The 70823-nt window shown below is 48.6% G+C and overlaps 2 protein-coding genes across 2 annotated transcripts; one reads left to right on the top strand and one right to left on the bottom strand.

Moving 5' to 3' along the window:
- Positions 1-20593: 20593 nt before the first annotated feature.
- PKIG (cAMP-dependent protein kinase inhibitor gamma) lies at positions 20594-31268 on the top strand. Its single transcript, XM_010222957.2, has 3 exons — positions 20594-20663; positions 29832-30016; positions 31110-31268. Exons 2-3 carry the CDS (start codon positions 29866-29868, stop codon positions 31187-31189), a joined length of 231 nt encoding a protein of 76 aa, XP_010221259.1. The 5' UTR covers positions 20594-20663; positions 29832-29865; the 3' UTR covers positions 31190-31268.
- A 3862-nt stretch (positions 31269-35130) lies between these two features.
- On the bottom strand, positions 35131-55117 carry ADA (adenosine deaminase). Its single transcript, XM_088528128.1, has 11 exons — positions 55077-55117; positions 47382-47443; positions 44135-44257; positions 43865-44008; positions 42909-43024; positions 40858-40979; positions 38464-38535; positions 38050-38151; positions 37405-37472; positions 36743-36872; positions 35131-35324 (listed from the first exon to the last, which is right to left on the bottom strand). The coding sequence occupies exons 1-11, from the start codon at positions 55110-55112 to the stop codon at positions 35223-35225; spliced, it is 1077 nt and encodes a 358-aa protein (XP_088384254.1). The 5' UTR covers positions 55113-55117; the 3' UTR covers positions 35131-35222.
- Between the last annotated feature and the right edge of the window lie 15706 nt (positions 55118-70823).

Here is a 70823-nt window from a genome sequence, read left to right as displayed (position 1 = left end):
CCCAGCTGTTGTCAGCTATGGGAATGAAACAGGATGTGGCAGGAGGTTATCCTAATTTGTACAAGGATACCTTGCCCTGTTAATCAGTCTGGAAATCTGGTCTGTAATCAGTTTGGAATGCAGAATAAAGTGGTGCATCCCGTACACATTCATGTTAGTTGTTTGAAGGGCCTAGAGTAAAGACACTGAAATTGGGTAATAATTAAAGGAAATGTGTCAAAGAGAATAATTTGAAAGCAGTGCTTTGAAGTTCTTTGTGCTATTGAGCTAATAAAAAAAATGTCATTCAGGCTTGTACGTTAGTGCTATTTTTGTTAGTCTCAAGGGTCTCTGTTTCACGATAACAGAAATGCAGAACTTTCTTTAATGTTCCCTCGAGTACGGATGGTTGGTGCTCTGTTGGCTTTATTTTGCAAGCGACACATCTCACATACAGGGTATAGTTGAATACTTCGACCTTCCAGAATCTTTCAGGGAGCTATCAGCAAAGGGGACTGTAAATTGGAACGGCTAGGTCAAGTCCAGTGTAAAAATTTAGAAATAATAAGTAATCTGTGTTTCTTCAGAAACATTGCTCCAACCTTTATACGGATCTAAACACTGTGCTTTGGCCTGCAGAAACTTCAGAGCGCTGAGGCAATGCAATCAACTTTTTAATAAATCTCTCGTAATTAATGGCCTTTGGTCCTGTGAAGTGTTTAGCTTTCAATACTATTCATGACTGCCCAGTTCTCAAGCCTCCAAATATGCAAGCTACCTTTTCTTTTTTTTCAGCCCTTAGATCACAATTTTATAATTTTCCTCTTCTTTTACTGTATGCATCATGATTGCATTAACACCTGCCTCTGCACTTCTTCCACTATTTTCCTATCATGTCATAGATACGTGAGTCATCTTATTTGTGATCTGCTGAGGTGAGTAGTGCTGTGCTCTTCGAGTCATTACCAGCACTGCTAAAGCTTGCATAATATATTCTTCTGTGTCTGAATCCGTCAGAGACTGTTTTCTTTTCCCCCAAAATGACTATGCAACTGTGAGTCACTGCTATTATGACAGAGGAATTGTAATCCTTGTGTCTTTCCCATTCTTTATGACCAGAATTTTCTTTTGTAGGACATCTTTGTTCACTCTTCTCCAAGTCCCTATATGTCACTATAGACATTTTTACTGACTTCAGTTCACTTTAGACCCTCTGCTTTGATCCGGAGACTGCTTTAGGTCTGGTTATTGGTAAAACAGATGGAGAGGGAAAATAATATTTATCCAATATTCTGGAATGATATTACTGAGCTGTTTCTTCCCGTCATTTATGAAAGCATTATTGAAACTTAAGCATATTGAAAAATTATTAAAAACATATTAAGACAATATAATAAGAAGCTGATTAAAAAAGTATCACCAGAGATACACTAGAGGGAATATTTTGTACAAAAGCTCTGTATCCACAGCTGTAAATGAACCAGGAAAAGGACTAGCAACAGATGGTTGCTTAAAGGAGGAGACAGTGAAGGGTGTCCTTTTGCACTAGGTGAATGTAGTATCCCTGCAAATAGCACGGGATGCTCAGACAGGGCCCTTGGGATCTTGCATGGAAATGCAGGTCATCATGGCTCTTCCAAACAGTAGCAATTGCCAGGGGAGGACCCTCCCAGCGGCAGGAATTGCTGGAGCTTGGCACATTCCCCCATGCTTGTAAGTGAGATGGTGCTGGTGCGGAGCCAGGCGGCAGCCCCGGTGCCGCCCGGCAGCGCTGCCCCGGGCTCCTTTTTGATGCCAGGGCACCTCTACAGCGCTGCGCAGGGCATCAACGTGCCTCCCTTTTAAGCAGCCACTTCAAAAGTGGGTGGCCACAAAGCAGGTCAGTGTTCACCCTAAGCATTGCTCAAACGCAGTTACCAAAAATGCTTGTTATTTTTTCTGACTTGATACAGAATTTCTAATGAAAGTAGATTCTATCCCCTCTCTGCAGCCCCATTTCTCCCACGACAGCCTGCACAAAGTGCCGGCCAGCCTTGTATCAGTGATCCCTGCAGGAAAAATGGCACTGTGGAAGTGAGAGTAAGAGGGATAGTCAGGAATTTTTGAATTTAATCCTACCTGTTCCACAGGCCTGAGGACTATGCGAGTTAATATGTTGAGAAAATCAGCACAGCCCAAAGAGTGGTGGCAGGCTCGGTTAGTTCATCTTTCTGGGCGCAGTGGGACACAGGGATCACCAAGCAGCTCTTCCCGGGTCTGTTCCTTGGAGATAAACCCGCTCCACGATGGTAGCTTCGCAGCTGGATGGACACGCAGCAGTAGCGGCAAGCAAACTTACCCAGAGCCCATCCCCACCTAGGTCACCTAAAACCAGATGAGTGAGTGCCCGGTCTGATTTTCTCTGATGATTAAAAAAAAAAGGGGGGCAATACAGAATCATACTGGGCACAATCATTTCTTTTAGCTCAAGATTTTTTTGACTCATTCTCCATTATGCCCCACACTGGTGCTTCTGCTCTCCAAGAAGATGTTCCGGAGCTGGTGAAATTGTTTTTCTAATAACTCTTTTTGATTGTGTAAATCCTCCTGGTATAGCAGCTGACATTTCAGATGCTGCATTTTTGTACTTGTGCCAGGGAGCATTTAACATGCTGCAGTTGCTTATGTTGTTGCTGTGCTTTTTTAAAGAAGGGAAAACAGTTCCTTCCTCTTGTGTCTCCAGCAGAGAGGCTGTTTCTCCTCGAGGAGCGAGTTCACATGATCATGTAGATGCACCAGATAAATTCCTTCCCACGTTTGATATTTGCAAAGTTAAATGATTTTTATTCCAAAGCTGATAGCTGGAATGGTTGTGTGATTTAACTTCTCTGACTCTTTCTCCTTTTGCTCACTAGATTTGAAGAAATAAATATAACAATCAAATGCTTCAACTTAGAAAGATTCATTAACCACACATTCCTGACCACATTATCTACACAAGCATTTCTCTCTGCTTGTTTGTTTAAAGCTGGCCAAGAGTCAGGCTTTAAGTTCCAGAAATACTTTTAAGATAACAAAAATGGGTATCCAGATTGAAAAAGAACTCTGTATTTAGAAACTCAGAAATACTACTGGGGGGTGGCTGTGCTCTTAACTCTTTCCTGGTTGTTCTGAATTTCCATAGTGCTAGAGAGTGAGTCATGACATTTTACTTTATATGAATGTTTTTCTCATCCTAGATGATTTAAAAAAATACCATACGGGAATCTAATAATACAATACACAGCTCTAATTGCACCGTGGCTTTCAATAATGTTGTTCCATGAGAGAGACTAAATCAAGCACATTCACAAGGACAGTATCGGGCCAGAACTGTGACAAGGCTCAGTGTTCACCGAGTCCACATGCACTTGGTGCAGAAACCACCACAAACTTTATTTTAGAAGGGAGGAAGAGCGGAAAGGGAGAGCTGAGTGCTGGTTTGCCAGGGGATTTTACAAAGCGGTTTCCTGCTGCAGAGCACGTTTGGGAACACTGAGCCTTTAATAAAAATTCGCATATGAAAAACATAAAACATATGTGTAGGAGAAAGGGAGACTGCGACACCATATGGTCATCGACAAGACTCGTTTATTGAACATTCAGTGTGCACTCTTATACACAACTTAATTAGGTTCATGCATATTGCAAGGCTTGAGCTCAGGATAGGTTAGCTCTTATTTGCGTCAACTCTTTGCCTCCTTATCTGACTCTCCGCAAGATCTCCTTATCTCTTAGTCAGCAGTCCTTCCACCCTTTCAGCTAGGCCTGGCGCCCTTCTGCCCTTTCATCTAGGTCTGGCGCCCTTCTGCCCTTATCTGGCTTGCTCACAGCATGACCACTGGCCTTCAGGAATCCCACAATTCCCCCTTCTTGTTTTTGAGCAAGCCAGGATTCTTGATGGTTCACCCAAAATATGTCTTTGATCGCCTTGTCTACCGTCTGTCTCAGACACTTAATCAGGCAGGGAACGACCACCAAAATGCACAAGAAAATCAGCAGAATCATCAAACCCGTTTTGATCAGTGATTGTAGCCAACCAAACCTTCTTTACAGCATTCTCAATCGTATTGGATACACATTTCAATAAGCAAGGCACAACTAGTAGAATGCAACATAGGATCAACAACACCATCCCAACACTTAATACCTAACACCGGTGCATCGAGTTGATCTGCTGTTCCACAAAGCCAACAACTCTTGATTTGGTTATAATTAACAATCTGCCTAAAAAGCATAACATATCCATTAGCGCTAAAAGCAGCATTAACCCCTATAATAGCGTTAAAAGCAATACTACCTCCTAAAAGCTACAACATACAGCTAATAACAACAGTAACACTTCTTCCTCCCATGTTTTCCTTCTGCAGGCTCACACTTTCCACAGCTAGGGTACTGGTTGCTTGCCTGCTACATCTGATCTAGGCGAGTTTGCTTCCAGCCAAGGTCTCACCCATTTCGCTGGCACCCATCTGGTTCCAATATCTATAAATCAAAAAATTTAAAAAATTCCCAATTCTCCCCCTTTTTTTTTGTTTTTGTTTTTGTTTTGTTTTGTTTTGTAGCCAGTATTTCAGCTTTTGGTTCTTCATTCTTCCGGTATCAAACCGGTTCCTGTTTGCCTTTGTTTTGTGCAGCTGCATCAACTTCTTTATCTCAAGGAAACTCTGTCCTTTGTCTTACTTAAGCCCTCCGTATCAGCTCTGCCTGGCTATGTCCTTTTTCCATTAACCAGGTTTGAACAATGCTCTCTACACTTTCCCCGTTTTCTTTTTGGGCTACTAAGCTTGTATTCCACTCTTGATTAACTATTCGCGTAAGCATGTTTTGCAAGCATTTAAAGATACATGGTACAAGAAGCAAAATTGCAATAAACACAATCCCTATGGTAATTAAGTGTTGCACAATTGATGTTAGCCATGGGCCCAAACCGAGACCTTTTATCCAGTTGTCAAGGCCGAATCCTGTATCGTGCTGTAAATGTGTAGTCAATTCATGCAATTGTTCCAATTGCTTATGTATGGAATTTGAATGATCAGAAAGGTTCATACAGCACATTCCCTCTAGTTCCTCGCAACCATGACCGTGTGCTAATAATAGGACTTAATCAGTCCTCTCTGCTGATATATATTATACAATAAAGATCTAAAGACTACACATACAAACAGCAAAAACATAGTTTCTGTCGAGTGGCACGACCTCACGTAGCTGTGCACTTCACTAGTGAGTTCCACTGTCTCAATTGCCAAAGCCGATCCTTGTCGCCAATTAGGTGCGAATGGGCTTGGGATTTGGCAATAATCACCCAAAACAATGTGGCTACTGCGAGCCTCTATTCAGGTGAAAGCATCTTTAATAAGCAATGTATGAATAACTACTCTTGAGGTAATACTTGTCGGCAGGATACTGAGACTGAACATCTTCTCGAGTTGGCAGATTAGAGGGTTGCTGACAGGCTCCTAACTCGGCGGGCGTCCCCGCGGAGACAACGTGGATCTCAGTATTAGGAGTCTCACCCCCCCCTCTCTCTGCACTGTCTGTTTAAGCCCGGTGCATCCTGCCACGTAGGGCCAGGACGTGCCAGCAGGCAGACCGGGGGGCGGACAAACTCCGCCTTCAGTCACATAACCTTCCCTCCTGGGTGCGCAAATGCGCATATCAGTAAGTGGTCCCAGCCGTCAGTCTGAGGGTCCTGCCTTTCTCATCTTCCTCTCGGGTGTTTGACCTTCAAACTAGTTTAGAGGATGTTTGCAGTTCCCGGGCAGGCAAACATCTTCTTTCTCAAGATCCCATTATGACTCTACAGATCATACAAATTTCCTCCTTTCAACCATACCTCGTGTCAGCATCATTATACAAAGGACACAACACATAATAAAGACGAACATAGCAAACAGAAATAATAGCCCTAATAATGGTTTCTGTCCTCACTTAAAGCATTACAATTCTTCAACCCCCACTTTAAAAGACAGATCAAATTCCCCTGCACCTCCCCCCTGGCTGTTGTCAAGCCCTCAGCAACGTCAGTCTCCTTGATCTCATTCGCCTTCTCTTCCCCGGCCCCCTTCTCTAATTTTTCAAGGCGATTCAACAAGTCCTGGACCCAGCTGGGCTGTTCCTCAGGCTCGACAGGGGGTCCGGAAGTGGGGGCGCAGATGGTGCAGGTGCTGCAGGTGCAGGTCGGGGGGTTTTGGCGATGGATCTCCAAACACCAGCGGTTGTCGGTGGCGTGGTGGTCCCGGTCCTGAAGTGCTTGCAAAGGCTGCCGTGACTCCGGCGGCCACTTTGCTTTTTGCTTTCACATCGGATTTGAATACTAGGTGGGGCTCGGCTTTGAACCCATTCTCTCTGCACCAGATCAAAAGCTTGCAGAGGGCCTGTTCATCAGTAGCTTGCTCCAGGGATTGCACAAGCCTATTCACCAAATTTCCGTAGGACTTCCACAATCCCTGCTTCACCATGGTCTTATCATCATCTAACATTGCATCCCATAGCTTATCACCCAGTTTTCGCCACTCCAATAATTCATGCACTGTATGTGGGACAATAAAGCAACTCTTTGCGTACCTCCATGCTAACAATCCTGGTAATTCTTTCTTTAAGTCAATTCCCTGTACGTTACATTGTTGTAAGGTACGGGTAAATAATTCATACGCCACTTGCCTATCCATTCCTGACGTCAGCGCGCTGTTGCAGCTCTCCAGGCTCCGGTGGCGCGTATGGCCCGAAACCATCTATATGATCTTCGGGGGTGCCGTCCTTCCAGCGTTTGCTTGGCGGATTTGCACCGTCCTGGCTGCAGAGGACCCAACTCCTACTTTCTCCACCGTGGTGCGTCCTTCTCCCGATTTCTTTTCTGTCCGAGAGAGGATTGCCCTTCGTTGCATCACGTCGGGGTCACCATTTGTAGGAGAAAGGGAGACTGCGACACCATATGGTCATCGACAAGACTCGTTTATTGAACATTCAGTGTGCACTTTTATACATAGCTTAATTAGGTTCATGCATATTGCAAGGCTTGAGCTCAGGATAGGTTAGCTCTTATTTGCGTCAACTCTTTGCCTCCTTATCTGACTCTCCGCAAGATCTCCTTATCTCTTAGTCAGCAGTCCTTCCACCCTTTCAGCTAGGCCTGGCGCCCTTCTGCCCTTTCATCTAGGTCTGGCGCCCTTCTGCCCTTATCTGGCTTGCTCACAGCATGACCACTGGCCTTCAGGAATCCCACACATATGGGGAGGGTGTCGCATTTTCCCATGTTTTTTAAAAGAGTTTGCTGCAAACAAAAATAGGCACATTTCCAAGCGTGGCTTGCATAGACATTCAGTATCTGTAGCAATGTATTTGTTCTATAGTATAAATAAGAGCTCCCTTTCAAATTTGCTGTCCTTCTGAAATATTGGCAAAGGTATTTAGCCCAACTCTAAGGGAGGGCGTACAATTTCTAATTAAACATTGCATTTTAGTTTTTACTAATTTTGTTAATGTGTTTTTTTAAGGGTTGATGTAAAAAACTCACAGGCCAGAAATGCAGTTTTCATAGGTATTTTATTTCCAAAGATGTACTTAGGATTGTTTTAGCCCACAGATATTTTCCTGCAGCAGTCATCAAAGCAAAATAGAAACGGACGTGCTGGTGTCAGGGTGCATTTCAGAGGTTTGCATTGCATTATCAGCCATTTCCAGGGTGGGAAACAGTCCTTGCAATAATATGGGACCTTGCAGTATAATGCAGTATAAATGAGACTCAACAGTATCAATGAGATGCCTTTTTTCACTTCACTGTTGGAAGGGTTTTGTCTCGCTTACCTGCAGCCACCTTGAAGGTAGGTATTTAATCCGCATTAATTTACGGAGCTTTCTCTGTAGCCAGTGAAGATGGACAGACCGGATGAATTGCTCTCTGATATCTGATCTGTCTTTAGATAGAACAAATCCCCACTCCAGGACTCCTGGCCTCTATTTACTGTCATGGAAACTTCGATGTCTTATTTTTAGATGATATTTTTGTTTGTGGCTTTAGAATGAAAGCCTGGTTGTAGCAGGATACTAATTTCAGTGAAGACAATGCACAAAACCTGGCATATCCTGGTCAGCACAGAACAGGCTGGCAGTGGGGACCTCTGTTCAGTTATCTACCAGGAGGGACTGAAATTTAGTTACTCTTTTATGCTTAGATCCTGATAGCATTAAAATGCTGCTTAACAGAAGAGCTATTATTTACACTTAATAAAAGCAATTCCACGGCGCATTCCTTATGGTATAAATGTACTATCACATCTTGGCAATTGTGACAAAAGGAATTATTCTGCCCAGCTTACAGTCTTCTCTTCAGTGTAAAAAAAAAAAAAACCAACAACAGTGAGGCTGTAATTACCCAGCGTGGGACTAAATGAACTCAGCTGAAAACGCTGAATGTTGAAAGGTGGCTCGGACCAGCTCCCCTAACTCTGCTCGTCTGGGTTCCATCACTGACAGCGGCACTGTCAGCAGCAGGTCCTGGCTCCCGCTGGGCTATATCCCTGGCCAGGAGGCACAGTTACGTTGTTCGGGCTGTGGTGGCGGTGAACATACAGTAAGCCCTGCCTAAATGCCCTGCTTACACGAGGAAGTCAGGACGCAGCAAATCGAGATGAAATCTGCAGCACACAAGTCACTCCGCATTAACTCCTGGGGTAAAGGAGTGCATAGTAGTTTACTCCAGTTTCAGAACTGTTAGTGCATTGAGCACCTCCCACCCAGCCAGATGCACCAGACTCTCCAAGCCCCAGGTCTGCAGGCCCAAGCGCTGCTGTTCAGGAAGAAAACATTCCCACGGCAAGCAGGATCTCACGCTCCTCCCTCCAGCAGGCACCATTTCAATATCAAGTCTGTGAGGTTTCTCTAATTTTGCATCTCAAATTTCTCCAATGAACTGGTCCATTTAATGAGCTCTTTTTGTCCCCTCCAGCAAAAGAAGATGAGAAACAGGGTCTGTAGTTCCCTTAATGTCGGTACTGTGTTTCACACAGATGCAGGCCAGCAAGGTGAGCACAGCGAAGCAATCCCCATGCAGGCCCTTGCAGGCTGGGACTGGCTTCCCAGATTGGTTTAGATGCTGAAAAACGGGTGACCTCCTGCATTCGGAACAAAACTAGCATGTTTGGAGGCACTGTTGGAAAGCGCCAAGGATGAACTTCCCATAGGAATGAAAAGGCCTGAGGAATGTTCCTAAGTACCCAACTAGTGCCAGGCTAGTTGAACTCCTCATAGATTTTTTGTTAATGATACAGCACAGTGCCTAGCGACGAGGATAAGTAACAACTGAGAAAGCATCTGAGGCAAAATACGTGGGATTTTTCCTCCTGGTTCTGCTGTGCAAGCCCTCGTAGCTGCAGGGAGGCTTGCAGTGCTGCTGTGAAGCGCACACCTCTTGTCCAAACATGGAGATCTCTTTCCATGCTGGTTGCTACGGAAATGGAGAGAACTGCGGGCCTTTTGGGGTAGCAACTCTGCAACACAGGCCCAGTTAGATTCAACATCCCTTTGCTTAACAGCTCACTCTGTTAGTCACCTATCCAAGTTCCAGCAATCGTGTCCAGCTTGAGAAGTGCAGCTTGCAAAGCATCCATCTACACAGTTGGCCCCAAAAGGGGCTAATTTAGCTAGTTATGCAGCTTGCTGCCTTGAACACGCCTTAGCAGGGTGGTCAACTACTGTCCATCCACCACAAGTGGTGATGAGACAGTTGCACCAATGGCTTGTAGTGTGCGTGACAGATCACAGAGCACTGCACTGAGCGCAGTGACATGGGCCCAGCTTACTAAACAAACCTCCTTTTTGTTTCACATGCATTGTTAACACAAATGCAGTCTTTGCGGCCTTGGGAACCATTGCTGCAGATGTGCTGCAGCGTGTCTAAGGGTGTGGGTTGCTCCGGGACGTAGGAATTGCCATATCAAGCTCATCCCGTCTGCTGGAGCGGCCAGCTGCTTCAGGAGGCAGGGCATCTCCTAGCTCCATATACACCCTTTAATGAGCATCATGCCGGTAGGTAAAGCTGATTTTTTCCTGACCTGAGGTAAAGAGTGAGCATATATGTTGAAACTTGAAGATTCATGGCAGATGATTCATTGCCCAAGTTTCATCTACCACCAGCACAACCTCGAAGGACCCCAGTCAGAGGAATAAAATTATGTGAAAGCCCATTTAGCTGGAGCATAAGTCAAGACCAAAATATTTACAGGGCTCTGTACATCTGCATCAGGAATCCTTGTCTGGCTGCCAAACACTTGGGAAAAATCATAACGCTGGCTGGGTGGCTCCAGTATTTACTATAAAGCTGACAGAGACGACTAATTTCTTCTCATTTATCAGCATTCCCTTTGCTCTCCAGGCACCCTTGCCAACCTTGCGTTCTACTTAATGTCTTCTAACAATGCCATTTAGCAGAGAGAGAGAGAAAAAGCTGCAATACCTGTGCGTGGAGCTTCAAGGAACTCCTGCTTCCCCTTCAGCGAGACTTGAGCAGTCAGCAGCAAGGAGCCCTCCTGAACAACGCCAAGCAACAGCAGAAACACATCTCCTGTAGTAGCTTCACTAGCAATTATTTTAGCAATATATTTTTTTTTATCAGTTTTTATTACTTCAATTCCCTCTTGGCAAGCAGAAGCCACCAGGAATTAACCTATTTAATTGCTACTTGCCTGTCTCTTCTTCTCTAATTACATCCATGAACCGAGATGTTGACACTCACCTTGTGTCCGAACAAGACAGCTTTGGCCAGGGGGATGATTTTCAGCTGAGGCCTGTGCTGGATGCGTGACCTTTGTGGGTTTGCACTGAGGAAGCTTCTGGATGCCTTTAGACAAGCAAAGCCCTTAGCGAGCAGGATTTACGCTTGTTGGGTGCTCTTTGTGCTGCTCGCCAGCGGCCACACTCTGTCCTGTCCGCAGCAGGTAAAGTGCTTCTTCTGTAGAGGGTGTAGGGTAGGTCGTACCAGGCTTGGGGATACTTCTGGGTCAAATATGGCAGAAGACAGCGCTGTCCTTGAAGGAGGATTCTGGCTTCCCGGGAGAGCTGATTTTGAGACTTGTTTGTATTTGTTGCAGCTGCAAAGAGGTAACCAGCAGTGACTTATTTTGCAAGAGCCTTTGGACGGAAGGCACTTTACAGCAATGAGTGATTAAAGGGTGCGTTTTCAAGATCTGCTTTCAGCAAAGGCTTTGAAACAGACTTTGGAAACTTTTTTTTAAAAAAAAAAAAAAAAAAAAAAAAGTTCTTTTATTTTGCAAACTCAATACGTTCCCTAGGGAAAAGAAAGCAAATAAGTTCAGACCAAGACTCCCCACAGCTATCTAGCTGGGACAAGCCTTTTAGACGCATTTGGCTCAACAGGCAGGGAAGATAAGATTGCCGGGCAGTAGTGGCAGACAAGGGGGATGGGATGAACTTGTGGAGTGAGATTGCCCAGAAGCGAAGCAGCCACCCCTGACTCTGCAGTGAAAAGCTTTATCATCTCTGCACAGATTACCCGGGCTAAAAATATCTCCAGCTCAAAGTGAGCAGTTTTTAAGAACGCTCTGCCGTGCTGGCTCATCAGCCCTGTCCCCCATGCTGAGCCGCTTTGCGGGGACATCCAAGGGGCCCGTTCAGGCCATGCACGTCCCAGGGCTGCTGCGCTCGGACACGTCTCTGCAGCCAGACGGCATCATTGCACCCAGGCCACCAGCAAAGGTGACCCTAGAGATGTTTTCCTAATGCCTTTAGCCTTGTCAGCTTTCTTTTTTAAATATTTCACTTGTTGCTGATGCTTCCTGGATTAACAGCTTTCATAAAAACTAAGTTGGCTTGAACATCAAGTAATTTACATGCATTGATACACCTTGCCTCTTCCTTAATCCATGACAGATGGTGCACATTTTGGGGAGATTTGGGACAGTAAGAGTAGTTTGGTGCTAAGGCTGCTTTTACCTGTTGGATTCTCCTCTTCCTATGGTTCTCAGAATGCAAGATGTATCTGATGGCTTAAAACATCCTCACATTCTTTAATGAGCCCAGAAGACTGTTGAAATAATCTATGCAACTTCTGATCAGGTTTATTTTTAAAATGCGGGGTTTTGTTTTGTTTTTTGCGTGGGGAGGGAGAAGGGCAGAAGTCTGGAAATGATCAAACTACCACATTTTTTCTACTTCTATTTTCTGCCATTCCATATTTCCTCGCAATCGTGATCACATCAAGGGACACAAAGCCAGTTAGGGCACCACTCTGTGCCTAGGAAATTCGTCGGAAGGCTTCGTATGAGCAGGCAGACTATCGTGGTCAAGCTGAAACGACGCTGCTCTAACAGGGGCTGCTCTAATTTCCAGGGGAAACTAGGCTCAGTGGGAAAAGCGTGTGGGGCAGAATCAGGTCATTCCTTCCTGATATGACAGACGTCTTCTTGGGTTTCGGAGGTTCCCGGATGGCTCTTGGTGCTGTTTGTTTTTCCTGTGGGAATCCTCCGTGCGGTGTAGCTGCTTTGAGGATTGTGCCCTTGCTGTTATCACCTTTTTGTCACTCTCTCAACTCATTCTGCCACTTCGCCTAAAAGATTGCTCCAAATTGTTCTTCTTCCCTATGGTTACTAGCTAAAGGGCAGTAAACAACCTGTGGGCATCTGGCAGGGCTGCTCTCTGACCCTGTTCTCTGGTGCAGAGCACAGAAGAGCAGAACAAAAATCTCTGCAACTCCCTGCAGACCAAGGCACAGTCCCCAGCAGGCAGCAGCAAAACAGAGCAAATCTGAACCTCCCATTACCCAGCACAGCAATGTCATTAACAACAGCACTAAACCATGAGGAGAGTGCAGCAGAACCACAGCTGGATGCAAGAAACAGCAAAAACAGCCCCAAAGACAAGACAACTGGAGTGAAAACCTGAGAAAAGTACAGACAGGCATTAAAGGCCCGTTGAGGCTATAGCTGAACTGGTCTCCTCAACCCTATAACACAATCTGTCAGTCAGTGCCTGCCACACCAGGCATTTATACTGCGTGCTCGCTATGTTGGGATTGGAACAGCATTTATTCAGCACCTCAGGGTAAATGTCCAAGGGTGTTGGGGACACCAGTCTTCTACACCCTGTCTGAAGCCATAGGACAAGATAAGGTAAACCTGCCACTTAGCTAGAAACTAGGGTGGATTTCCAGAGAAACAAAACCAACATCTTTCTTGTAAGAATAATAAACATATTGAAAACCATATATTTTTACCCTCAAGTATTAAGATTTATGGCAAACTGAAAGTTTTTTGGTATCTTAGTCCTTTCTTCCTTGTAAGAAAAATATACATTGTGTGGAAAATACTGCTTCATCTCAAGCTGTATTTTTCTACTTAAAGAGTTTTGATTGCAAATATTTGACTAGCCCCTGTGGAGATGGTCTTAGATGAGGAGGTCATTCTAAGGACGTGTGTGGAAGGGAGGAAGGACTCTTCTAGCAGATGCTTTGGGGAGGTTGCCCCCAGGACCAGACACATAGGATTAGGAGGTTCGGGTATGGCAAATAGTTAATAGAAATCTTGTTTAAAAAGCAGAATTAGTATACCATGCTCTGAGATTTCTGAAGGGCTTTGTTGTTGTTATTGCTCCTCATTGTGTGCATTGTGTCCATCATTGGGTTGTTCTTGTGGTGGGCACTCGTATCCTTGCAAGCACATGACAATATTTGGCCTGCAGACCCTGCAGTCAAGTGTTCATGTAAAAGCTTTTGTCAGCTGGATTTCTTTCAAATATGAGTTGGAATAAACACAAAGAACCTTCAGCCTTTGCTGGGCCAGTGGAGCAATGTCCTGAAGCACTGGGCTGGAGAGCTGATATCTTGGCATAGGAGCCCTCCTGCTCCAGCTGCGTCCCTGGTGAGGACAGGCAACACTTGGCACTCTATGGTGAAGTCATTACTGTTACGTTCAGGTAAGTAATAATGCATGACTCCGATTAGTTTCTGTCAAATGATGCATCTCTGAAAAGCAAACTGGCTTCCTGGTGCCAGTTTGGAAACAAAATAGAATTGAATCAAGAGGCAAAGCTGTATCAGGTCAGTTTAGGGCTCAGCAGCTGCACTGAGCACAAGCACCTTTTGCATTATTGAAGCCTTTCCCCCTCCTCAGTGCCTCACTCTAGTCATCAGGGTGTTTCCTGCACCGCCTGCTTCTCTTGGTGTTTTTTTCTCTCTTCCTGCACATGCTGGCAGAGGTGTGGGTGCCCATCACAACAAGCAACTCAGGTTTTGGGGCACCCCAATGGAGACTCTCACTGCTGGAGCAGGTCCAGCTGATGCTCTTAGCTGGTGCGGAGGCAGGTGGCAAGCCTGGGGCAGGATGGCTCCAAGGCCCATCTGCCACAGGAGAGCCGCAGGACAGGAGGAAGGCTGGTTTCACGGCGGCCTTCTGCCCAGCAAGATGGCACGTTGGAAGAGCTGAGTCCTCACCACTGCTCACTTTGCACGCAGCAAACAGGAAAGCTCCAGTGGCTCCAGCAGGACTGAGTCAGGTCCTCTGCAAATATCCTTCATGCTCCCCAACTGAAATGAACCTACTTGTCCTCTCGTTCACAAGACTGCAGCCTGTTATGCCCTTGCAGTAGAGACCAACTATGCCTTGCAATCCCTCAGCAAAGCAGTTAGCATTAAAGTGTCCAGGTTCAATTGCAGCATTTTTTGAGGAACAAACCTCAGAGATATTACAGTCCCTCACATCCACATGCTTGTGCCCCTCTCCGCCTTGCTGCCAAGGCTGTGACGGCATGGGCTGGGTGAAAGACTCATCATGCAGCACTGCAGAAAGCTTGTCCTTCTGCTCTTGGTCACCTGGTGTTGCCTCCAAGGTGGACAGGATATGAAGAGGTCAACACCACAGAGGGGCCTGATATGGGCAAAAGCAGCCAAGAACTCCTCTGTCCCTGGAACAGTCCTGAGCATCACAGCAGCATGGACACAGATACATGCTCAGCATACAGCACTGCCTTGCCCCAGACACCTTCCCCCCTTAAACCTGGGGGCTGTGCTGCCCCCAGCTCTGCATTTCACATCCAGATAAGGCTGCAATCCTGGGGCAGATGACCTCAAGCACTCGCTTCCAGCCCCGTGAAACCGCATGGTGCCTTCGGCCGGGCCCCGTGGCACAGCTAAATCCCAAGGCGCAGCTGGGAGCGAATGCCAGCAAGGCGCTTAGGAAACGCCGAGGCGCCGCCGACACGAGGCGCTGGTAACAGGTGGAGCCTCGCGGGGGCTGGGGGCCGCTCTGGCAGCCGCAGCTACGAGGAAGCCTCTTGCAACAAAAGCTCCAGCACTGAAAAGCAAAGGCAGGATGTTGGGGCTGCCACAGCTGCTGGGAGATGAGGTTACAGCAGCGCTATGTGGAGATCTCCACGAGGAGGAAACCGATCCTCCCGCCTCACTGTAAGGTAGCCTCCGAGCGAGAGCTGCTTGACATCATCAGGACGAGCGTTGGATTACAGCCGGAGCAGAGAACACGCCCCTCAGCCCCAGGAGGGCAACTTCATTTAGCCGCTCCGCAAGCGAGGAAGCCGTGAGCCTGAGCACAGCCGTGACTAACCTGGCGCCTGGCCACTCGCCAGCCCTGCCGAGGCTGTCTCCGAGCCCCGAGCCCTTCGCCAGCAGCCTCACTTGGAGGCCAGGGATCCGAGCAGCAGCCGGAGCCTCAGTGTATCCGTAAGTACCGCCTGCGTTGAGGGTCGCGGCTGCCAGCATCACCTGAGGCACAACCCTGCCTGCAGGGCCAGAGCCACCTGGGCAGGCCGTGAGGAGCTACTTGTGCGTGCCGCCACGTTGCAAACGAGCAGTTTCCTTCAGGATATAGTTAACTTTTTGCCTGCCTCTCAATACAGTGAGATTTTTTTTTGCTGCCCACAAAGTGTAGGTGGGAAACTCAGCTGAATCTCAGCTTTCTGCTGCTTGGAGGGAGGCGGCGGCTGCTGCGCTTCAAAGAGCGTCCGTCCGGTTCAGGACTCGCGGCGCAGGGGGAGCGGGTGGAACACATCCAGTCTTTAGAAATCGCAACGGAACGTGGATTTCTGCCCCCGCTGGGGATTTCTGGCCTCATTTCTGACATTTGCCCATTTATTTAGGGCGGCTAGCCAAAGTTCCTTACAGCACCAGGGGCACTGATGGTTTTCAGAGCCAATGCCAGTCTGCAAGGCAGCCAGGCAGCTGCCATGCCTGGGGCACTTGCTGCGAATCCCTACTTGGAATTGATAGGAATTGCAAAGCTCCCAAGGCTCCTCGGTGACCCGCCAGCATGATGGAAGCTTTGCAGTGCGTGTCAGCGGAAACAGGCTCCGAGACTCTCCGGCATCCAGCTTTCCAAGTGAATGTCTTAAAAGGCAAAGTCTTGGATAAAAAAAGAGCTGCAGTGTGGCAGCAGTCTCGGGAGGTTTGGAGAATTCCTCCACCTCCAAGCTGCGTTTATTCCTCTCTAGTTCCCCTGAGCTGCTGGGAAGTGGCATGAAACTTTCACCTGAATGCTACACCTTGGGCCTAAAGGGGTGTTGAAGAAACATTTCCATTTGCTCAGAAGGGGTAAAGGAGCCCAAAGAATGAGCAATAAGTACAAGACCTTTCCTTTGGTGGCTGAGATGGTACAACAGATTCTTAGGAGGACTCGCAGGCATCAAACGGGCAAGAGGAGGGGAAGTTGCAGCAGTGCGAGGACTCCAGGAGAGGGGACAGCTCCAAGCCCCCCTGCAGCCACCTGGGCTGGTGGCAGGAACAGCCCAGAAAACCCCGGGCTCTGCTCTGCTCGCTGGTGGGCCCGATTCAGGTGGCCAAGGCTACTTTGCCTTCCCAGGCCCAGAGCTGACAGAGGCCAACTGTGCTAGCAGATGGCCGCCCAGCTGGGAAGCGCTCATATTCCTGCTCACAGGAAGGACAGAATTTGGGAAACAAGAGAAGCTCCTCAATGGCTCGATTCATTCATGCTGCAGGCACAGATTAAATGGCTATTTACAAACGTGGCTGCAGCAGCAATGCTTAAAATATCTCCAGCACAGGGCAGGGCACTCTGGTTCCTTTAGCAGAGCTCCGCATGGACGTACTGCTTTTCTATGCCATCATTTTCAAGGATACTTTCCAACAGAGTGTAGACTCAGATGCCTCAAAGAATCGGAAGCCATTAAAATACAGTAGATAGGTTTCCACCACAGGTTGCTTGAGTGGAGACCTTAAAAGCCAAGGGCATTCATAGACATGTGTTTTCCAACTGCTCACAGTGGCCATTTCTAGCTTGGTGTAATGTCTCACAGTGAGCTAACATGCTTTTTTCCTCCCCTTATTTTTTTATTATTCCAAAGGAGAATAAATCTGCTTTTAAGCCCTCTCAGAGCAATATGCATAGCCACACAACCCTCACTTCAAAAAATATAACTGTGAAAAATGCTTTTCAAGTTGATAACCGTTTCTGGACCTCCCCCATTTCAGGGCTGGCTACTGTAGGGTTCTGCCACATGTTAATACCTCCCAGCCTATCCGGGCAGTCCATCACCAGCTCTGTTTTATAGACAGAAACTAAAGAGATCAAATGATTTTTCTGGGGTCGCACAGATCTGTGGCAGAATTGCCAAACTGAATCTACAGCTCCAGATTCAACAAGGATCATGAGAAGTCACAACCCAGCTTTTTGCATGCCTTTGTGTGCCCCTCTGTTCTGAGTCTCTCTCATTTTCATATTCAAAACCTGATGCAGCAGTTTCCCCACTGCTGAGGGTTTCCTTAGCATGACTCAAGCCATACACAGGCACTGATTCAGAGAACCCAAGACAGACCATTCAACATAGTATCCACTTCTGTGACAGAACAAGAGCAAAAATGTGCTTCCAGGACACTCTAATCTGTGACTAGAGAAAGTCAAGCCATAAGGGGAGCTGCTACCAAACACTCACAGCAAGGAGGAAACCAACTGGGAGCACTACGTTATGGCAGGTACTTTGTCCCCAGCCACTCAAGACAGAAGATAGGGACAGGTAGAAACTGTCACAGAACTCAGCGCGAGACTTTGTGCTAGCGGCCCTGTTGGACTATGAACTATATACTCCCTTGCTGCAAAACCTTTGCTCCATTCAAGCCTGTAGGCATATGCATTTTTACACCACTAGTTTCTGGTTGGTCCTGCAAATCCATAAATTCTTCCCTGCCCAGCAAAGCTCAGGAGGAGCAGGGTGCTCTTTATGTCACTCCTCCCTGCCCACTTCCATGCGGACAGGCTGCCGGTCACAAGCCATTGCCTCGGGAACTCCCAGGCCAGCCTTGAAATGCCAACATTTGTTGATTTTTGCAATGATGTAATAGGCCAAACTTATCCTCCCTGGCATGTCATCAACTTTACTGGGATTACAGTTTCCACAATATGCAATTAATTTGTGGCCCTCACTGCCACTAGATATGCCCAGAAATAAGACTTCAGAAGACATTTTAAATTGAGGTAAGGTACTTACCTAGGTAATAAAATTATTCTGGTTAGAATTAAAATGATAATTTTTAAGGATTATAAAACCTTCTGTTTCAGGGCAATTAGTAACTGATAAAAAATATTCCATTACAAGTTTGTACCTCTGAGACCAAGAATGCAGCTACTGTTTTGAAGACAGGATACTAAATGAGATGGGCTTTTAGTCTGCTCTGGGAGGACAATTTTCATTCTAACCAGCCATGATTTGGCCTGTTGTTCACCCGTGAGTCAACAGATACGAGGATGACCTTCTCTGCCACCACCACCTTGTCTGAGACGAAAAAGGATTTCCTTTCTGGATCAAAAGTAGCACCACATCTGCTGTATAGAATAATGCTGAATTCTGCCAAGACACAGTCTGAAGTATTTTGAAACAATGCTGAGAGCGCTGCATTCGTGTCATACGTTTGTTCCTTTTGGGCAACAGTTGATAAAAACAGGAGGATTCCAAGTCCCAAGTGATATGTGTTTTTGCTGATAACGCCCTTGTAATTCCTTCCTGATCAGGTATGGACATTCAGCTATCCAGTGCATGTTTCCAGAGGTCCCCAGATAATTGAGGTTCCTTGAGTCCTCTCCTTTGAGTGACAAGAAGGTTTCCCCCTCATATCCCATTAGGAGCAGGCTTGCTCAGGGATGACTCTTCCTTTTCTAGTTGAGAACCTCACAGTTCCAGCCTGCTTTAAGCCTCTCTTGGCACATGGCTGTATATTTTGAGATGCCTTTTTCTTTTCTTGGAATAAATCTGAGGTGCTGAGGGTTTAACTGTTTGGACTCTGTATCACATGAGCCAGGAATGCAAAGGAGGAAAATAAAGAATCGTGGATTGTCAAAGCTGGCTTTCTTCCTTCCTGCTTTTGTTTGCCTGTTTTGGTGCCCCAGAAGGCCTATACATATTCCCAGGGTTGTGGGAATCCTGTTTCTTTTCTGGTCTGGTGTTTCCAATGAACATGTCACTGTAAATGCTATAAACACTAACAAAATGGTATTCTTCAATCCTTGTGTCTTTGGATATTGTCACAATCATACTTAGTATTTTCCACCTCTGTAGACCCATCATCTGCAGATCTTAAAGTACTTTACAAATATTTGAAGCATCCAGTGAGGGAAGTGAGTATTAATAGCTCCGTTGAACAGATGGGGAATGTGTCCATACACAGAGGAGCAGCAAGTGCCCTGTCCTTGAAGCAGTGACAGGGCCAGCAAGCAGTATCTGGCTCCTGCAACAAGGCATTTTAACAAGTGGGTCAAAAATAAGGAGAAAGGCCTTGAATCTGTCCTGGTTTGGAAACTGATGGGACATGAGGAACACACTATGTTGATGAGCTAGACAGAACCAGTTACTGCTTACATTAATAAACAGTTAATATCTTGCTTTGTGTTCTTCTAATATTTGTTCATGGGACAGAGTGAAAAAAAACAATCCATGATGTTCCAAGAAGTCTGAAAGCTGAAACAGCTGCTAAAATAAGCAAGTGTCCTGTTGGCTGGGCTCTGCAGGTCAGGAGATAGCAATTCGCCCACAGATGTTAAGGCCGCAGAGGAAATGTCTCTGAGTGGGGTTTGGGGACAAAACGCACAGCTGTGCACAAACAGCAAAGAAACCCAAGCAGCGCCAGATAAACTAAGCAAAGCAACTAAAAATACTGAGCAAACTTCCGCTGTTGTCTCCAAGGGGCAGGCGCGTCAGCTTTGTGTCTTTGAATGCCAACCTAGATGCCAAGCAACGTTCGCTAAGGCCCGCGGCAGAGGCGCTGGCTGGCGCCAGGTCAGAGGGGGGAACTGGGCTGCTGCAGGCCTCAGGGCACCCTGACAAAGTGAAAAATAGAAGGAGCAAAACCAAGGGGAGAACTACTTGGGTGACCTTTGTTCTTAGTGCTTAACGGGCCAAATCGCTAGCATGCAAATCCTGCAAACGTGGGCCTCACAAACACCTCCCGTCACGGAGCCCTGCCGCTCCGGGCTGGTTGTCACCAAGCCCAGCTTGTGTCCCTGGGCACAGCCCTGCCAGGCCCCACCTTCCCTTTGCTGTTCCACTCACGGACATTGAAAACGCAGCTGCACTTCGTGCTTCCGAACAAAAGCACAGACATCTTGCATTTATTTTCTTTTCCATCCCCAGAAGCTGCTGCCTTGCTGTGTATGAAGCTTATCTGAAGTCATGTCCAGAAGGAAAGTCAACTAAACCAGGTAGGGATTCACACTGCCGACTGACATGATTTTTATTCACAAAGAATATTATATAAGCAGGAAAGGGGTTTTAAGTTCTCGATTTGCAAAAAGTCATTTGACTTCCCTCTATATTCTAAATCACTAGCTGCTAGAAAGATGCAGAGTTAAGAGGAAATGAATATCCACAATTCTGCTGTAATGACTTTCTTGCTGTATTTTCTATACTTCATGGCAATATACTTGCACAAAACCACGTTGCAACACTGAATCTAAGGGCAGCTACTAATGCAACCCATGCGGCAGGGCTTTCCCTCATCAGCAAACCCTCTGGCGGCCCTCCGAGCGCTCTGAGGGCGGTGAGAAACGCGTCCCATGCAAGGCTGTTCTCTCCGACAGGCTGCCCCTATGCTTGCACAGGGATAACATCATGGGGTTTGCCCGGCACGCAGAGTCAAAACCCAGCAAGAGCTGGAATTTTCTATTCTATTATTTCTAGAATACCACCTCAAGGCATGCAGGGGCGTCCTCTCCCCAGTGACTTTCTGGGGGGTATTTAACCTGCCTGCAGGCTGCAGAAGCTGTTATCACTTAACACAGATTGGTGTGAGTTAAAATATCAGAAGACATATTGATTTAACTGCACTTTTGGAGCCACACCAACGGACTTAGCTTAGCCACAGATCACGGCAGGCCTGTTCTTAACCCCAACACTTTTATTCCCATAGCATGCAAAGCATCAATAGCAGCATCTCAGCCATTTAATTCCTTTCATAGCTCCAGAGGACAGATTTTTTTTTTCCATCCCCGCTCTCAACTTTCCAGGCAAACAGTTACTGCCCCAGGTTGCAAGTTACACTAGTGATTTCTTCCACACAGGAACAGGTCAGACAGGCCCCAGGGAGCAGAGCTAAGCCCATTTTCGCTGAGCCGCTTGCCTTATTCCATGGCAATAGTCTCAAGAGTTATCCTGGTTATTTTTAGGACTACTGAGAGCTGCCAGGGCTCTCGTACCTTGGGAGGTTTCACAGCTTCTTACTCAGCCCTGTACACTAGTCAGAAGGACTAGGCAGAAGCTGAATGTGACAAGTTTGTACAAGCCTAGATGAGGAAGGTCCAACACAGTGGCTATCAGCTACACAGATCCTGTGCCGGGCAGCATACACAAGGTAGCAATGTTGTCTGGGCTGTTGCAGCCTGTGTCACTCCTCTCCTGAGCTGAGCTCCCCCTTCCCAGGGGCACAAGCATCATGCTCATATGGCAGCAGAGAGCAATTCTTCCCCTCAGAAAACAGAGCAAAGTTACACACAATTTACTCCTTTCCCTCTTTAGCATATATATATAAAAAAAAAACTTACCTCTACCCTTGTAAAAAGTTCTTCTTGCACCTAAAAAGGCAGCTAAGGTAAGCCATCTGCCTTCTCCTTCCATTTATACCTGATAAAGGCAGCTGTGCCAGAAAATAAGTCCCAGCTGTGTCTATTCCTAACTTCTTTAACTTCTTGCCTCAGGGGAGTGTCTATCAGGAGAAGCTGTGAGTTTTTTGGGTGAGAAACCATAGGCAGGGCACGGAATTCAAATAGGGCTGTGTAGGTAATAGTCAGTGATAGAGCAATACCCTGGTGCAGCCTGGGGAGTTGTGAGACTACTGGGTAACTCCTAGCTTTTGAGGTGAAATACATCAGGGACATTTGCTTCAGGGCCTGAGTGATTTGGGAAGAGCAGGAGAATCCAAAGCCCTCCACATCCAGAAGGGATCCACAATGGTCTAGATGTGATGGGGATGTCTATGCCCTTCATAGGTGGGGATGATGCAGGAGCTTTTCTCAAACATCACAGGAGCAGCTGTGAGGCCCTGAGGGCTGAAGTGTGTGAAGTGACTGCTCTGTGGTTAGTTTGTCTTGCAAATTCAGCCAGTATTAGATCTTCCACACAGTCATGCATGAAAAGACATGTTCACATGAAAAGGCAGGTAAATAAGAAGCTGAGGGAGTGCACTGACACCTTGATACGCCTTATGTCTTTGAGGGTGGCAAGGCTGGCTCACACAGCAGAAGGTGCTAAGTGGCCATGCAGTAGCTCCCTGGATGAACAAGAGGGTTTTGATTCACTGCTTTTTGCTGTGCGACGGTCAGAGACCAGTGTTGACCCAATGCCAGCACTGCACTGGCTTCATCCTGTGGCTTTATCTGTCATGGTTTATGGGTCACAGTTAATTTTAACTTCCAGATGCAGACGCTTGCTTTGCCCTGCCTCCCTCTATGCTCAGAGGAGTGTGTGCCTTTCTGAGGGGTGGAAAAACTCAAGTGCCCTGATTTATTAGCACCTTGAAGCTGTGGGATGTGAAAAACAAGCTCAACCTGGGAACAAAACACAAAAATACAACTGCTGTCACGGCAACTGTCTCCAGATGCATGAAGAGACCAATTATTTCCATTAATCAACTTAGTGAGAAGCTGCAGCAGAGGCTTAAAAAGCAGCCAAGGTTGGATGCTGGTGGGAAGAGCAGATATCTTCATAAAACCTTGGCTGCCAAGAGAAATTGTGATTCCTACAGTCCCTGAGGATTTGGGGAGCAGACACCAAGCACCTGTCCCTAGCAGAGCCTTTGGGTGATGCTGCCCCAGTGCAGGTAGAGAGGTGCCTTAGGTGCCTGCACGGGGTTTAGTCTCAGCCAGTGCAAACCAGCAGAGCTGACGGGCCAGAGCCTTGGCCAGCAGAAAGGGCAACACAGACTGATGCTAATGAAGCACAGGGTGCTGTTAGCTGGAGGAACTGAACCTCCTGCCCACCTTTGCCCCAGGTGTTCCCTGCTCCCCTGGGGATGGCTGCGCACATGCATGAGGGAACCATCCTGCCCTAGATGCCAAGGGTTGTTCATCATTTTGAATTCTCCTGGAGCATCTCTTAAATCAGTTGGGAGCAAGCGATGGCCCAGGAGGACCCGCAGCAGCAGGAGGTACTTTGGGATGGCAGAGGTACTATGGGCAATGAGATATGCCCAGCAGCCAAAGTTTGACCTCTGACATTTGACTGAAATCTTGGAAAGCCAATAGGGAGCTCTGTGCCTGGGTCAGCGTAGACCAGTCTGTGCCAAACTTTATCAACACTTTTCACATATATGCTGTCTAGGAAGTCTGGGCTCCACACAGGACTTCTACAACTTCAGCTTAGCTTCTGGCTGTGGCTTTAAGCTCAAGTGCATGGGGGTCTTGGGCCATAGCTAGGCCTTAAAAACACCATCACAGCTCCAGCGCACTCCAACCCTGGTGCAGAGCCCTTCTCCTTGACGCGCAACATCTCACGCTTTTTCCCAGACAAGAGCCAGTGGAAAATTTGCTGGAATTCCAGCTGGAAGTTGTCAGACAGTTGGTGGAAACCCCCTGACCTCAAGTGCTGGCTTCTGCCCTGCCTGGTTTTCTTCTCTTCCCGGGATGAGACTCTCTGAGCGGGGACTGTTGCAGCAGACCCGCAGGGAGCACAGAAATCCTGGTGTTCCCGCCTCTGTGCTTGAGCAGGCCCCCCTCTGCCCTAAACCATCTTACACTGTAAATATTTTAAAAGCCTGTCAGGGCTGCGGATTATGTTTTGCTGTTGTTATGGATCCGGCCCCAGCAGGAGAGGTTCTATTAATAGTGACGCTGCCACAGAGGGAAAGGGCACAGGGGGCTCAGTGCCGCGTGCAGCGGGAGCACTATGGCTGTCCCCTCAGACTGGCAGCAAGGGGACGAGGAGCAGGATGCCTGGCCTGAGCAGAAACGCCAGTCCTGACCCCCATCTCCTGGGAAGCCGTGCCACAACATGGGGTGGGATCACAGCAGAGAAACAGGAGGCTTTCGCATGGCCTCAGAGATTTACCATGTCCTCGTCCAGGGCAGCAGCGAGGTCCCATCCCAGCCCCTTGGGGCTGCCCCTTCCTGCCTCCCCGAGCCCTCCTCGGTTGAGTGCTTTGGGACACTGCAGGCAGGATGGCGGAGGCTGTGGGGGCCACGTTCTACTCAGAACCCTGTGCTGCAGTAGGCTGGGCCGTTGGCTCCCAACTGCCGGCGCTGCGGGGCCCTGTGCCTGCTGCTCCCCCAGGGTGTCACGGGGCCCGACTGCCATCCCCTGTGCCAGGGGCCCCGCGGGCTCCTCACAGGGCGGCCATGTCCAAGCATGAGGCAAAGCTGCCACATGGCCGAAAGTGCTGCCAGTGCCACGCGGAGAGCGGCAGGTCCTCCTCCGACACGCAGGGCCTGTGTGGGCGCTGCGAGGCCCAGCTCGAGGGGGAGCCCGAGCCCGAGGAGGGCAAGAGGTGAGCGCGGCAGCGGAGCAGGGAAAGCCGGGCTGAGCTCAGTGAAGCCGCCGCGGCTGCTGATCACCAGGACGTGGCCATAAATTGCGCTTTCCTGCCATAAAGAGCTTGCAGCTTTACCCAATGAGAGGCAGCAGACGTGAGCCTGGGGAGCGCCCTGCCACCACACTCCTCGACATCGAGCTGGGTGCGACTGTAAAATCCATGCCGTCCTGGCAAATTCCACCCATGCTCCCAGCTTGCGCCACGGGCTGCAGTTTGGGCTGCAAGTGCACGGATCTAGGCTGCGTTTTAGCCTCCCATGACCTTTCCAGGCCATCCCTCTGCCACCTGGGTTATTTGTAGAATTTATTCTGAGCCAGCGACCCCGGGATGCCTTATGGAGACGCTGGTGAGGGGGGAAACAGGATTTAGCTGCTGAGCTGTCAGGTGCATGAAAAGAGGTGCGGAGCTGGCTCAGGAAATGCCCTAGTTTCTGGTGCTCTCGAACACCAAAATGTGGCAGAAACGTTTAACCCTTTAATGACCTGCCAGACTAAATGGGTAAAATGCAGTCCCAGAAGGCCCCAGGAGGGCTAGTTTATCTAAGCAACAAAATTTCAGAGCCAGAAAGAGCGGAGGCAGCTGCTGCTTCAGCTGCTGAACGAGTTCCCTAAGAAATGACGGTGAGCCCAGCTGAGGTCCAACCAAAAACAACAACAACAAAAACAACTCCAAAAGCCAAATCCAAACCAGCAGGACCGAGACTATTACAACTCCAGATTTTCTGTTTCATTCCAATCCTCATAAAACACTAAGGAAAAATAAGTGCAGAGCAAGCAGCAGGTTTGGCAGTGAAAGATGATTTCAGCAAGGCAAGGGAGCGGAGAAGGTGCCCTGGAAATACTCAGACGCTGCACATTAATGTGCTGCTAAAATCAAATGTGCATTTACTCCAGAAACGCCCGGCAGGATCATGCAGATTCCCCTGCTCCGGGGGCCCACAGCAATGTGAAAAACAGAAGGTGTGAAGCCGGCTGGCGAAACACAGCGCTTTCTGCATGCCACTACCACAACTCAGTGACTGCCCACCGTGACGCATTTCAAGCTGAACTACGTGGGTAAGAGGGAACTTCTCTCCTCTCTCGTCACTGACACGCTAAAAGAGGTTTCCACTGACTAAAACCTACTGATTGGTTCTGCACCTGCCTGGAAATGTGGAAATGCGCTTTGAAAAAGCAAGTCTCACACAGAAAGCTGAGGCGGCAACTCCCAGCATCTGCTCAGTGCAGCAGTTTCCCCAGGGCAGAAGGGCCAGACCCTCTGCCAGCAAGGGAGGGATCTGCCCACAAGGCTTTGCAGGGATGTCCACCTTGAAAATCCCACAGGAATTGTGTAAATCTGAAACATCTGCTCAAAATCTGCCCTGCTCCATTTCTTTGGTGTGGGATCCTAAGGCACAAACTTGCCTAGCAGTGGAAAATAAATCAATTACGCCATCTCCCGGCCATCACCCAGCAGAGCTCAAAACCAAACCCACACACTTTGGGACACGCTTTTGCAGATGTATCTCCCATACCCGCCTTTTTCGTTTTTCCTCTCTCTCTCTTTTTTTTTCTTTTTTTTTTTTTTTCTGGAAAAGTCCTGTGTGTTTCCCACATGGTGGGACATTCAGCCATTTGGGACAGGACTGCTGCAGTTAAGCAGATCTACCTAGAACAGGGACACTGAGCAACGCTGGGAAACAGTTTCATTCCCTGGGCTTGTTGGCTCCTGCCCCTGGCATGTGGAGTCCACCCAGGTAGTGCAGCCCTGTGAAAGGCCGGAGGGCCCCCGCACAGCCCACCTCGGAGCTGCTCACACTCCATGGCTTGAGGAACTAGATGCTTGCTCATGTGGCCCAACCTCACCAAAGCTTCCTAATTCCAGTGTGCGACACTTTGCAGATGCTATGGCACAGCTCTTGAGGATGTAGCCATAGGAGGCAGCCTGACCATGGGCACGAGCTAACGCAGAGCCAAGATCCTGAATCTGTAGCCTTTCCCAGACTCTCTTCTTCACTGTTCAATCCTAAGGTTAATCTGTGCTTATGTATTCACTTCCTCTGCTCCCTCCAATTTGGGTTTCAGCTGCGGACACATCAGTGTTGCTAAGCGTTCAAACAAGGAGTCAGAGCAGCTGCGGAGGGTCAGCATCCTCTGCGTCCTGATGAGCTGAGACGGAGACTTGGCAAGGAGTGAGACACTCGAGCTGTCCTCGGGAAAGGCTCTTCGCATGCTGAGGACAACCAGCTTGCCACTTCCCGACTGGGAGCCATTTCCCGGGAAGGACAGGTCTGCTAAGCCTCAGAACAAGAGTTTGTTTTTTTTTTTCCTCTCTTTGTCCTGGCCTATTACACCACATCCATCGTTTTCTTTCTACCAGAGTGAGGTGGCTGCATAGTTGCTCCTCAAGCTATGTGTCCAGCATCTTGTGTTCAGTGCAGGCCCTGCAGGGAAAGACTCAGTGGCTTTTAGCACATGGCAGCACTTTGATTCCTCATGCAGCTCTGAAGTGATACCAGAGCAGCACTAGTACTTCCCAATTTTCACCACCCCTGTGGCGTCAGACGGCTCTCCCAGAATCTGCAAAAAACATCTGAGAGAGGCATCAGCCAAGACTGGCTGCTCCTGTGCTGGCTAAATCCATATCCAATGCTCATTGGTAATCCATGCAAAGAGCCTGGATCGAGCTGGAGGGCTTTCCACCTCTGTGCCAGGAGTGAGTTATTCCTGCTGTCTGCAGGACAAGGTTGTCATATGGGACCACCCCAACTTCAGGGAGGAATTCAGGACTTATGACACTAAGCCAAGGGATGGTGACACGCAGGCACCGTGCTGTGCACCCCCCCGAGAGGGCTCCCCCATGCCCATGGTGTGGCTTTTCCCACGGGAAGGAGCAGGGCAGAGGGAAAGATGTCCATGCAAAGCTGAAGGTGAGAGCTCTGTTAAGAGCAGCCAGTTTTTAGCCCTGTTCCTTTAGCGTCTCAGCCATCAGGAGCGTCGCGCCAGGTTTGCGGTTTTCAGGCCCCGTGTTTGACAGCAGGGCCTGGCCGTGGGCTGGCACATGCACGGCGAGGGCTCCTGTGCCTGCGAGTTCCCAGCAGAAACTGCTCCCGAGGCTGAGGCGCATGCAGCCCCCGCCTGCTCCCCAGGGACAGAGCTGGGCAGAGCCAGCGCGGCCGTCCCTGCGTGAGGGACAGCAGCAAGGGCAGGCCCAGGCTCAGCGACCGTCTCATTTTTTGTTTCTAACTCCCAGCAAGGAGCAGTGTGAATACAGCAGATTTCCTATGTTAGAGGAACAAAAACACACAACACTTGTAGAGGAGTTAAATTTCTCAGCCTCTAGTGGGATATTAACCCCAAGATGTAAGAGCCCTGAATGGCTAAAAGTTGATTTTTTTTTTCTTTTTTTCTTTGGACCGCAGCATGTTTCTCCTCAGAACCTCCTCCAAGTCCTCACAGCACCAGTGAATTACAGTGGTTAAGGATATTCTTTACAGTGGGGAAAACCAGAGATAAGAAAACTATTAATCGACAGCTTCCATACAAATAAACAAACTAAATGCCTTGCAAACATGGGAAGGAACCAAGAGCACCACATCTCCTATGCAAAGGCAGCATGTGATAATTAGCTCTGCGCCTGGGAGCCAAGATGCTTGTGATATGTTCCCAGAGCTGCTCAGATCCCTGGACGGTCTGTCCTGTACAAATGCTGGCAAGTTAAACCAGCAGCTAAAATGAAACCCGGCAACATAAATACCAATGGGGCTGGAACAGGAGCAGGCTCGCAGCATTACTCCTGAGGCTATGGGTGGCCATTCTAACCCTTTCTTTGTCCTTGGCACAGAAGGAAGCTTGGGGTGAAGGGAATCAACTCTCACAGGAGGTTTGTTTTCCACATGGTTGTACTCATCCCAAAGCAGTTCAGTGGGCCCCTTTTTCATTTAGGCACATGCATCTAACAGATACACCAGCTGAGGTCAGTACTGATCCCAAGTCTGGGAACAGTGGAATATTCACCCGCCTCCTGGGGCTTTCACACGTGTATCTGCTTGGGGCCCTCCACCGTTTCTGCTTACAAATTCAGGCTGCTTCAAGCATCCCAGCCCCAGGACAGAGGGGCCAAACTGGCCACCATCCACAGCTCCTGGGCACGCTGAGGAAGGAGGAGGGCTTGGGGCCATGATGACATCAAACCGGGATGCAGAGCTTCACATGCAGGAGAGCCTGTGTGCCAGGGAAGCCTCCCGCCTCAGCACGCCATGTCCCAGGGGTTTCACTGTTGCTGCCGTCCCTGCTCATCTGTCCAAAAGCGACTCCGGGTGGGGCGAGTGCTCCACCGTTAACCCGGGGCACGAGGAGAGAGAAGCGACGTGCAGGGAAGGGCTGACCTGCCAGTGAGGGGCTGCAGCGAGGACAGGCGCAACGAACAGCAGCCCCCAGGCTCGTGTCTCATCTACTCCATCTCCACTCCTTCCCTGCAAGGACAAAGCTGGTGGCAGCCAAGCGAGTGCGTTTTCCATAGAAAAGGCCCTGGCTGCTGCTGTGTCCTGGTAAAAGAAAAGGCTGAAAACTGCCTTGTGTGCCTTGCTGTGAATGGGGAAGGCAGAATACGAGCCAAAAACGCTGCTGAGACTGCCCTTTCCTCCCTACCTACTCTCACCTGGCACTGTGTGGGTCACCCAACATGACTCCCCATGTGACTGAGTTGTTATCTGAGATTTTGGTAGCCGCTGTTCTAGGAGGCAGAGCAGAATTACAGCCACTATTTTTTCATGCTGTAATTTAACTCCCTAAAGTAATCTAACCTGCACAGAGCCATGCTTTGAGGCTCGCCGAGCATCCTTGACCTCAGAACTGTGTTTACTCCCCAGGGATTTGCAGGCATACAGAAATGCAAGACCAGTAATGGAGGTAGAGTCCACCACATACACCGACTTCATCTCCTGCGATCGGGCTGGTCGGAGGAACGCTGTCCACGATATCCAAGGCGATGCGACTGCTCTCAGCATGCGCAAGCTGACAGGGGACATAAGTGACCTTTCCATCGAGGGAGCAGGTGAGCTGCCACAGGCACCAGCAAACGTAGCTCCTGGAGCTAAGCCTGGGGGCAAGGCACAAGCTGTTGGGATCTAATCTCTGCTTCTTGCTGAGCTGATTCTGGGCCAGTCTGTGATTCTCCCAGACCTAGAGCCCCTTGCAAGGAACATGATAGGCCCTGGGCTCCCAAGCCCATGAGCACTGCATGCTCCAGGCACCCCCTTTACCAGCTGGGTTTGCAGAGGCACTGCTGTTAAACAGGACAACACTGACCAACAGTAACTCCAGGGCAAATTACACATCAGACCTTAGACTTTCTTGGGCAGGTATGTTTTCCTTTGTTTTTTGAAAAGTAGCCTTAATGTACTATTAAGGCTAATAGTTCCATGCTTTTAAACAACAATAATTTTGAACACCAGTCAACCATCTCCAAATCTTTCCCTGTAGCTCTAACACAGCAGCAATGTCATCTCACTCAATAACTGCTAACCAGCTGACTGGTCAGGAAGTATAAACCGCCCCCTGCTCAAAACATAGGGAAATCATCTAGTCTGTTTCCAGTAACAAGAGCCAAAACACACAGCAGAGAGTAAAGTCATTTTAGCTCTTGCTTTTTCCTCTCTAAGTTACAATAACAATAATAATGTTTTGAAACATTTTACCCCAGTTGAACCCCTTTAATATCCATAATAGAGCCAAACACAAATGAGAGCTCTTCCAGCAGAGCAATTAGGCTAATCACCACAATATCTTAAAGACATTTCTGGAGCCCTTACAAGCTGCAGTTATAGTTTAGACAAGGAGAAAACACCCCAGCTTAGAAAAGGATTGGTGTTGTAGAACTCCTGTATCTATACACCTTGCAGTCATTTAAAATTCTTGCAGCTCCGTTACACTTCCAGTGCTCCCTCCCAACATCAGTAGCTATGCTGTTTGAGAAGTTTTTGTACTCTGGGGCCATGAAGGGAGAGGCTGATAGTCTTAGGCCAAATATCTGGTCAGAGGAAGCCCTTCAGCTGATGATCTGAGTAAAACCGCCTGTAGTGATTATTACATTCTGCTGAGGACAGAAGTGATTGATTGTGTTTTCTCCCCAGTCCTCCCTTCTGTAGAAAGCCAAGCAGATGCCTCTTCTCCTGAGAAGGACCCTGGAGCAAGACCAAAGGGACAAGACAACAGTCCCTCCCCATGACAGCGTGCAGGGGTGGGATGGGGCAGGAGGAGGGACACACCCTAAACCTTAAGCAAGAATTTACTATTGAATCTGCAGAAGAAAGCAGAAGAAAGCCAACATGGAAGAACATATTCTGTCAAAGGCCTCTGCTGCAACTATTTGGTTCAGAGGGCTGCAGGATGCTGCGCAAGGACTGGTACCTCCAAGAGACTTCTGCTCCTATCCCTAACAACTTAGAACACTGCAGTGGTTGTAGTGATATGAACCATTCTCAAGATGCCTTAGCTGCAATTTTCCTCTGTAGGAAAGCACAATTTTAGTAATAATATAACACACTTTCCTGTTCAAGGTACCTTCTTATTTCATAGATATTATTTATTCTTTTTTTCTGTAGATTAGAATCTTAGATTTGGGGTTTTTATAAGCATCGCCCTTTTTTGCATCTTAGATCTGAACTGGCCGCTGGACCGTCCGTGTAGCCACAGTGGGCTGTGGGGAAGGGACCTGGCCTGTGTTCATGTCAAGCACCACTCACCTGTGTTGCTGCCACTTAGCAATCAGAAAAGGACCAAAGCACAGATGTGGGGACAGGCTCCACCTACAGACCCAGCAACATCAGCCACAGGCATCTTTTTCTTTGAGTTTTAGCATTTTAAGATATTGTTAGAGGAGGAGAGAAAAATTTTGCTGTTTTGACTGTTGCAATGGAGGCTTACCATCCATGCAAGCTGCTAGCTGAGAAGTGTTTTATCTATGGAAAGATATCACCCCATTTTCTTTTAGGAGATGCTTTGTGTTAAAGATGGTTTGATAAAACTATATATGCTGTTGGAATAAATAACACAGCCTTCAAGTATTGAAGTTGAAAGTGTTTTTCTGGCTGGATCTCTTATAGCAGGTTGAGCTGCAGGGAGGTTACACCAGCTTATGCTAAAGGCAGGTAGGGAGCTGGGATAGAAGAGTCCCTCCTGTCTGGGTCTATGAAACTCCTGATGTCTGCAGCATCCCATTGGAAGCAGATCTAACACCAAGCACTGAGGATGCTGAAAGTCAGCCTCAACATTGCCCAGGTTTGCTGCAAGGCAGCTCTTTTCTCATGGGTGTTTCATTTGCATTTCAGAGCTGCTCCTACACATTACTATTCTTTAGGTCAAGCATAGTAAAGCCAGCTTAGGGCTTGGCAGGGCAGCCTGGTGAAAACAGTCCTGGTGGGAAGAGGTGTCTTCTCAATCCAGAGATGTAGAGCTTGCGCTCTACAGCACAAGTCCTAGCCCCAAACAGTTCAGCCAGAGCTTTGAAGGATCATTACGGCCCAGCTGGGATCTACCACCAAAGCAATTGGACAAACTGAGGCAGGGGCCAGACAGAGTTGGCCTGAAAAATATTCTCCAACAGCGACACAAGGACAAGCATCTCTTTGACAGGCAAAGAACAGAATGTTACAAGTTTGAGACTTATCAAAAAACAAGGCCATAAATAAGCAGAGAAGTTGCTGCCAGACAGGGAGAATTGTCTGTCTGCCTCTGAGAAGTGATGGCTGCAGGACAGAGATGTATATAGCTCTATCCCCCAGAGGAAACGAGAATTTGGCAGCCAGCTAAAAGCTACATCTGCTTTTTGGCAACTACAAAATCAATTCCTCAAGCTGCTGAATACTATTGCCGTTCCATTCCCAAACAACATCCAAAAGGCTGTTCCCATTTCCGCACACTCAGTACAAAAGGGCAGGTACTTCCTGCTCTTGTCTGATTGCACAGTTGTGTTTTCTGGCCCCCCTTCCAGCTCTCTGCACCTCCGCTCAGCAGTAGTTTGGGCTCACATGCAAAAAGGAAGCTGAAGCACAGTGCAGAGGGACTGCATCAGACCCAAGTGCTCAAACACAGGCTAATCTTAGGCCTCTCTGGTCAAAATACTTTTGCTCCAAAATTATATTTAGCCAGGACACCAGCGACCTGTTTGCTGGGTAGTCTCAGAGGAGAGGCAAGAGGCATGAGGTTTCCCCTGCAAAACAGCCAAGTCAGCTGCCACCCCCAATTGTGCTGAGACACCAAGGGTGTCAGATTCATCCAGTAACATCCTGACTCGCAGAGCTGCTGACCACACAGATGCTCTGAGCCTTGGATTGCAAAGCAAAATACAGCATTCAGGACCTCCCCAAGCTAACCATGCACTAAGTTTTGAAAAGCCTTTCAGAAACCACCTCCCGCAAGTGCAGCAAAGGAGTGTAGGCATCTTCCCCCTTTCTCACCCAGGAATAACTTTCAAAATGTTATGGTTTGGAAAAAGGCAAAGGAATTGGGCTCTCAAAACACTACATCACACCTGCCCATTACTCTCCTACCATACCAGCAGTACAATAGGCCACACCCTTGAATAGAAAGGCAAGATTTCTATTTTAATATAAATTTGTTCTTTTATTAAACAGAATTATCAATCAACTGTCTAAAATCCAACCAAACAACTGTTCTTCAAAAACAACTTTTGGAGAAAGATTATGCAAAAATCATGGGTCTAAGTAACCACATTCTTAAAAGTCATGACATCATTTGCTCTATAAAAGCAACAAACTCACTCTCTCATATCTATATATACATATAGGTGCATATATCCACCATGCATTTCAGAGATAAGCATTTCACTCACTTAAAAGACAAATATGGAAGCCCCAAAACAATGGAAAGATTCCCAGCAATAGATGGCTGCTGGTCTAGACCGGAGCAGTCAATCTTGGACACTCTCTGCAGTACTGATGACCACAGCCCTTTGTCAAAGGCAACGTTTGGTACAGTGTCTTTGGAGTACACATCTTTGCAGACACCTGGGATATTAAAGCACATCACACTCCTACATCACCTCCTCAAACATGTTCGGGAGGCCTTTGACAGTGGAAAAGTTACAGCCTTCTATGGTGGCATGGCTCTATTGCATATTGAGTGAGAGCACCAAATATAATGCACCAAAATCACTTAGGAGTTTTGGTGTTTCCTGATGAATTCTTCACCAAACTTAAGATCTGACTTCTGGTCAGCATCCTGGTTGTGAGAGAGGCAAATGAGGCAAGACCTGAGTCAGTGTTTGATATTGGGCCATAGCTCATTAGTTTGCTGATTTAGTTTTAATGATTCCTAAAGATTATCTCAAGTCAGGAAGAGGACAGCATGGATAAACAGGCATCAATCTGTTTGCAAGTCCTAAACAAAGACCCAGAAAGAACAGAAAGCAGTGTCCCAAACAAAGATGCAGAAAGCAGCTCACAGGAATTCTCCAGGCTGAGTACAGAACTGGGGGAAGCCCCAGAATGCAGGTTTGGGCCTCAAATTAAGTATGTATAAGTATGCATGGGTGAGCATGTTCATGGGCTGCTGTTAACCCACCTGGAGCCCTAGGCCCAAGGTTTGTGCTTTTGTGGCAGTGACATTGTAAGGCCTGATACACAGAGTTCCATATTCAAGAAAGAATGCCAAAAAAGGTATTTTTAAATGCCCTTCAGACCTGTGTATCAGTAAGTGTGCCAGCTTCTAGCTTGTTCTCGATCTAGTCTTGTTAGGTAAATACAGTGGTGGCCAAACTTTCTTATCTGCACAACTGGGATTAAACCTCTTTTTTCTGAGCTCCTGCTTATTACTTTTCAGAGTTAACTCACCTTTTCCCTAGATAGGTGAGGGTTAACTCTGGCCACAGTCACAAGGTCTAAGGCAGGTGAGTGGGTTATTAAGTTAAAGCAGGGGGGGAACATAAGAAAAAAAGCAGAGAATGCTCTTCTGTTCTCACTTACTCTACAGATAAATTGGCATATGAAGGGAAGTCAGGCCAAGAAGGAGCTGTAGTCTACTTGCACAATAGCAAAATGGGGAACTGGATATCCATCTGAAAGATGATATGTAGGGAGTGATATATGGAATAGATCATGGTGGCCCAATTCTGCTACAAAAGTTAATAAAGGGGAACCAATAAGAGACCAACTCTGGGCACCTTCCCCTGGTGCTCCCACCAGGGCAGAAAGGAGTCAACCAAGAAGGGTCTTTGCTCTGTGCTGCCTGGTAGAGCTGCATCAAGATGCACTGGGCACCATCCCATAGGCTTCATAGAGGGTATTGAGAAGCTCCTGCTTTTCTTGCTCAGGTAAGAAGCTGGACCGGGCTGCATTGATGTTCTGGGGAGGCAGAAGAGGAACAGAAAGGAGACATTTAGACACAGCAGATATGAATGTGATTGTACAGATCCAAACATCTGTCTCTAAGCATTAACAAGAGGGAGAGCATAATATTCTCCATTCCTAGATACATTTCCATGGCTTCATTTTACAGCTATTCTGGCCCACCACTAGCAAAAACCCTAAGTGGAAGGAGACAGACACAAAGATATTTCTAAAGGTTTCAGAGTTTTTAAGAATATGCACTTTAGAGCCATTCCTATGCTCCAGACTTCCCCTTGGATAAGAGACTTTTCACAGTATTTGGTCTGGCAGCAGGCTGATATGCTGCTGCAGTGACAAAGCTGACTCACTACACAGTTTAACATGCTTGTCTCATGCAGGGAGATTTCTTTTATTATACAGGAATAGCCTGGCTTCTGCAAGAACAGAAAAGGAGAGCTGGAAGCAAAGCAGCTGGACTCAGGGTGGCAGAGTTCAGAGCTGTCCCCTGTTCTTCCTCCCAGACCCAGAGGATAAGTCAGTCTATGGGAGAAGAGGACCCTGTTGTTCCTCCGGCCAGAGGACAGAGCAGCACTAATGTTCTCTTGTAAAGCACATCCTGAATTTCCAATTCCAGGCAAAGATTCCCAAACAGTAGCTAAGTTCACAGATCTGTCTATAGACACATAAGTACATAAGTAAAAGCCATCAAATCAGCATGGATCTCATGCTAACCAGGAAGGCTTTACTTAGTACCCAGACTGTAGGACAGGATAAGTGTTGGGAGCTTGATTTAGGTAACTGATTAGGGACAGTTTTTAGGATGTGTTGAGATCATAAATGACTGCATATGCCAAGATCAAAGCCAACTGTGTCACTGTGTTCAGTTCAGTTGTATGCCAGGTCATACCATGATTATTGCATACTCGTGTTATACATGCAAAAAGCACAAGTGCTTCTGTACATGCTGAATCTTGACCAATTTCTCAGGAGGTCTTCACCTGCCTACCTGCAAATCCAAATCCAGGGGAAGGGTAAAAATAAAAATAATAATAATAAAAAAACCAAACACACTCCTTCCTTCCCAACTGCTCAGATCTGTCTGAAGGACTGCAGCAGGCACTTTCTACTCTAACCCATCCTCAGTAAAGACCAAAGCAGTTGGCCAGAACATGTGTAACATTTGGAGCCCAGCTGCACAAAGGAGTCTTCAGACCCCTCCTGCTTTCTGTACTTACACTAGCCATCTCACTAGCTGTCTCAGAGCATCCACAGTGCTCTTGGTGTCTCCCATCCAGTGTCTAGTGCTTACAGGGAAAATGCAGGATTTTTTACTTCCAGTGAAAACTCCTCAAGTTTACAAAAATATAAATACAGACAATCACTCTGGGCTGCAATGGGACATAATGCAGAGCATCCAGCTGAAGCCAACCTACCACTCTCCTGAACTCCTCTTCAGTAAAGCCCATGTACTCCTTTACTATGCCATAATCCTTGTCAATAGTGGAGTTAAAGATGAGGGGATCATCAGTGTTTATGGAATAGTTAGCTTGATCCTTCCTAAATCTGTAAGAAAACAGAGTTTAGAATGGGGTAAATGTTCATTCATGGATGTGGCAATGTTTGCATACTTCTCAGGATAAAAACACAGTAAAATTAAAAAAACAAAACCAAAAAAATATCTGGTTGTCCATGTAGTTAACATTGCTGGACACACACATGTTGCTTAGCTTTTCACCACTGCTTTTCACTGATCTGTACTTCAGCAGAGCAAGGAGTAGGGCATCAGCAAGGTCTGTTGCTTGGATGCTCAGCTCAGCTCTCATGCTGAAACTCAAGCTAATGCCCCATGTGAAGCAGCTGAAGCTCTAGATGCTCAGCAGCCCCAAGAAGGGCTGGAGCAGACAGGAAGGCCTCATATGAGAGGGCTTCACACTTACTCCAGCTACACCAGATTCCTTGGTGAGGAAGAACAAGGACATACAAATCTAACTACTTACAGGAATATAGTATTTCCCTTGCAAAGTAACAAAGCAGCTATAAACAACTAGGATTTGGATTGGTTACTTTAATATTATACACTATTTAAAGGCCTTACTGTGTTACTGGGTGTTTCCTAAAGTCCGGAAGACAAGCTCCAGTAAGATAACTGGACCAAGGGCAGACCTGTTTGTGGGAGTTTAAAAAAACACAGAATTAGCTATGCAGATCTGAAATACTGCTGGATATGCAGATAGCTAAGAACACTGATAAAGACAGATAAAGGGTCACAACACCTATGTTCACTGCCTGCCCTCAGCCCCTGAGTTGGCAGGACCATGTGCATTCCAAATCGCAGATCGAGAAATCTACTGCCACTGCTACAGTGAGTGGGCAACGGCTGAGGGGACATTTCCCATTGCTGCCAACCACTGGTAGTCTGTGGAACACAACCAAGAAAACACTGAAAAAAGGGAGAGGAAAAAGAATCCTAAAACTAAAAACAAAAACCATGAACAGGAACATTTCTCTGTGCTCCACAATTCTTGCAAACTGATGTGAGCTCCAGGGCTTCACACAATAAAGATCCCAATGTCACCAGCTGTCACCGTACTTCTGCTATGCAGCTTTGGGAATCTTGGTTCAACAGTGCTGCCTAGATCATTCAGCACTCGAGTATCACGTAGCAGCCTCTACTCAGGATGTTGGGCTGAAGCACAGACTGCACAAGGGCCAATTTTCCATTCTGAGACATCGGCCTTACCTCAAAATGCATCTTTCTTCTCAACAGCTCCTTATAAAGTTCAGGGTCTTCCAGGACATGGTAGCCATGGCCAATGCGCTCAGCCTTCAGGAGGTCAACTGCCTACAGAGCACAGAGAAACACAGCTCTGAGTTCAGGCCAAGCTCCCATGTGACATGAGAGCTCCCTGCCCCACCAGCCCACCAGGACTGCAGCCTGTATGTCTAAAATACACCCCAGGAGATCCTTTTCTGAAAACTTGGAGCTAGATTGCTCTCTGGGTCCCACATTTTTGCTCCCTTATGAATACACAAAGAACTTCTCCCTCTACAAAATTGTACTAAGGGCCTCTTCCCAACCCTCCTGCTCATCTTACAAAGACACCCCACCACCCTGCTGACCCCTGCTCGGCCCTGGGCCAGAATCTCCTCTCACCTCCTTGATCATAGCAGGTGGTCCAGCCTCCCCAGCATGGACAGTTCGGTGAATGCCGCATCTTTCAGCTTCCTGAAAAGCAAGGCAGGAAACACTGCTGTCCAGTCACACAGAGCAAGGTCAGCCAACTGCTTTCAGCAGATACCTTTTCCACTGCCTAGCGCCCCAGTAACATAGCAAGGGAGATCAACAAGTCTGGGCTAGGAGCTCCCAAACTGCACACTCCACACCCTGCAAGATTTGCATTCTCTCAGGCTGTGCTGTAGCACAGGCTAAAAGAGGAGAGACTGGTTAACACCACAAGCAGAGAGACTTAGAAAGCCTGGTTACCTTCCACATGGAGCCCAGCCAACTTCTCCAGGGTCTTTTAATAAACACTGAGCTCATCACTATGTCCTCTCCAGAGAGGACAAACTTTAAAGCTCTCCTTCCTCTGCCCACTTGCTTTAATAAGTGAAACTTGCAGAAATTTTTGTCTTCACCTCTTCTCTTCTACTCTTTTGGCCAACTGCAGCCAAGTCTGACAAGAATTTAAAAGCTACCAGGGTAGAAGGAAAGCAACAGCCAGAGTCCATATGCCTCATTTCTGTGAGGGGCTGGGGACAAGCCACTGCAGCCAGCACCAAGGCTGGGAAGGTTCTGCAGACTTTGGGGAGGTGAGCAGCATTTGGCACATTACAGGCCAGTCTCCAGGGATATCCTGAAAAAACCCCCAGGGATGCTCCCTCTGCAGCCTCTCCAGGGACCTCCGGGGCCTTGGGAAGCGGAGCTCCCTCCTGCCTGGCCTCCGGGGAAGCCTGGCACTTGCTTTACTGTAAAAGGGTCATGCAGCCAGCCGCTATGAGCAGGCTACAAGCCCCAGCTTGCATCAGACAAGCTTCCCTTCATGGCTTTTTATTTATTTATTGAGTTACAAAAGAGTTCTCAGCTCCTCCCCTGCTGCCTGCCCAGGCCCAGCAGTGGTGAGGCCAGGCTCTGCCAAGGTACCCCCAGACAAGCCCTGCACCCACCTGTCCACAAGGCAGCCTATCCTCCTTGTGTTCCAGGCAGGCTTAACATTTCCCCAGCAGCTGATATTTTGTCTCTTCTTTTGAAGAAAAAAAAATCCCTTTGGCCAAAGCACTAGACAAGGATTAGAGATGAGACTCACACCAACACTGAGATTTTCTGTTTGTTTCCAAGAATCTTTCCTTTGCCGACTCCTAAGACAGCCACCCCTAAATATCCCAGCAGGAGTCAGAAGCAGAGATGCAAGGAAAGGGATTGGGAAGAACACGTGGAGTGTGATCCTCCACCACTTACCCTCCTGCCTTCTGGAAATTGGACTCCCTGAGCTGTCCCCCATTGACTGCATCCAAGAGGGAGCTCATGTTTAACAGCCAGCTGTAGACACATCCTCTCCAGAGGGACTTGCCTTCCCTTTCCCAGGACAGATGTCTAAACACTTAGCAGCAAGTTTTTCCTAAGCCAGCACTTCCAGTCTTCCTCTGCAGCTAGCACTCACAGCCAAGTGAGTCACTTGTCTGTTGTCACTGTTATCTCTTATTTCCCCCCTTGCAGCAGTCTCCAAAAGCTCCCAGGGAGAACATGACCATCCCAGGAACTTTAGCCCAAGGGAGACATCTGATCATGTCATCACAAGTCTCTCCATTTCCCTCAGATCTATTACATATCACAGAGCAGCACAGCAGGATTTTCAGGGATACATTCCACTCGTGTAGGCCAAGAGGGGCTGATGCCCTGGAAAAGAGTTTCCTTCAGTACCTAAGAGCCCTGATGAGTCACTGATGTAGCAACATCCTTAAGACGGGGAAGTCTGAGCTGCAGTACCACAGGCACAGATGGGACACGAAATATCCTGCCAATCAATTAATAAAACCCTGTTAATATATCCCATGCTAAGATACAAGATAGGCAGTTAAGATGCTGAGCATGAGAACTGCTCAGTTCATCTTGTATAACAGAGCACAGCTGTGTGCACAGCACAGAACTGCAAACATTTCACTTGCTCTACATTATTCAGGTGCTTTCCATCAGTTGAAGACTAGAAAGACTAATCTGCTCCACATTTAGCTGCAGTTTAATAGAGCACCACAAGCAGACCCCATCTAACAGGAGACAGAGGGACCTCTGCAGAGGAATGCAAGCTCTGCACCCAGCATCCCTTTGGGATAGCACTCCTAACCCAAGCTCTAACAACCTGCTTAAGTAAGGACATCCACTATTAATCATTTAGAATTACACAGACTAATACTGCTCTTTAGTAGAATGCTTTTAGTAAGCTCAAGGACTTAAGATCTATCAGCTGTTTGGAGTCTGAATAAAGTGCAGCATGCCCCCTCACCAGGAAGAACTCGGTGTTATAATTTATTTGAAGAAACCTATTTGACAAACCTCATAAGCCTTCCTATGCTCAGAAGAGTCCACCTTCAGGCACTCATCCCCTGCCAGGTCTATGGCTACCACAGAGTTGTTTTGATACTTCTTACAGAGCTCCACCACCTCTGGAGACCAGCCTGGAAGAGACAGCATCAAGATTCAGGAGGAAGCATTGACAAGAGTCATGTCCCAAGTAGGTTTCTAAACAAATTTTGGACATACGACTAGAATGTGAGAGCTGTTTTCTTTGGTGTTTTCTGTGATTGGACACTCAAAAGTTAACAAAATCCTAGAAAGATTTGCCATATTCAAACAAATAAAAGCTGCACACTGACCAGTCTACTAACAATCAAAACAGAAGAAAGTTCTACATTTCCCAGGCATAAAACTGCTCTCATCACCATCCCAAAAAGAGAAAAAGTGGGTGGCCAACTGCTGTAGCTAGCCCAAGGTAAGCTGAACTGGACAGAGACCACTCTTTAGAATAAGTGCCATAAAATGCTGTGTAGGAGGAGTCTCAAATCATTTAGGAGCTCTGACACAGACACAAGCAAGGTGAGGGGAAAGGGAAGAACTAGTATGTCAAAAGGATTGTATTGCTGAATGATTTGGGTTGGAAGTGATCCCCAGAGGTCCTCTATACAAGCATCATTAGTCCCTTGCAAAACATGCTAGACTTTCCCCACCTAGATGGTAGATGCTGTCTGACAGAAATGAGCTGTTTAGCCACCTGGAAGCGTGACCTTTAATGCTGACAGTGTTTTATAGCTTTATGGCTTCAGTGAGAACAAGAGTAATAACTGCCAAACGGCTACTTCAGAGTTACCTCTGATCAGGATAGAGTAAGATGCCATCTCCTTTCTTGGAGATCAATTAGCTGACACAGCACTTACCCTTAGCAAAGGCCAAGAAACAGAGATAAACTCTAGTGTTAATTATTAACACTGTACACCTGCTGTGCACATACGTTAATATGACTGAATCATAAAAAATGCAAACAACTTCACCTTTTTGTTCCCTCAGTTTCATACTTGTCAAGTTATGAGGGCATAATATGCCATTATTTTATTGACAAATTTAATACTCACCAGTTCTGACTGGCATCTCTGCCCTTCTGTTAACACTTCATAAATTAAAGGGGGCCTTCTCACTGTGCAGCAAATCCCACAGTCTGACGCTAAAGACTCTTAGGTCAAGCACATCCCTAACTCCAGGTAAGTTTCTGCCCTGGGACCACATTTTCAGGAGATTACAAGAGCAATTCCTACTGCTGTGCAAGTGCACGCTGCATGTGCAGTGTTTGATTTTGTCAAACATACTTAAAATGTAGCTAAGTTTTTCATGTGTTTGGAGCTGGAATCAGCAGAGTTCACTACCCGCAATTCTTTTGGCTAACCCACAAAAAGACCAGCTAAGGAGAATACTATTGTAGTCATGCGATATCCAGCTGCGAAGGTTTCATCTCCCTGACCGCATAGGAAGTGCTAGATTTCATCCTTGTTCCTCCTCCTGTGACTGTTTATTTTTGTGCCCTTGCCCCACACAATGTCCTGGGTGCTCTGAAGATCCAGAGAACATCCCCCAGCAGCCGCTGCTGTCAGCCCAGAAAATCTGCCCTCCCCTTTTAAAGTAGCTTCAAGTGCCTTGAGGAAATCCTCAGCCCTTGGGCAGGGAGCGAGGTACATCTCAGATGTACTCAAAGTACACTTCCCAGGGCAGAGGAAAGGAGAGCTCTTCTAGTTTCTTTAGCTAGCTTTTCAGATCCTGGTTGCGTCAACAGTTCTCCTCTTTCACAACCAGCTGCCCATTTCATAGAATCACAGCAGTTTCCTCAGAGAGCTTCAAGCCCCTGATTTAAGAAAAGTGTCTTTGTTCCCAGCCCCATCTCCCCTGTACAAAGAGGAACACCCACCACTTGCCCGCAGCACTGGCCCCATGGGGAAACCAGAGCCATGTGACTGGTGCTGTCCAGCATTTCTGCGGGGACCTGAACCCATGGAACTTCACACACACCCAACAAGTCAGGAAAAGGGGAGCAGAGCAGCAGATGGGCTGCAATACATTACTTGGCATATGGCGCATGCAGCATAGAATAGACCTGACTTTGATGCGGAAATCCCTTTCTCCATCCTGCAGTCCCTGATTAACAAGGCTAACAACTTCATCCGGAGTCAGGTCTCCCCTGCAGTAGGAGAGAAAAAGAAAGGAGTCAGTAGCAGACCAGGAGGACACAGTGCTGGAGACCCACCAGGGCACATGCAGCACCTGAAGGCCACTCCACGCCAAGCCCCACATTGCTGCCAGCAAGGCACACGGGAGGCTGCTGCAGAGCCTGGATGGCCACGGGCTCCCATGTGCATCGCCAAGAAGCGCCTCGCACACAGCTCCATGCCCGGAGCTGTGAGCTGGCAGGTGAAAAACATGCAGAGATGCCTCCTGAGATGGAGGCGAGCCCCAGGCGAGGAGATCCCCCGGCTGCTCAGGCCCATCGGCAGCCCGAGGTGTCTTTGCCAAACAGGCCTGGCGCAGCTCTCGGCTGCAACCTGGAGACTGCCCAGGGGCTGCGGTTCAGTGGCCATAGGGGGGTGCTGGCCAGCTCTACCCCGCAACGGCATATGAGGGGCAGAGCAGCTTGGCACCGATTTGATCAGAGATATGCGCAGAAGCAGGGAAGATCGCAAAGCTAGGAGCAAGGATCCAGCACTGGGTCCCACCAGCGCCCAACTGCTGCCTCAGCCAGCGAGTCGACATGTCCAACTCCAGCTTCGCTCGTGCGGAGGCGGCTCCAGCCAAGAATTAAGCATCCAAAGCAAGGCAGAAATATTATGAGAAAAAGAAAATACTATTAGCAGGGATGAGGGGTGGAAGAGCACCGGATCCTGCTGCAGTTGAGGAGAGAGAAGCCTTCGGTTACCCCGCTGCCCACCAGTGAGCAGTGCAGCCACAGATTCTCCCATGAGGAATTTCTCCGACCCCTTTCAGCCTCCTCGTCCCAGCCTCGCCGCTCCCTGGCCTTACTCACTCCTTCTGGCCCCAGGGAATCGGCTCCACCTTGTAGTTGGCCAGGAGGTGGGGGCTGTACCTCACTTCCACGTAGGCAATGCCTTCCTTTGCCTTGGTTTCCACCAGCTCGTAGGCAATCCTTCTGATGGCCTCACGGTCCCCCCTGCGGAAATGGGGAAGGGGCCCCAGCACCCATGTGAGCCAGGGCTGCTGGGCCCTGTGACATCACGGCCACTGCAAGGCCTGGCATCCCCGCAACCAGATAGCGAGGGTGAGTGCAGGTACTCACGCAATGGCCGGCATGTACAGGTTGAATTTCTCCAAGAACTTGGTAAGCGTCAGGGGTGTTTTGTAGCTGACATGCTCCAAGAGCTCCTCGACAGTGCTGCCAGGAAGAGGAATGCCCCTTTTCCTAGAAAATGAGTCACACTTCACTGTCAGGAAGGGTTATCGCACATCTCATCAGCTTATTGTGAGGAGCAGCTGTATGCTGAACCAGCAGCTTTAAGCCCTCTCCTTGCAGAAGCCACACAGCACAAGTTGTCCTTCCCAAACACCCCCCCTTCCCCCGCAGATGCAGCCTGACCTCGTGGGGAGGAAGGCAATTCGCATGTGAGCGCATCGTGCAGCAGCGAGCCCAGCGTGACCCAGCAGGAACAGGCCTGGCACTTGTTATTGGGGCTTTTTTTATGGCTTTAGAGGGAGTTCATCTAAAAAGACTCTGGATTATTTTTTGGCACTTCTGAGGCCTAGAAGCAGAACTGCCAAAAAACATGAAGGAGGTGGTTCCTCCTTATGCAGCCTCCTCAAGCCCACCCAAACTCCAGTGCTCCAACTCCACAAGCAGCACATGGCTTGGGAGGACAAAGTGTTCCTGTGAGCAGCCAGAGCATCTCCACGGACTGCTCCTGCTTGACAGGGCTGTTTGCTGAGGTTGCTGCATGTTTCCAAGGCAAGCTTTAGCCTCCTGCCATCCTCTTCTTGCATATTAACATAAATTAGGAATAACAACTAGACATTGGTTTCTAATCCTCTCTCCTCTCCAGTCCTGCCATGATGAATTACAATTTCTTTGCTAAGAGACACAAAGAGCCACAGACGGTTTTAGCCTCCCAATACCAGCAGCCATCCCAAGGAGCAAACTGCAGCAAAGCAGCCCAAATGACACTGTTCCTGGGCTAAGTGAACATTACTCACTTCCCCACAGTTGGGCTGGAAGGAAATCAGCCTTATGCCCAGCGCTCACATGCAATCAGCAGAGATTAAGTTGCTGGCACTTAGCAGATGTTTGCTAGTGCCAGGGCACTGGCTTTCTTCCCTGTCCTGCCCTTTGCACCCCAGGGACACATCCTTTGCCTCTTCTGAAAACAGGGCCCACATCTTCCTCCACCTGCCTAGGGAAAGCTTCCCCCCAGGGTCCTGTCAGCAACACTGTTTTCCTGAATTCCTTCAAGTGATTCTCAAAGGACAGCTGCCATGCAGTCAAACTGCAGCCCTTTGGGATGATCTGCTAACAATCTCTGATGGACAAATGCACCATGGCTTTGGTGTTACTGTCCCCCCCATGTCACCCTGCTTGTTGGTTCAGCCCACTGCAGCTCTGTGAACTGCCCCACTGCTGCTCTAAATGGTTTTGTGTCGCAGACCAGACTGAGTGAAAGTTTCTAAAAACTGCAGCATCAAATCAATGCCCTTGGGGGCTATACATCCCAATGGCTTCATTTTACTTGTATGTGATCAGTCACCAGCTAGTAAACTTGCTTCTAGCTCTTTACCTTTAAAAACAGACCACAAGCAGCTTCATATATCCAAGTTAAGGTAGACTCCTACAGAGCCCCATTGGATTTAGGTTTATCTGCACACACTGTGAGCATGGTTGCTTCATCAAGGGGAATGGCAGATCTGGGGGATGCTATGCAGTTTAGCAGCCCTGGGGGATATGAGGGCTTTAAAATATACTAAAATATAGCATGCCCTCAAGAAGGAGGGTTTCAGTTCTAAGCAAAAGAAATGTGGGGCGCTCAAAAGGCTGATATCTCCCAAGATTCAGGACTCCCAAGACCCTCCTGGGATCCATGCAGGCACTTTTCCTATGTTGGCAACAGAGACTGAGCAGAGCCTCAAGGAAGCCAGAACAGTGACTAACCCATCAGGACTTTTACCTCTGCACTTCAGCCTGCAAACTCCTGTGGTAAGGAGGAAATCAAGAGAAATCCTTACTCAGCTTCCCATGTGGACATCCCACAATAATTGAGACTCACTTTTCTGATCTACCTTAGTTATTCCAAGAGCACTGCAAAGTTTATAGCTGGATGCCCACTGGAGAAAGACCTTCAGAAAGGTTACTCCCCTTAGGAATCACACTGTCTTGAAGCCTACTGGGCTTACAGGATGCCCATAACCATTTCCTTTCTTCCTCAAGAATTATTTCTTGCCCAAAGTTACCAAAGTAGTACCTAAGAACTGTTTCCTGAAATCTTTAAACTTACCATATTCTTGATCTGAGGATATCTAGTAGTGTCCATTAGCTTTTCAAAGAAGTCTTGAGGTTTTTTGTTTGTTTCCAGCTGTGGAGCCAGGTTCCTTCACCAGTTAATCATTTACCCTGGTGCTTCCCACACATAAGCCATATTTAAGCAAGAAGGCAAATATGGGCTCGGTGAAGGGAGCAACCTGTATTTAAGTCACTGCTGAGTGCTTTCCTGGGTCACTCACACTAATGTGATTTTTGACTGTTAGGATCAAACAAAATGCCATGCTGAATAGCAGCAGTTTGGGGTTTAAACACACACAAGCAGATGAAAGAACGACCTTTTTCCTCCATAGATTATGGCATGATACCACCACTGAAAGGACATTCCCAGGAAGTTTTCACTTCATACAATTTTACAATTAGGAATGTGGAAAAAGAAATGAAAAACTTAGAACCCAACTGCATCACTTCCTAGTGACACATTCAAAGCAGACAACTATCTCTTTATATGGCACCTTTTTTCTTTTGTCATAGGTGGCTCCTCTTAGCTCTAGCTTCCCAGGTTGCTGAGAAATAACCACAGTGCTGGGACACTGCTTTTTCATGCACCTCCTATCAGTTCAGCCCAGCTGCAACACTGCAGTCTGGAAAGCGCTGGATACTCTCACACCACACGGGCAGAACAGAGCCCAACTACCACCAGTTGGATTTGCTGCCTGCAGAACATGCAGAAAGAGCTGTCTTAGCCTGTAAAAATAAGCTTTTTACCCTCAAACTGAACAAAGAAAAGGCATGGGAGTAGGTATGGACATGTATGACTGCTTGTTCCATGCATGAAGTGAAAATTGGGTGTTTTTTTTTTTTACTGAGCAATTAGAACCTGCTAGCCTCAATGTGTTCCACACTGATAATTAGGCTTTGGTCAAGATAAAACCCAGGGAGTGCCTCCTTCCTAGAAAGCCACTCTATCCAGGCGCACTTCAGGAGCGCAGGAACCTGCTTAGGACACCAAAGCAAAAAATTATTCCACGCTAACCACAGCTTTCCCCCACTGTCCACTCACTTGCCAAAGTATAAGATGGTTTCTGGTCTAATAGCTCCATCCAGATGGAGATGAAGTTCAACCTACAATAAAATAAAGAGAAATCAGTGATGTACTCTTAGAGCCATAGCAAAAGTTGAGAGATAAGCAGATAGTGCTCCTACAGATATAAGTGTAGCTAATACAGGGACACAGTCATGAAAAGGAAGTAAAAATAGACTAAAACCAGTATCAAAAAATGTAATTTTGGCAATCTCTGTATTGTCCCACTATTTGTTTTTATTCCTACTGCAGCTCACACATTTAACAGATTTTTAGAAATTCACCTATTCTCAGTAGTATTTGCACTGCTTTAAGAACTGTCCTATTCCAATGAGGCTTGCACAGCTCAGGAGGAGTGAACAGATCAAACTCCAAGCACCTTTGCTTTCCAGCTGCCTCCCCTAACTCACATATCCTCAAGCATCAATTAATTTTTTTTTTGCAGAAGTTATTACATGAGAACTTTGACTTGACTTTCAAGAATCTAATCCTGCTATATTGTTAATTACTTGGTATTATTACGGCATGTAACCTTTTAATCCTGCGCAAGGATTCCTGAGGTAAAAGGTGCTATAAACAAGAACAGAATTTGCCCCATATTGTTTAACAGGCTCTTTTCATAATACAACATGAAAACAATTCACTCAGAACAGATGAGACAGCAAATCAGATGGCTTTGAAGCTGTTTCCAAATTATTGCTGAAATAATCCAGAAAAAAACATGGAAAAGAAAGCAATATTTTTTTTCCCCCCTGGGCTGGGAAAAACATGACAAAAGTCATTTGGAAGTAAAGCTAAGAAGGGAAAACATCAGCTGTTTCAGGTAAGTCTTCCTATTTCCAGAACTGTTTTCTTTTAAGTAACAGGGTAGTGAGTGGCCTACAAAATAACTTTATTTTTCTTTCATTATTCTTTAACTGGGAAGAGAATCTGAAGCCCAGATCAGGTACTGGGAAGGAATAGCTACAAGACTGGCTTTGTTCCCCACAGGTCTTTAAGATGTGGATGAAATGAACCATCTCTGCACTGAGATATCTGCATCTCTGCACTCACTGCCACACCTGCATGCGACAAGATTTCAGACATCATCATTTAAAAGACACTAATGTGTGGTGACACTGGGATACTTCTTTACTCCCTTAATACTGGGTGCAAGTCAAGCACACTTAGTCTATCAAAAGTCAGAAAGAACAGCCAACAAAACTGAAAAGCAGCAACTCAAAATAAAAACAAAGCTCTTGCTAGCTGTAACACTGAAAATTATTCCATGAAGATAATTGCTACAGTATGTTAAGATTTTAGCAGAATTCAGAGAAGGACTGGACATTTGCCTGAATAACCAAACCACCCACAGTTACTCATTAGTATCTACAAGCCCCCTGAGGTCAGGTTATGTTATCCAACAATAACCAAGAAAAACTGGCAGGAAAATAAGCAGTTCCTACAAGCAGGCTAATTTAACTGTCCTTTTCAAAGCTCTTTCGCCTTCCTCCGAAGCCACCGCTACGAGCTGGCGACACAGGCACAAGGCTGGTCCAGTGTCCTGCTTGGAGCTGCCGCCTCTGGAGCTTGCGCTCGTGACCCCAAAGCTCGCACCCATCCTCACCTCTTCCAGGTGTCCTACACTCAGGCTAAGCACATGAAAAGACTCATTTTCTGCACATGTCTGATTCACAGCCAGCGTCTTCAGTGACCGCAGCTGCAAAAGGCTGTCACTGTTGGAGCAGGACAGCACTTGGGGTCAGGCCATCTACACAGGAAGACCATGAAGCTGCCACTGGGGATGTGCGCTTGCTGGGCAGCAGAATGCAGGTAACAGGCTCACAGCAGCTGGATGCATTGAGCCTGCATCTTCATTGCAATCAACAAAGCCAGGCATCACAAATAGCCCTGTGAGTGTGAGCTCCTCAGTTCATTTAAACACACACACAGTGATACCATACACTTCTGCCTTGGCTGGCAAGTTCCAAATGAGGCTAAATTTAGTTCCCTCCTGAAGAAAAAAAAAAAAAAAAAAAGCACCCTCTCCATGTTGCTGGACCCTTCAAGGACAGCTCAGATGCACCAGTCACCACCTCAAACCACGCGACACAGGACCCCGCAGCACCTACTGGACAGCCTTCCCTGAAAGTCCTCTCCCCGTCACCCTTCTCATTCCACCTACCCCTGCCTCTGAACATGTCTCTGCTGGCAGGTTGTAAGACGATAGCCCTGTTAGTTCTCCTACTCCCAAGACATGATCTGAATCTACAGAGATTAAGACTTTAAAAGGGCAAAATCCAATCTTTCCTCAAAGTTATGCAATACTGCTTGCTAGGACTAAATGTCCTGAGAAGCAGCAGATAAAATAACAGATTATGGACATGATCTGCATCACCAGATGTGGAAGCCTGGCATGTTTTACGCTCACAGACTTCCATTCTAATTTCAAAATCATGCAAGCTCCATTCCTTAAGGTTTTTAATGTCCTTTGTGACCGTCTGATGGACTTATAGGCTTGACTCACTCCTGCTGGACACAAAAACCAAACAAGATCAATCAACAGTCTTCTCACTCCAAGTATTTCCAAGTTGTTTGCTGCAAAACCATCCCTGCATGCAAAACACTAAATGAAAGCAAATTGTGTTCTTTATGCATGCAAGCCATCTGCTTTCTGCTGCTGCAGCAAGATGCCTGGAGAGCAGTGACTCTAGGAGGGGGTTTTTCCCCCACTGTCACTTGCTTCTTTGCATTGGGTGGCACCTAAACTGCAGTCACAGAAGTGTTAAGAAACTCCTATGTAACACTAGGCAGCCCCAAACTCCAAGAGGTTACTTGGACTCATGGAATCCTTTACACAGCTGCCAACTAACTCCTCATGCTCCTCAGATTACTGCAAGACATTTAGCAGAAGTGGAGGAGTTCCTGCATAGGAAGGGCTGAGGACAAGCCTCTGCTCCCACTGCCTGGCCCAGAGAAGGATGAAATTAGCAGGACAAGCTGCTCCCTCAGAGGCCACTGGCTGCACACTTGGTGCTTTATCCAAAACAAACACACCAGAGGAGAGCTGCAATGCAAGACCTGCCCAGAACTAAGTGGGGGCCATGACCTTGCTTCAAGTCAAGGAAAGTGCCCAGGCTTTAAAAAAAAAAAAAAAAAAAAAAAAAAAGACAGAGGTTTCACTGAATTGCCGCTCAGCGACGATGCCTGAGCAGGCAGACCTGTGTAAGTGGAGTATGTCCAAATGCAGTCCCCAGCAGCATGTCTAGAGCTCTGCTCTCTGCATGCAAAGCATTACACCTGCTGGTCGTGTTATACAACTCTGCTGCAATTTGCTAAACATCTAAGTTTACCTAAAAAAGAGTCCAAAACTCCTTACATCTCTTGAACTCACCCTTCAAGAGATTATAAGACACCATAGGATGTGTATCCTCAGCACAGACAACTTCCAGCAAGATTGTCTGTGGAAAAAGAGAACATTTCATTTTTTCCCTCCAGAGAAGTTTTAGATTAACCACAGCATCTTACCAGCACTTATTTTATCAGCACAAATACTAGCAAATGGCTTCAGCTTAAACAAAAGTGAAACTGTCGTGGATCTGACTTGACCTTCCTGCCTTTAAAATACAATCATGTTTTATTTGAAACTTAACAAGCTTCAAAAAAATCAAATGCAAAATGAGGTATTTCAGTCCAAACAAATATGTATGTTTCAAGTTTAATTAGAATCAATTTAGTGAAATGAAGGGGAAGTTAACTAAACATTCAAAATATTTTCCACTGTAGTCATCCCAAACAGTATTTCCTCTCTACTTTACGGTTTGGTCAGCAAACCATAACAGATCTGTTAAAAGCTCATTTACCTATTACAAGACATAAGAAATCACCATCCAAACTAACTCACTTGAGGGAGTTTACTTACTAGGTGCTCATTCTTCTAGTTTTTTGTTTTGCTTTTTAGCATGCTGTGAATGCAATCAGCCAGGGAATGATTACTAAAAAATCTGCATGGCAAAGGCAAAACTAACCCAACTTTTATTTTGACCATTTCTAGCAGACGTTAATAGACAAACCACACAGTTGTTGAACTTGCATTATTTAAGAATCATATCAGTGACTTTATCTTCCTGTTATTGAAACTAGTACAAGTACACACTCCAAATTATCATCTTTTAGTGTGTTGATAAAATAGTTCTGGGTAAAGTAATTATAGCTGCCATTGGTGAACTATTAAATATTTAGGAAATAAGGCAGAAAAGTCTTAACAAGGGTCAAACTTCAGCAAGGGATAAAATAGGTGCTGACCACTGCAAAAAGGAAGATCTGTTTTTTATAAAACAGATTTATAAATTTGTTTTATCTGTTTATTTAAAAACAGATTTTATAAACAGATTTATCTGTTTATAATTTTTTTTTAATAAAAACAGTGTCAGGAGCTATGTAAGTCACTTTCCACATGATGAATGTGGAAACACTATAAATCCCCACTTCAGAAGCAAGGGTCAAGACTTGACCAAGAAGAGTGGGAAGTGAAGAGACACAGTATTATCTCCCGATCTCGCAAAGCCCACAAACGCATGTTGCTAGGCAGACAAATTTGATGAACACTAGGATGTGGGTTTGAGTATTAAAAAACCATCACCTCTCACCACCAAAAAATAAAATAAATAAATAAAAAATAAAGAGGGAGAGGACAAACTTCAAGGCACATACTGCTTCACCTCATTGAAAAAAAAAAAAAAAATCTATGGAAGCAGCCACATGATACAGTCTTGGGTACCTGTCCTCTCAGCACCAGTCTGGTACCTCCTTGGGCACCTTCTGTCCTTAGACCTCTGTATAAGGCTTCCAGTGCCTTTAGGGCACACGACACTAATGAAAGAAGGTGACTTGGCATTGCTCTGCTGCAGCGACAGCTTTAGCAGGGACCACAGAACTACAAACCCCACCACAAGCTACTGGAGACCTCTCGCCTCCCAATCAATCTAATAAAATTGAGACCTTGTGTTTCCAGCAGCACTGAAGTGGCATTTGTTGCTGTTGCCCCATTTGGCGAGCAGAGGTAAGGTAAGGTAAGAACCCGCCTGCCTTGCTCGCTGCAGATAACCTTGCTAATGCAAGCGCAGGGCTCAAATGTAGCTGCCGGTCCTTACGGCCGCACACACTGTCCACACTCAGACCGACCCACGCAACAAGACGCCGCGCTCGGGCCACAGGGAGCAGTGCCACGGCAAGCCCGGTGCTCCCATCGTGCTGCGGCCTGGCGAGCGCAGGGTGTTGTCGGGTCGGGCACAGCAGCCACGGCTCAGGGCAACCACCAAGACCTCGGCCAGCACAACAGCAATTGGGCTTTGCAACTGCTCCTGCCAGAAAGGAAATAACAGAGTCCCAGCAGGGGCTTCAGGCAGTGAGTTCTGGAAAGGGCTCATGTGTCTGCACAGTCAGGAGGCCTTTTTCAGTTTTGCACCCAGGGCAAATACCTACTACCTGCTCAGCAAGGCTGCTGGGCTGCAGGGCCAGGGTGTCCACGCAAACCTTCCAAATAAAGCCAGCAAGCCACAGCAGACCCAGCATCCTGACACCTCAATTGGGTCACCCAGAGCTCTCAACCATTGAGGGATACATCCAGCTACAGCAAACTCCAACCACCCTCCCTCCCTATTCCCAAGCATGAAGAACATATCGGATGGTCACGCTGACAGCAGGGCACAACGGTGCCCTGATAACAAGGTTTGCCCGCTGGTATTGAGAACTGCCATTCTGCAGATGTTTCTTCTAAGCCATTAGTGTTTGAAGGGCGCAATCACAGCAAGGGCACAGGGCATTCAGCTTCTGCTGCAACTGTCAACATATGCAGTTTCTTCACCCTTCATCATATCCCAGGCCTCACCTTGAAGAGCAGGACCATGAGGTCTCCAAGACACGCAATGAACCCTCAGAGAGCTGCTGGGCACTGTCCCTGCACGTCACTGCTTGCCTTGGTGGCAAAAGGAAAAGCACCCAGGTGGCCCCAAAAAGCATGTGTGGGCACACAGGAAGGAAAAGCCACAAACCCTTCCCAGCTCGTTTGACCCTAGTGGGACGAACAGGGGTAAACAAGCCCCACTATCTGCCTTCAGAGCCAATTGTTTTTGTCGAGCCTGACTTAGCAGGTTCACAGCACTGAATGGGACTGCCTGACTCATGAAATCCAAAGTCTCACTACCCAGGCAGCCAGACAACAGAAGACTGACCTTAGCAGAAACTGTGCAGTTTTTTCCTAGGTCTCTCTTCTGCATCCCGCTGTCCCCCAGATTGGAAAAGTAGGAGGATGCACAAGTGGAGAAAAAAAATTAATAACAAAAAAAGTAACTTGCTTCCTACAGCCAGAAATTTAAAATCATTGGGTAAAGCAACTTTCTATTACTATTGGAGCTGATGAAATGCCATCAACATCTATCTCCCTAAACTCAAGTGGCCCAAGAAAGACTTTAACCATCTGCAGATGTTAAGGATCCCTGGATTTCAATCTCAATATTTGCCTGCTATTGTATGGATAACTTCCCAAGGGAGGAAAGCCTCATACAGCAGTGGAATGAAACACGAACCAAGCACACAGAGAGGCTTTTGCAGTAGGACCCTCAGCAACGCTCACACCACCTTGCCCGTCTCCTGCACTCCCACAGCTGCTCCACACCTCACTCCTCACTGCCAACGAGCAAAGGGTGAAGCCTCAAATGAGCCAAATGGAAAGAAAAACCCGCTCCCCAGTGCTCAGCTCACCTGGGAGCACAGCCCAAGTGCAGGGCGTTCAACAGCTGAGGCAGTGCTCTCCATGAGATACACTGCTGTGACCAAATGAACCTCTTTTACCTTCTTTCCTCTCATGTCTTTCACAATCTGATTAATAAATACATTGCTGTATGATCCTGCATGGATGTATGTGTACAGCAAATGGTGAAAATGCAGGAAAGGCATACCAGCATTTACCATGATCATATCTTGATATCTGAAAAATAACCAAGCTACATGATTAAAAAAGAAATCAATGCCCAAAAAGTACTTTTTACTAGAGCAAAGTACTGGTTCAACAGCTGGATCCTTCAGAAACATCCCCAAATCCACACGCACTGCCAGGCCACTAGCCTGGAGGAGCAGCAAAGCCCTGGCTTGGCCTTAGGACATCCCTCTGCAATGGAGAGCAGGGCGAGCAGTGCCTGTCGGCCAGGGCGACACCCAGGGTGCACGGACAGTCCGGGGACACCTGCAGTGCCAGTGTACGGGATGCCAGGGACACCCGCAGCGCTGGTGTGTGGGATGCTGGGGGACACCCAGGGCGCACGGACAGCCCGGGGTGCCGGGGACACCCATGGTGCCAGTGTGCGGGATGCTGGGGACACCCGCGGTGCCAGTGTGCGGGATGCTGGGGACACCCGCAGTGTGCTGACAGCCTGGGGTGCCGGAGACACCCACGGTGCTGGTGTGCGGGATGCAGGGGACACCCTGCGTGCGCGGGCAGCCCCCGAGACTCCCGCACGTCGCCGCGGGGCTATGGAGCCGGCCCTAGAGGCGAGCGCGCTCCCGGGGGAGCCGCGAGCCCCGCCGGGGACACGGGGTGGCCGCGGGTCCCGCCGCCGCGTCGGGACGCACCCCGGTTCACGCCGCCCGCGCGCAGCGGGGGAGCCCCGGAGCGAGCCCGGGGAGCCGCAGCCTCACCTTGGGTTCCCCGAAGACGCGCAGCCCCCGCTCCATGGTGCCGCGCGGCCGCCGCTGCCCCTGCCGCCGCCGCCGCCGCTCCGGCAGCCCCGCTCCGCCCCGGGGGCGGGAGCGGCGGGGCCCGCGCAGCCCCGCGCCGCCGCCCGAGCCCGGCCCCGGAGCTCCAGGAGCCCGCAGCTCTCGCAGGAGTTGCCCGCAGAATCGCTCCTCCACAGATAACATCGAAGGACAATATGAACACGATAAAATAATAGCTTCAGCTCGCAGGACCGGCACACGCTCACAGGGTTCCCCTGCAGTGCCGCACACAACAGTATTTCTGTAATCTAAAATGGATTTAGTTGTTTAGGTTGAGGAGCAATCATTCCTCACCCCTTTCCCTGCTTGCAGGGTTGCTGCTCCAGGCCCTGTTTCACACATGGCTTTGGGCCTTGCTTAGTCCCTCACACACCTGGCTTTAGCCCCTGCTATCTCAGACAGAGTTTGGTTTGTTCCTTCCCAGACCCAGCCATCTTCTGTCCTGCTGCTGCACTCCCTTCCCTCCCAATCCCCCCTCAAAGTACCAGGTCCCACGATTTCACATGTAGCAGGGAACCACTCCCACCACATGATGGGCAGGACCACCAAGACTCTCCTGAATTTTATTCCTTCATCCTTGGGGGCAGAGGGGACAGCCCCAGCTTAGCCCAAGCTATTCTTACAAAACATGAAGCCCCCAGGGTACTGTGTGAGCAAGGGGTGCCCTACAACAGGCAGATGCTCAGGTGTGCTCAGGGCAACCTGCATCTTTGAGGGACAAAATGCTCCTTTAGCCCCACAAACAACTGATAGCAGATCTGTGCCATGAACCATAAGACAGAACCATAAGGCAGAACAAGCAAGAGATAAGACCCAAAGCACCTGGAGGGCACTGATGTGACAACAGCATTTCTGAAGCAGCTGCAGGGCCCATCAACCCATTCTGCAAGGCTCAAATTCACCTGCTCACATGAGGCCAGCCCTAGCCCAGGCTCCAGCCTGCAGAGAGCCCTGGAGATGAAAGCCACCGTATCAATGTAAAACATTATTATTGCTCCTGCTGGTATGTAAGCAAAGCAAGCAGTCCAGCCTGGAGGCAGGAGCGCTACCACAAATGGTTGAAAAAGGAGGTTTCCTTTTCTCCTTGCCCAGCTGTGTTTACGAGGGACACAGTTTGCAAGAGCCTGGTGCAGGGATCCGCTCCGCCAAGGATGGGGAGACCTTCGGTGCTCCGCCAGGCCATGCCTTGTGCTGCAGCCTCATGGTCGCAGTTCAGAGAGAGGGAAAGGTGCTGCAGAAGAGCCCAGAGCAGCAAGCGGCTCTGGAGATGGAAGCTGCCGGGTGGTGCAAGGCACTAGTTAGTAAACAGCAGCACCACAGAGCTTCTGCTCTGCAGGCCAACAGCACAGCAGGGCCCCAGTCACTCCTTTCTGCCCTTAAGAGCAGCAATGGGATTTCTGTCCGAAAGCCACCAAAGCACAGAAAAAATAAACATCATTTTTTTTTCAGCTCAGGTCCCAGTATCCAAGCTAACTTATGCTCTCAAAGCATTCAAGAAACATGCAGTCTCAGACACAAAACTCAGCTTGAGGGCAACAGTTAATTTTTAATTCATATTTTCTTTTCTTGTATTACCTTTGAGAAATTCCTGGACCCCTTTCTCAATCCATTCCATATAGCTAAAAGCACCTTGGCTGCATTTAACAGTTAAAAACACTTTCCTCATGGAAAAGAGGGAAACAGCAGCCCCAGGGCCACAAGAATCCAGAGGGATGCAGCAGCAAGAGCTATGCTGGGTCTGTGCTGAATCAGCAGGAATAGGCAATAGGCATTTTCCTCTTAAACTTAGGATTTCTTGAGCTACCGAAAGGCATTTTCCAGCTTTCCAAAGCTTTATAAGGGATTTTTATTAAACGTAGGACTTAAGCGTACAGTGAGTTTCCAGGCAGCAACCAAACATCTGAACATGCAAGTTAGCCACAGGAGTGAAGCCACAGTGTCCGTGCAGCAAGGGAAACTCTGGCTCTCAAACCTTTCACCTCTCAGGCATTTTTTAGCATCTCCTAAAAACACACACACAAAACCCACCTTCCCCTGGAGAGGGCCACCCCACATTATGGCAGCCCTGCTGGAATGGTGATTTTTAATGCCCTCCTGCAGGCACAGCCTCTTGGAAGAGATGCCATTTACACCTGAAAGGACAATTCACAGTCTTTATTTGCATTTAAAGAATTTTCAGGGTAAAAATAACACATAGGCTGCCTTCTGCCAAGAGAAGAGTTGTTAGTGAGGGTCAAAAGAGGTAAATGGAGCCAAGCCCCAGACTGGGGAGTGGTATAGCAAGATTTGTCTGTCTGCTGAGTGTGAGCTACAGACTCATCTCTTTCTAGATCAACATTGAGCTTGCCATTTAGAGCATGCAGCTCTTGCAGGGACTTAGAAATAAGGTTTGGGGTCAGGCTGATTTTAATTAGCCTGATCCTGATCCAGTTTATCCATCTTTATCACTGCCTTAATCAGGTGATTGCTATGACTGCTGTACTATTTATGAACCCAACATTTTCCTTCTGAAAGCACTACATCTCTACAGCCTGCAAAGCTCAAGAACAAGAATCCATATTAAGTAGCACAGACTGCCTGTAGTTTGTGCTGAAATGCAGCAGTATGCTAAATAAGGCTCTTGCAGCCCAAAAAATCCTCCATGCATGAAGAAATGCAAACCATGGACAAGATGTGGTCACTGCTCCTTGCCAGAGAAGCAGGACTGGAGCACCCAGTCCACAGCACCCACTCATCCCTGCTTTGCCTGGTACAGTCCTCCCTGACTCTAGCACTATGTTCATATGCAGGAGGCCAAAGGGGCAGATCCAGAGGCCTCCATGCACTTGCTTTCATTCATCAGCTGGGTAAATGTGTCAGCCGCAAACATCAGGTTTTGTTTGCCCTCCTTGCCATTTCTATTGCTTGCTGAGAGTTATGCCTGTGCTCAGTTCAAACGGCGCTTTTGAAATAAGAAGAGACCAACCCTCTCTCTGTCAGGGCAGATGCTCCCCAGAGCCTCGGTGCTGGCAGGTCTAGGAAGCAACAGTAAGAAGTTTTAGTCCTGACTGAACCTGTGGGGTGCTGAGGAGCCAGGAACCCACCTGGATCTAAGAAACCTCAGATAGATTAGACAGGTTAGGGAAAAAACATGGTTAGCAAGAGCTCCCATGTGGTTTTTCCACTCTGAGTGCTCTCACATGGTGCACAAGATGCACTGGGTCCAGCCAAGTGCAGGGCACAGCTCCAAGGAGGCTCCCCAGGGCCATCCCTGGGGGAAGGGACAGCTCATCTCTGCAGCCTGCCATGTCTCCAGCATCTGATGGTGGTTCTTCCTCCTCTATTTTTAGGAAAAGCCCAGGCAAGACCCCTTTTAAAAGCCCACTTTTATTAGAAATAAAAGTGATAATTGTGCATATTCAAGTGTTTATTTCCCAGAGCTGTATTTAAAATCTGCTCCTCTTTGGTTGCCCCCACAGAGCAAGGCCAGCTGTGAAGCTGTTAGTCACCTGCTTCCCCTGCAAACAGCTTAAAACTTCTGAAGAGTGCACACATAGCTGGGCTTTTTTTTTTTTTTTTTTTTTTTTTTTTAAAAGTACTTTTCAGTTTCTGTTGCACAGTCATTTTGGTTTTTAACCACATCCTAGAGCAAGAGGTTAAGCAAGCTAAGGTGAGGAGGAGCTTTTTCAGGCTAATTCTGTCAGTAAAGCCTTACGCATCTCATGTGTAAGTGTGCAATATCACTATGCTAGTCATTTTTGCAAAAAGGGAAGCTCTTAGCCCAAGCATCAGCTGTTTATGCAAGTTTTCTTTGCAACAAAGCTCTAACTCCTATAATAACATTTCTCATCTGACTTCTGCAGCTCTTCAAGGCAGAGAAAACCTCTGCCTCAGAGAAAGCTAACACCAGAGCAAGCCTAGCCATGATCCACTTGCTTCCTGCTGAGCAGTCACAAGACCCTGTGGTTAATGGTAGACCACAAGGCAAAAAATCAGCTTAGAAACAACTCTGCTTTCAATCAGGCAAGGACAGACCAGACACTGGCCCCTATGGATACAGAAGCCACATTGCACCATGACCTGAGACACCTTCCCCCAGCTCTGCACTGGCAGGAGGGTGACAGGCTTTTCCTGAAGGACCTGCTCAGCCAGAGCACTCAAGGCACTAAGCCAACCACTGCTTAGTACCAAGTACCTTCCCAAAGGGCCCGTAGCTACCTGAATATGACCAAGAGTAACCAGAAGACCTGAATGGGGGGCTAGCACCTGATGTCATCTCTAGCACTGCTCCAGAAGGATCCACAGCCCTCAAGTCACTAACCACAACATCAGCCTGCAAATAACCCATTAACCTATGTAGCAGAAAAAGCCAAAGAGTACCCAAGGATTGTCCAGATGCAGCAAGGGCCAGCAGCTCCCTCAGGATGGGGCAGGATGGAGATATATCAGTAACATGGCTGAAGGTCCCAGCCCCACAGCACAGCCCCACGACAAAGGCCAGGACCAGGCCCAGACAGGGTCAGTCAAGAGTCCCGAGCACCAGGCAAGCTCACAGTGATGAGGCAGGTCCAAGGTCAAGCCAGGAAGCTCATCTGCAGGTCAGGTCCAGCAGTAGCCAGACAATTCCAAGGCCTGGATCAGCCCACAGTTGTGACAGAGCTAGAGAACAGCCATCCTCTAATACAGCCAAAGCAGGAGCTGAGGGGCCTGGGCTGAGCTTAAATAGAGCTTCCAGGCCATGGGCAGGTGGTGGTGGTGGGGATCCAGGTGAACCTGGTCAGGGCCATTAAGGCTCATTAGTGCCCTGTCAAGTCTATTTTGTGAACAGGTTGCATTTTCTCATTTTGGAGTATTTCTGAGACAAACAAAGGAAGTGCTGGTGTGCGCTTGGCTGGATCACAGTGTGATGCCGCACTAAGCGCCATCTCAGGATGTAGCCATCTGCAAGTGATGTAGGTCGCTGTGCGCCTGCCGTGCTGATCCCCTAACCAGATTAAAATGATAACACCAAAGCCTAAGGTCCTGATTCAGCACTGCCTATCAGGCTGTGCTAAGGTGTTTTAGGGTTAACCCATTATGGACAACCTTAAATTGTGCTATAAGAGCTTTGGGCTACTCTGGGGCCCATGGGACATCAGGATAGTGCAGGTGATCTTTGAAGGTGGCCACCTTCGAGGCAGACAGCTCACCTCCTGCGTAGGCATGGCATGGGCAGGCTGTGGGGAGGTTTCTGAAGAGCCCACTTACTGCATAAGTTTGTACTTCCCTCTTGGCCTGTTTCCCTCTCCTAAAGTCAAGCTGGCAAATTAAAAGCCAAGTATGACATAACCACAAAATCAGAATAGGGCTCCCATCAGAGCTGGCTCTGTGCTTCCAGCAGCAGCAACCCTTTCCCCCTCATGTTGGTGCTGCTGGGAGAAGAAGCTTGGAGAAGTCAGAACCAGCCACAGCAGTTAGGACAGAAACCTTGCCAGGATGAGGCCCCTTCTCACGTTTTCCGGGCAAGAATTATCAGCCAGTGGCAGCCTGAGGAGGGTCCGAGATAAGGCAGCAGGAGTGCACTGGGCAATGTGCTGCTTCTGAGGGCTTTTAGCATGGTTGTCCTGCAAGTAAAAACCTCTTCAGGAGAAGCAACTCAGTGTCCAGGCTGGGGCTAGGATATGGTCTTCCCGGTACTGGAGCCTTGCTCTGACCTAGCTGAGCATCCCAGAGCTGGACTAGCCTGTCCAGGCCAGCTCACCAGGGAGAAGCAACCCATAGCACTCAGGATGGGGCGGAGCAGAGGGAAACGTGCCAAATCCTACCCAGAACACCCCCCTGCTGCATCCCTTCTGGCAGGGCTTTTGCTTAGGCAATAAGTCAAGCAAACAGCAGCTGAACTTCCTGTAAGCCAAGGGTGTGAAGGTGTTTGGACACCCCTCTTGAGCACGGAGCAGATCTGGCACCTCTATTAAAAATAAGGCAGTGCAGAGAGGAAGAGCAAGAGGCTGGGGGGACAGAACTGAAGTTCCTGCACTGGGGGCTGGAAATACATGTCTGGTGGCCGTGGACAGCAGGACAGGCCACTCCTCACGCAGGAAGGTAGTGGCGGTCTGAGCTGTGGTTGCACATGTCCCATGGGGGCCCAGCTGCCTCCAATGCACAGCCACCCTGCCTGCAACGGGATTACAGGCCAGATGCGGCTCCCCGGGCTGCTGAAGGACACGGCTGAGCTGAGGACAGTGTTTCTTGGGCCGGTGCTGCACCATGCGCTCCCACACCTGCGAGGTGGCCAAAGGGAGAAGGAAGGAGAGGGCCTCTTGGCCAGATCCTGCCGCTCCTCCATCCTTCAAGAAACTGCAGTGTGCGATTGCCCCCCTCTGACCCTGCCTGACAGTGCAGCCTCAGCTCTGTGGTTCTGGCGCAGCAGGAAGCCCATCACGCTCCCTGTCAGGCCCCAGCACCTTTGACATGGGCCCCTGAGGAGACATGGGCGCTCACGGCTCCTCCTGCACGTGGCTCTTGCCTCAGAGCTGTGGGCACCCTGCCACCACCTTCTGGAGACCCTCTTCTTCAGGAGATTGCTGAGGGAGAGGACAAGATCTTCGCAATTTTGGGGGGTTAAGCAGCATTCTTGGCCCTTCGATGCAAGGGTGCTTTGACATGAGACTGTCATCCCCCACTGCTGCCAGGTCCAGGCCCTGGCTCTGGGCTCAGGCGGGGCTAAGCTCCCAGGAAGGCTTTGGGAACAGGCTTTGGGCTCCATGGGAATGGGGACAAGCTGCACGGGGAGCAGCGTGGGCTGCCTCTCGGCCATCACGATGCCGATGCAGAGCGCGGCGGGTCGCTGTGGCCTGTGGCAGTTACACCCAGTGGTCACGGGGACGCAGGGCCATCTGCCCTCAGCCTCCCCACTCCCTCTCTCCAGGTGATCTGATCTACTGAGTGGTAGGACCTTGCCCTAAGGGCAATGCTGCAGTCAAAGAGATCTTTTCTTCCCCCTCAGATACCACCTTTGTACTGCGGGTAGCTCAGATGGCTGATACTGCCTGGCACAATTCCTCCCTACTGCCCATGAGCAGTCCTGAATGGTGCAGGAGCTATATCCGTGCTCTGATTTAGGATCTGGAAAGGAGAGCAGCACCCTAAATTGTCCTGCCTGGTGACAGCTCAAGGTTGCCACTCAAGGTGCTTGCAGATCATCCACCTGGCAGTCCCAAGTGGAAGGTCTCATCATTTATAAATGGGATCCTGGTCCTGGGAGACATTTACTGCCCAAACTGTGCTCACAGATCACCAGCAGCAAAATGACCCTGAAACTCTATTGCATTACGTGCTAGACAGGCTCTGTAGGGGACTGTGCGGCTGTGGGAGGCTCGGGCAGCTGCCAGGCTGCTGCTGGGCCGGGAGCCTCGCGGCCGACTGGGCACAGCCTCCTGCTCGAATGAGGAATGTTTTAAAAGATCTGATCCTCTCTGTGTCGAGCTGGAATTTTCTGGAGATGCTTTAATTCATCTAATCCAGGGCCCTGATCCAATTAATATTCTATAGGATCTCCTGAAGTTCTTGTTTTATTCTGTTCTTGGCTTGAGGGCTGTGGGAGAAATTAAAAACAGATTATTGGGGAGAAAACAGCTTCAGCTTTTAGACAGCTGTCTCTAGTGAAGTTGGCTTCATTTCCAGTCATTCCTCAGGCATGATGCAAGTCTGTCTATAGGAAGTTTTTCCCTGGTGGCAGCAGAAAGGCTTCTCTTAAAAGCAAAAGGTAAATATGTGGGGATGGTGCTGAGCAAATAGAGGGAGCAATGAATGGCTCTGCATGCAGAGGTGTGCTCACACCTCCAAGCACCTCTGAGCACAGCAAGATTGTGATGAATGGGCGACTGCGCCAAGCAAACCCCTGTGGGCCCTGCCATGACCCAGTGGGGACAGGCTTGGGGCTGCAGTGCCACGGGATTTGCATGGGCAGGGGAGAGCTGGAGGTGACCAGGGCACCAAAGCCAGGGGCACGAGCTGGCAGGTGAAATATCTAGCCCTTCACCTGAGATCATCCGAGACTTGCACGCTGGTCCAGACCTGCCACGAGAGGGAAGCAGAGCCCTGCGCACACCCAGCATGAACTGCACAGTCCACGCTCCAGGGCTGTCTCTCAAAGCTCAAGCTGCTCATCCAAGGGGGAGGGCCCAAGGGGGGGAAAGAAGATGAGAATCTGAATGTGAAAATTAGAGCTAAAGTGCTTTTGGTGTGATTATTTTCTCCTCCAACAGAAGCCTGTAAGCAAAGGTCATTTCCCATCCCTCAGTTATCCTGAAAACACCTACTTATGGGATGGGATAATTTGCTGGGTCAACAGCAGGACTGAGAGGAGGGGAGAGCTCGGGAAGCAGCGTCTGTCCCTGCAACTCAGCTGCCCATCGCTGTATCGGGGACAAGTGTGCTGCTAGACCTACAGGAGGGTTGTGTGAATAAAATGCATTATGGAGGAGCTCACAGCGATGGGCTGCAGGTCCATCATCAGCAGATGGTTCCAGCTTAACCCAGTAATCAAAAGCCATGAGAAACTACAGACTGGTGCCTGGCAGGGACAGGGTCCCATCCGTCCTGCACAAACCCCATCCAGGCTGAGCAGGGCTCCAAGTCAGAACAGGGCACAGAAAGCGCAGTGAGGAGAGCAGGCAGTGAACGCAGCGCTTCGTGCTGCGAGCTGCGATATCTGCTTGCACAGAGTCGCAGCTATGTGTGCACATCGATGGCCTGCATGGAAACTGTTGATAAGCTGCTTCTGAAAAGGCCTGAGAGAGATACAACACCCAGGCCCTGTTAAGACTCAGCATCCTGGAGGGAGAGGGCAGCTGAACGGCTGCAGGGGAGGTGGGCTGGCTACCGAGTGCCCATGGCTGATGCCAGGCCCAAGAAAGCCGGTGGAGGCAGGGAAGGAAGCTTGGAGAGGCTTCTTGCATGACGAGTTGTTTTTAAAATCATGTCACATCAGATTAAAAACTGCGAATTTCCTACTGACACCGGAGAACTGGCTTTGTGATGTGAAGTGGCACAGAGAATGACTTGAAACTGTTCGGTGACATTTTAAACACCTCATTTCCAGCTAGCTGAAGGAAGGGCTGGTTGGAGAGCAACCTGAGGGGGATCTGATAACCTGTCACTGGGTGTATAGAAAACCACCCTTGCAGAAAACCACCCATTTTGGAGGAGGCGCTTGCGGAGGGTGGCATGGAAGAGCAGGTCCCTGTCTCAGTGCCTGCTCTGCTGCCGCGTGGGGGCACTGCCAGGCCCCGACCAGGAGCGCTCCCTGCTCCGGGCTTTGGCTACCTTGTGGCTCGCAAAGGCAGCTGGCGTATGCCGGGCTGCCAGCCCACCCTGCGCAGCAGCACGACGGAGGAACGGAGGGCAAAGGAATGCAAATCGGGCGGAGCACTCATTCATCCTCCCCACTCACGGCTCCAGGGCATTCCAGGCAGCCATACTACAATGCAGCGTTTTGTTCTCTGCAATCCACCCGCACACATGCTCGCCTCTCATCCTCTGCCAGGACTTACTCTCCCGGGGCACCTAGAGCTGAGTCTATAATAAATCAGACAGCAGCCTCCATCCAAGGCACGCATACCCCAGTTCACTGTGCCGAGAAATGAACATGTAGCTTTTCATCCTAACACCTGCAGCAGGCAGGAGAACATGGTGACCTGGCGTGCGGGATCGTCCCCTGAATGAAAGGCACGTTGCTGCTCAAGTACTGTGTCCCAAGCTGCTTTGCTGCTGTTCAAACATCTTCCCTGCATGCAGGACAGGTCTGGAGCCGTCTCCTGAGCTCTGCTCTCGAGCTCTGTGTGTGTCGCTTCAGTCCAGTGCTGCCGAAGTGACTGCAAATCCATCAGCCTCTTGGGAGGTGAATTTGTGGATGCAAATGCAGAATATGGCTGTTCCTCCCCACATTACTGATGGGAGATTGGCAGCAAAATCCTCCCAGAGGCTGCTCAGAGGCCTGGGAAATGGCACGTGCAGGGAATAGTGGAGTGACCTGCGCCAGGGTCCTGCTTCATGGGTGCAGGGAGGTTCTCATGGGCCATCAAGAGCATTTAGCCATGGTCCTCACCATGGTCAGCTGTCAGGTCACACTGTCAGCTGAACCGCATGGCCAAGGTGGCATGGCCAGGGGACAAAGCTGTCCCGGGGGTGGATCGTGCAGAAACATGGCCACACTCCCAGAGACACCTAGAGGGAACATCCAGCTTCGCCGGGGCCCAAGCCTGGCCCCGTGGCAGAGCACATCCACGTGGTGTCGGTGCCCAAGCAGTGCAGCAGCCCTATCCCCTCTGGCTCCGTGCAGGCCAGCCAAGCTCCCCATGCAGTGCTGGGGGCAGAGCCCTGCTTGGAGAAGCTGGAACAGATGCCAAACCCGGCTGAGTTTGCTTTATGTGCCCTTGAGATCTTTTCTGCTGCGTTTGTTTTCACACAGATCACCAGGACGCAGAGACAGACGGGAAAGCAAGAGCTCAAAGCAAACAGGAAAAAGGCAGGTTCTCTAGATTTCTATTTTTAATTTTACAAACAGCATTAGTGTCATTATATTTAGAGAGAAAAAAAAAAAGAAGAAAAAGAAGAAGAAGAAGAAGAAGAAAACACCCTTAAGCGTTTCCTGGCTTCCCTTTCAATACCTTCAGCTATTTCCTTGCAGATGTTTCCAGGGCCAGTGTTTGGCAACAGGAGGAGAGCTGGGCTCCCTCCCGGCAGACCTGCCTGGTCCGGCAAGGGAAGCGAGTTGGGAGAGGAGAGGGGCTTAGGGTAGGTGCCCAGGGCCTTGGACTTGTTCAGAGGGGACCCTCAGTGTGTGCGTGACCTGGCCAGGTCCCAGCAGAAGCCACATGTCACCACAGAGTCTTCAAGTCACCTCTGTATGAGATGGACTTGTACTAACTGGGCACTAGGTCTACAGGTCCCTGAGACCCTCCTCTCTGAGACCCTCGTCTTGGAGCTGAGGAGAGAAGCAGGGCCACAGGTTGCTTTGTCTCCCAGAAAATAAGCCCGGGGCTGCTACGGCTGGGCCATGGAGCAGGCGCTCTTCCTGGCTGCCGTGAACTGGTCACGAGGGGATGTTGAGAAATCCGTATTTGGAGCTAGAGACAACACAGCTGCTGAAATGCTTGTTAGGACACTCCGCAGCAGGGCCGAGGGTGGAGGAAAACTGCCTGTGAGCATTGAAGGTGGCATAAAGGGGAGAGTAAGGGGTAGGAAGGAATATCATCATCATCATCATCATCGCACGGGGCTAGGGAAGAGGTGGAAGAGCAGGGTGCGCCGCAGACCGTAGCCTGCTCAGCCACGGGGGCTGGTTTCCAGCCACAATGCAGGTCTCCCGCTATGCCCGGTGCAGCCTCCGTGGTGAGGATTGCACGCAGGACTGGTGAACATGGGCTTCACCAATTGAGGTCTGGAAGTCAGGGCGGTCACTTAGAGGTGACTGAGGTCCCCTTGTGCTGGAGGAGGCCCCGACGGCTCCCCGGTGCGGCACAGCCGAACGCAGCACCTGTGGCAGCCCCGCAGCAGTGGGCGACAGTGTGGCTGCTCCACGCTGTAGGATCTCCTGGCTCAGTGCCTCGCACGCAGGGGCTGCGGTTTGCAATGAGTGTATGTGCTGAATCCTGGCATGGGCAGGGGCAGCGTTTTCCCCACGTGCAGGTGCAGCAGCTTCGCGTGCGCAGGCAGCAGCCACGCAGCAGGAACCTGCTCTGCACGTGAGGCGGTGAGGAGCGTGCCTGGGGAAACGGCTCCCTACCCTGACCACACCGCACTGCGTGTGCTTCCAGCAAAATCAGGGAGACCAGGATTTCCCTGTGCCGCTGGGGTAGTGCCAGGCCCCAGGAAAGAGCTAGATTCACCTCAGGAAATGCAGCAAGGAGAGTATGCATGGCAGCCAAGGGCACATTTAAAGCACACCTTGCACCATGGGTCACCTGAACACCCACCTTGCATGTCACTGTCTCCAGGTGAAGGGGGTCTTTCCCTTGGCTGAAGCTGTAATAGGTGGTTGTCCTTCCCTGTGATCAGTCCGAGCTGGGGGAGGTCTTGGACTTTGCCAACCAGCCAAACTTCCAGTCTACATTTCCCTTCCTAGAGCCTGGAGCACAGAAGCAGCAGCCTCGGGAGAAGGTCCAGCCATGAGACGGTCCTGCCAATCCTGGTGTCCCCTGCCAGCCAGGCGACCCAGGCGAGGGGCCGGGCTGCAAGGCCAGGTGACCCCACGGAGTGGGACAGCATCACTGTGGCTGTCCTTTGCCTGCTGGGCAGAGCGCCAGCCGGGCACTTCCCGGGGCCACGGGAGACGCGGGAAGCACTTGCCATTCCCCCGTGGCGGGGGCCAGGACGGGTGGCCAGCGAGCGTGCCTGCGGCCGTGCTCCCGCTGGCCCTGTCCCCCTGCCCGCGGGCAGCCCGAGCCGCCGGCGTGCACAGCCAAACACCTTTTACAAATCATCCCGCATAGCTCGCATTCCCGGGCGCTTTACGAGCGTTTCAGCTGCTCGTATTGATCAGGGCTGGAGCCGAGCTAATTACGTTCATCAGAAATAATTTCCCCCTGACCCTGAGTCATATTGAAGCAGGCACTGCCCCCCTCCCCTCGCCCGCATACTTTCCGGGCGACATCGCTGCTTTCATAACCCAAGCACGACTGAGGTCTGTTTTTCTCAACTGGATCCCACACATGAAAGATCTCAGGCGTCAGGTCCTTCCCAGCCTGGCTGGGGCAGGGGATGGGGTGACTGTGGTGGGGGCGCAGGGCCACCGCGTTGGGGAGCAGTCTCGGCATCTCAAACCTCTGTCTGCCGTCTGCATTCCAAACCTCTGCCCTCCAAACCTATGCCCATCCTCTGCATCCCAAACCTCTGCCTGCCCTCAGCATCCCAAAGCTCTGTCTGCTCTCTGCATCCCAAACCTCTGCCCATCCTCTGCATCCCAAACCTATGCCTGCCCTCTGCATCCTAAACCTCTGTCTGCTCTCTGCATCCCAAATCTCTGCCCATCCTCTGCATCTCAAACCTCTGCATCCCAAATCTCTTCTCACTTTTAGCATCCCAAACCTCTGCCACTGCCGACTCTGCAGTCCCAGCCATGGCTGCTGCACAGGTGGGAGCAGACAGAGCTCAGGTGGTGTCTAGCCCAAAGGCATGTCTGCAAAATAGCACCTGTGCATCGCCCTTGCTCCTCAAGGACCATGTGGGAAAGAAGGCTGGAAAGCAAGGCAGAAACCACTGATCCCTCTCCCTCTCCCTCTGTGGCCGCAATGGGAAGGGAAGTCCGGCTGGAGCAAAGGCCGCCCTGCCTGCGCCTTGCTGCAAGCTGAGGCTGCAGCAGACCCAATGCCGCAAGGGATGTGGCAGCTGCTTGGGAATACAGCATGTTTGATCAGGACAAGAGCTGAAGGAAAAACATAGGCTATTTTAGCCTGAAACCACAAGAAAAACAGAGATAGTCAGAAGGAATGAGCAACATTATCAGGAAACATGAGTTAACCATGCAACTCCACGGAAAATACTAACAACCTGTCAGTAACTATCCAGGGTCAGGATCTGGGGTTTTTATCTTGTCTGAAAGACAAAATTTTGAGTGAGATTTTTAAAAGCAGTTCATCTTTGGTGATATTTAGTACAAAAATAAACTCCCAAAGGATCATAATGCCTGATACTTGATGACTTCTGACACTGGTTTCCAAACAATAACAGAAAGACTCATTTGGCTGAAGTTTCCAAGCTTTGTTTTACAAATTTTTTCTTCTTTGGATGATCTGGATGTTTAAGTTATGGGGACAATTACAAATCGCTCGTCTGGACTTCAGCAAAAACTCACACAGAATTACTGCCCAGGGTCTGATGTGTCTGTTAAAATAAGTGTGGTCCTTTCATAATAGTTGATATATCAATATACTGTAATAATGAGAAGGCCCTCAGCTTAAATTAAGCAATCTTGCTATTAAAAGCCCTTTCTCAGTTATGACTGACTGTTCAATCCCCCGTGTAAGCCCCTCAGTGCCTTCCTCTTTCCTGTTTCAGAATTTGAGAACAGAACTGGTTATAAGAAACGCATTGCTTGGTGCTTTTGCTTTTTAATGGAATCTACTTAAAGTGCTGGGAAAATGGTGAAGAATCCAATTTTGGGCATAATCAGCAGGGCAGTGCTCTCACCATCCCACCTCTAAGCACCAGCCCTGGACTTTCTCAGTGGGACATGGCAGTTCATTGCTGTTGTCCACTCACTCTTTGGCCTCTTTGCAGAGGTTGGGAATTTGGAGGGGCCAACTGGTCCCAGATGGAACCAAGGTTTTATGATGTAGTGCCTGACCATCCGAAACTGGACAGCAGCCCTGAATTCTTTTCTCACAAGTCACTTGGACAGTCACCAGATGGTAAATACTTTTAGTCTCCTAGCTTGGGCCTGAGTTGGAAGCAGTGACCTAAAGGTAAAAGATTCCTTGGAGCAGCTCTAATTCCTCAGTGTGGCCCATCCTTTGAACCCGACTCTGCTCTCGAGTTAAAGCAGAACCACCAGAGGAACTAAAAATGGCCAGACAAGGATGGAGATGGAAGATAGAAATACGATATCCTCTCAGCTCTGCAGTTCAAAGTAGAATAAGATTTGAAATAACTTTCCAATCCTGCCAAAAATGTAGGTATTTCAAAGTTCCCCTGCTCAACTCTGTGGCAAAATCAGGATGTTGCCAAAAGTCTCATGGAAACCAGCCAGCAGCCACCCTGAAACAGCTGAGGGGGGCCTGGGGCTTCTCCTTTTCATCTCCTGGCTCTTGGCTTTTCCAAGCTGGGTGCCCATCCAGGTTTCTCATCAGTGCTGTCGCTCTTCATGAGCCCGGCTCCCCTGGAGCAGGATTCAAAGCCAAGAGCTTCCAGAAGCAAAGGGAACGTCCTATTCCCTGAGATAAAGAGGTGGTCTCACCCTAGACACATAGTAATTTTGCTGTTTATATAAAGAGAAACAGATGCAGACTGAGGAGATCTTCCTAGGACAGCCCAGGTGCATCCCTGGGCAGACAGATGGACATCCAGACCTCAGTCTGACTTCAGACAGTTCTAATGAGAGTATTCAACACAAAACATGGAGTAAAGAGTAAGAGAGTCACAAGTAAAGGAGGAGAATTAAGGGAGAATATGGTCTTTATCCATCACAGATGGATGCAATTTCAGCTGAGCGAGGTGCACCAAATATGAGATTTGCAGTGTTATTCATGATGGTGTGTTAAATGGCACTAACATGGAAAAAAAAAGTAGTCTAAAAATGTAAATTAATTGGGTCATTTCTTTCATTTCTATAGAAACAGCAGAGCTTGCCAGCAGCAAACTCAAAGGAGATGTATTTAGATACCCGAATCAACTATTTTCTTTCACAACTGACCACAAAAAAAAAAAAAAAAAAAAAAAAAAAAGAATCTGACAATACTAGCATGGAAACTGCAGAGCACAACATATGGATTTAATTATTAGCTATGAAATTACATGTATGGTACAGAACACATACGGGAGACGTGCTCCGCTCCCATGTGTGCTCCCCCAGGGGAAGGGCTATAACTGTGTATTTATTAAATGAACTGCTAATATGCTTCTCCCAAATTGCTTCATGAATGCAAACCTGCGTGAGATCTGTATCACTTGGCGAGGCCTCCACTGCTCCCCCGTGAGCCCCTGCTCTCGTCA

Source organism: Tinamus guttatus, unplaced genomic scaffold (genome assembly GCF_059628265.1).
Source record: "Tinamus guttatus ecotype Peru unplaced genomic scaffold, ASM5962826v1 Tinamus_guttatus_pri_ptg000027l, whole genome shotgun sequence".
In the NCBI taxonomy this organism is placed as follows: Eukaryota; Metazoa; Chordata; class Aves; order Tinamiformes; family Tinamidae; genus Tinamus; species Tinamus guttatus.
Note: the sequence above shows the minus strand (reverse complement) of the source record. Positions and strands in the feature narration are given on the sequence as shown.

Coding starts and splice junctions, on each gene's coding strand:
- PKIG (XM_010222957.2), top strand. CDS start 29,866: ATGGAGGTAGAGTCCACCACATACACCGACTTCATCTCCTGCGATCGG. Junction 30,017..31,109: donor CCTTTCCATCGAGGGAGCAG/GTGAGCTGCCAC, acceptor TCCCTTCTGTAG/AAAGCCAAGCAGATGCCTCT.
- ADA (XM_088528128.1), bottom strand. CDS start 55,112: ATGGAGCGGGGGCTGCGCGTCTTCGGGGAACCCAAG. Junction 40,980..42,908: donor CTGCATGCGCCATATGCCAA/GTAATGTATTGC, acceptor TGTCTCTTCCAG/GCTGGTCTCCAGAGGTGGTG. Junction 35,325..36,742: donor AAGAGGAGTTCAGGAGAGTG/GTAGGTTGGCTT, acceptor CTGCCTCCCCAG/AACATCAATGCAGCCCGGTC.